This window comes from Hakea prostrata, chromosome 8, assembly GCF_041222555.1.
Source record: "Hakea prostrata isolate BN-2017 chromosome 8, UWA_Hpros_2, whole genome shotgun sequence".
NCBI classification, from domain to species: domain Eukaryota; kingdom Viridiplantae; phylum Streptophyta; class Magnoliopsida; order Proteales; family Proteaceae; genus Hakea; species Hakea prostrata.
The window spans coordinates 43,744,543-43,809,990 of NC_142607.1; the positions used below are offsets into that span (position 1 = coordinate 43,744,543).

General features: G+C 36.8%; 4 protein-coding genes and 1 pseudogene across 6 annotated transcripts; all 5 read right to left on the bottom strand.

The window, feature by feature from the left end:
* Positions 1–4,605: 4,605 nt before the first annotated feature.
* On the bottom strand, positions 4,606–5,110 carry LOC149008043 (non-specific lipid-transfer protein pseudogene; annotated as a pseudogene).
* A 5,734-nt stretch (positions 5,111–10,844) lies between these two features.
* Positions 10,845–11,601, bottom strand: LOC149008044 (non-specific lipid-transfer protein-like). Its single transcript, XM_089166926.1, has 2 exons — positions 11,181–11,601; positions 10,845–11,055 (listed from the first exon to the last, which is right to left on the bottom strand). Exons 1-2 carry the CDS (start codon positions 11,528–11,530, stop codon positions 11,046–11,048), a joined length of 360 nt encoding a protein of 119 aa, XP_089023052.1. The 5' UTR covers positions 11,531–11,601; the 3' UTR covers positions 10,845–11,045.
* A 4,730-nt stretch (positions 11,602–16,331) lies between these two features.
* LOC149008045 (uncharacterized) lies at positions 16,332–32,812 on the bottom strand. Its single transcript, XM_089164653.1, has 6 exons — positions 32,371–32,812; positions 31,640–31,782; positions 29,814–29,957; positions 18,746–18,931; positions 17,288–17,412; positions 16,332–16,964 (listed from the first exon to the last, which is right to left on the bottom strand). Exons 1-6 carry the CDS (start codon positions 32,576–32,578, stop codon positions 16,742–16,744), a joined length of 1,029 nt encoding a protein of 342 aa, XP_089020779.1. The 5' UTR covers positions 32,579–32,812; the 3' UTR covers positions 16,332–16,741.
* Positions 32,813–37,229: 4,417 nt separating this feature from the next.
* On the bottom strand, positions 37,230–37,953 carry LOC149008046 (non-specific lipid-transfer protein-like). Its single transcript, XM_089166444.1, has 2 exons — positions 37,553–37,953; positions 37,230–37,445 (listed from the first exon to the last, which is right to left on the bottom strand). The coding sequence occupies exons 1-2, from the start codon at positions 37,897–37,899 to the stop codon at positions 37,436–37,438; spliced, it is 357 nt and encodes a 118-aa protein (XP_089022570.1). The 5' UTR covers positions 37,900–37,953; the 3' UTR covers positions 37,230–37,435.
* A 1,225-nt stretch (positions 37,954–39,178) lies between these two features.
* Positions 39,179–49,598, bottom strand: LOC149008047 (uncharacterized). 3 transcript variants are annotated; one of them, XR_016175054.1, is made up of 7 exons: positions 47,868–49,598; positions 47,320–47,651; positions 42,347–42,528; positions 41,211–41,277; positions 41,073–41,146; positions 40,612–40,701; positions 39,179–40,305 (listed from the first exon to the last, which is right to left on the bottom strand). XR_016175054.1 is itself a non-coding variant. In XM_089165576.1 (6 exons), the coding sequence occupies exons 1-5, from the start codon at positions 49,204–49,206 to the stop codon at positions 41,108–41,110; spliced, it is 1,959 nt and encodes a 652-aa protein (XP_089021702.1). In that variant the 5' UTR covers positions 49,207–49,598; the 3' UTR covers positions 39,180–40,701; positions 41,073–41,107. The 3 variants fall into 3 exon arrangements, 1 of the variants encoding a protein (XP_089021702.1); XR_016175053.1 differs by having other exon boundaries at positions 39,179–40,350; XM_089165576.1 differs by having other exon boundaries at positions 39,180–40,701.
* Positions 49,599–65,448: the final 15,850 nt, after the last annotated feature.

A 65,448-nucleotide genomic window follows, 5' to 3' on the forward strand; every position in this document is an offset into this window, starting at 1 on the left:
CAAGAATTAAAACATAAATAAAAAGAAAATACACAGAGATTTAATGTAGTGTGCTATGTCCACAAGCAAAGAAGAACTTTCCACTATTTAGAAGAAAAACAAAATGGAGATCTCACAACTAATCATCAGAATGGCATTACAAGAACTTTTACCCAAAACCCTAAAGTGAAAATCTCGGATCTCTCAAATGACCTCATAGGTCAATCGATCGAGTAAGGTACATAGGTGTGTATCAGCCCTCCACTTCCATCACAGATCCCAAAAAATTAGTCATTTGGGTCGCTCACAAAAATATGTTGATGTGGGTCCATCTTCAAATTTAGGTATAAGAATTCGGGTCACAACATTACAATAATCAACGATTAAATTGGCCTCTTCATTACAATGAGAAACGTATTATACTTGACATATAGAAATAAGACTCCAAAGTGCACAAGAGGCCCTTACTAGAAACGGGTTCACCAATATGATGTAGATTGCTTGAGATCTTTGAAACGAAAACAATCAAAACAAAACATAGCGTCCTGAAACTACCCCCGGATCTTGAAACGAAAACAATCAAAACTCAATAACATAGCAAGAATACCTGAAATTCTTTTATCCCCCCCCCCCGTCTCCATTTACCTCTTTCTCTCTATAGTTCTAGAATTTCTCTCTCTTAAATAAAAAACTAACTGGGGAGATATATCCCCTTCTCAAAGAAAATTATCAAAAAAGCCAAGAGGGGGAAAAAAGAATAAGGACGTAATTAAATAGCAAAATTAGACTCGAAATTTAAAAAGAAAAATCCCACTTTGATGGGAATTTCGAAGGCTGAATTGAGATGGATATTCAAAGCAAATTGGAGTATGACTAGAAAATGGTGAAAGAATCACATGAATGCTTATAATTGAAACTAGATGAATGAAAAAAATTTGCAGCTATGCATATATAGGGAGCTTTGAGTATAAAATTTAAACCATCACAAATTTTCCTTCTGTTTTCTTAAGGAGGGGGTGGGGTTAGTTCAGGAAAACGAGTGAATTATCATTATAAGAAATAGGGGTTCTGATTAGACTTTCTAACTTAATAGAACTCATGCATGAAAGGATTGAATTAGAACAAGATTTATTTGTTTCCATGGATCTTCACAATTTTTTTATTGTAGGTTTGTACATATGTTCTTTCTCTCTTCGGGCCATATTGAAGGTTAGATCTCTGATTATTCATAAGATTCGATACTTAGTGCGTGACAGATCCACCATATCAACTTGGTTTGATCCATGGTTGGAATCGGGTCCACTATATAGCCCGGGTTGTTGGTGTCTCGCGGTTGGCGGGGCCTCATTCTCGCTTCGGCTTGATAGGTGATCTGAAATGTGGATGGGGGTAAATGATCCGGTGATTCGTGACAGTGGCTTGAAATTTCTAAGACGCCCATATTTCGTCGTTTGGAGGGGGACAAGCCGGTGTGGACGCTGTTCTTCGGGTGATTTCACTATTAGTTCGGCTTATGTATGCTTCGTCAAGCAAGTGAAGAGTGGGTTGGTATAATGTGATTTGGTCTTCTAAAAATCCAAACGGTTCGCTTTGTTGCTTGGCTGCCTGCCTTGGCGCCTTCCTCCAAGGACCGATTAATCTCATGGGGTAAGAATATTGACCCAACTTGCTCATTATGCCAATCGGTGGAGAATCGCATGCTCATCTCTTCTTCTCCTGTCCTTTCTCTTTTGGTGTTTGGGCCGTCTCATGATCCTTCATGGGCTCAAGGATCCAGTCCTCTCTCATGGGCGGCCTTGCAATGGTGCATTGAGCATTTCAGGGGGATCCGATAGCTTGAATGATGTGAGACGATTCAGCTTTGTTACCATGATTTACTTTTGTGGCGGGAAGGAATAATCGTACCTTTGGGGGGCTCTCGGGGTGACCTTGACATCTTTTACTTAGTGGCTAAGATGACCCGATTCGGTTTCAAATTGCAAAGCTAGTGGTGAGGTTGCCCGAGACAATTCTTCTCTAGTTGGGGTATTTCGGTTTCTTTTGCTCGGGTTAAGGTTGTTCTATTATTGGTTACCGCCGCCATGGGGTTGGATCTCGATCACGGGCGGTTCTCTCCGGGGACATATTGGAGGGTATGGTGCTATGGCTCGAAATTGCGGGTGATGTTATTTTTGCTTGTTCGTGGTTGTGCTAATGTGGGTGTTTTCATCTTGAGATGCTTGCATTCGGTGTGGCTTGCAATTTGCGCAACAATACGGCTACAATAAGGTTTTGGTGCATTCGGACTCAGTGGCAATTGGACTTTCTTGGTACTACCCCATTGGGGGATACTACACATTGTTGAGGATATTCTTCACTTGAGATCCTTGTTTCAGGAGTATATTTTGGGGCATGGTGTTAGGGAGACTAATAGGTGTGCGGATTTTTTAGCCGGATTGGCAACGTCGGACCAAGAAATTTTGCTGGATCCTCTCTCTTTGCCTGGGCTCTCTCAATATGTTGTAGAAGGCGCGTGGGGGGTGTCTTTAGACCTAATCCTGTATTATTGTTTGTATTTTATTTATTTCTATTAATATAAAGTCTCCTTTTCTCCACAAAAAAAAAAAATAGTTCGCTTGGCTTGCAATTTTGTTAATTATAACAATAAATCAACCAAAAAGAATTTAATTAGGGGGAGTGCTTAAACTTCCAACTTTAGAGATAATCCAAGTAAGCAAATCAACAGACGCGTCGAAAAGCATTTAACTCCAAACCACCTCCCATACAAGAAAAGGAGGGCCACAACTAGTTAGTCCTATAAATAAACACATTGAGAAGAGTATGTCGTTTCATTGATCAAGTAAAACACTAACAGGAAAGAAAGAGAGTGAGTGTTAAGGAGCTTGACCTATTAGATCACTCACTCTCTTTCTTTCCTATTAGTGTTTTGCTTGATCGTGTTTATTTACAGGACTAATGTGGATTTGCATGATCTAGACATATTTATGATCATCTTTACCTTTAGCAACCTCCCTTCAGCTCAACTTGCAAACATAATAAAAACCTAATTGTTAGCCATAAGAGAATTACTAGACCATCATCAAATTCTCTTAGCTAAGAGTTTGAAGTCCATGGTAGGTCTAGAAAGGATCTAAAAACTCATAGAGTTATCTAGATGAAGAAAATATACTAGAAGCAATCAAAGAAGGGTTGTTCTTGCAGGGAAGGTGGACGCCACATTTGCCAAGAAGTGCAGCGCCATACCTTACGTTGTTGTTTAGATTGACTCTGTATGCACTCTTGAGACAGCGACAAGCTACCCAACGATCAGGAGTGGTTCTATCGCAGCGGAGTTGAGTGCCCTCACGGAGTTGTGACAAACCCAAGACACCTTGCCTCCTTTGAGTAGATAGGTGACGCAAGAAAGGCCATCACGAGACCACTTGCCCACATGTGAGGGCATCTACAGCATGTGGTGCTGCCAAAACCAAGTAGGGTAGAGCAAAGCTCACAACCTTTCGTGACAGTAGAATTTGCCATAGCTGCACACAGATGCTAGCTCTTTAACCCTCTCTCACTCTCTTTCTTTCCTACTAGTGTTTTACTTGATCAATGAAAGAACATATTCTTCTCAATGTGTTTTTTGTAGGAGTAATTAGGTTGGTGTGGGTCTCCTATTCTTGCACGGAAGACGGAAGGTAGTTTAGAATTAAATGTTTTTCGATGCATCTATTGTTTTCCATACTTGGATTACCTCTAAAACTGGAAGCTTAAAAACTCTCTTGATTAAATTTATTTAGCAGATTTGCCATTATAGTTAACAACATGACAAGTCAAGTGAACTATTTTGATCGAGAAGCTTAACTCACGTACACGTACATACAAACCTTCAATAAAAAGAATATAAATATTCATGGGAATAAATTCTTGCACTAGAACACATGAAGCATAAATAGGAGTGTGTAGAAATGACCACTAAATCTGCCACCTCCCAGTCATGCTTGAGCCTTTGTAATAGTTAAGTTTGTTTTGCCTTGTTTGTGGTGGGTTCAAAATTTACCAACAATTTCCTTCACAAACACTCAAGTAGCAAGAGCTTCTTGTGCACTTTAGAGTCTCATTTCTATTGATCAAGTTTAGTACATCTCCCAATGGGGAGGGGCTAATCTGATGATGAACTTCACTGAATGTATTTCATTATAGATTATTTATCAAAATCAGTACCGATCGAAGATGACTGTTTTTGTTTTGCAAACTTGATTGATGGATGCAAACGCTTTGCGCTACTTAGGTTGTTTACAAGTTACACCGAGACACACAGTCAGATACGAGTTTACTGCCATGCTTATGTGCATGCATTACTCAAGAATGGAAACTGTTTTAGTTTTCTTGAGGTGTAGTCTCTTAATTATTACAAAGCAAGGTTAATTATGTACCTAAGAAATCAAGTAAAAAAAGAAATGAGTTCACAATATGAGCAAATAAAGCTCATATATATTTATTTTCATGCAGTAATTACTCTAAGGAGAGACATCCAGATCAGATGCCATATATAGTATTATGCTGACAACGAAAAGCTTTCAACCCATAGTGGATTTGCATAACCTTAACAAAGTTATTAATACCCTTTGTTCAAGCAACCTCACTTCAACTCACCCTGCAAACATAAAATAATATCATCTGTTAGCCACAAAAAAATCATAAAACCATTACCAAATCCTCTAAGCTAGAGTTTTGGATCCATAGTTCACAAGTTAGCTAGAGGGAGAGTGAGTAGAGAAAGGAGAAGATGTAGAAAGATATACTTTGAGCAGTCAATGGAGGGGCTGATCTTGTAGGGAAGGTTAACACCACATTTGCGAGGAAGCTCAGCAGCATAAGTGGTGTTGATTCCGGGAACGGTAGCGTAGGCTTCCTTGAGACACTTACAAGCAGCCTGACGGTCAGGAGTGGTCTTAGCTACAGAGTTGAGTGTTCGCACAGCATTGCAGCAATTCTCGGGCACAGTTCCACCAGAAACCAAAAAAGTGAAGCACGGAGCCAACTGGGGAAGCATTTGCATGCATGATATGGCATTTTCAACACATGGTGCAGCCACAACCATGTAGGCCAGGACAAGGCACACAACCTTCATAACACCAGAGATTGCCATAGCTACGCACACTTACTTGCTCTTTAACACTTCCTTTCTTGCCTTAATGCAATGACTGGCTCATCATCTCTGTATCTGTTTATATAGAGAAAGGTAGAATGGAGAGTTCAGGACTAAGGTGCGTGTGGGTCGCCTCGTCCAATATGGAAGATAGAAAGTAGTTGAGATAGCTTACATCTATTCCTTTTTCTGGATTGGATTATTTCTAAAATTGGAAAGCTTGAATGCCCTTTCTGATTAACTCATTTTAGCAGATTGCCTTCAGCATAGACAAATTATAAGGGAAGCATAAACATTTTGAAAAGCCTGCTCACTTTCACGTATACATGCTTATAATAATATAAAGGGTCAAAGCCCTAATGAGATCTTGTCTAATCTCTTACATGAGTTATAATAAATTGGAAAAATTACATAAAGAACTCTATCTTCCTAACCAATTATATCTATAATTCTTTGAAAAAAATCAATTACAAATGTCACCCTATTGTTAAGAATTGAAAGCCATAAATGGATAGCTCTTTGAAGCACTAACGAGCCATTTGCAGTTAATTTTTTTTAGGGATAGTAAATGTAATTGATTACAATACAAGAGATCTATATGTAATTTTTTTCTATTAAATTTGATAACTTGATAAGAACCCCAATTTCCTTAATCAAACTTTGCTTATTTAGTTTCACAAAAAGTGGCTCCAGATCTTCCCCTTTGAAGGGTGGAAGCCCAAAGAGGCAACCTATGGCTGATAGGCTATTTACACGTTATATCAATTGGATCTCCATCGAAACTCCTTGGTGAATTATCCTTCAAGGCGAGGAGCTGAACCCCAAAAAACTCATTCTCGGTTTAAAGTGATGACCTCTAAAACGAAAGTGAAAGTGATGACCACTAAAACGAAAGTGCAAGATGTCATTAAGCTTTTTACCAACAAAATAAAAGATATTTAAGAGTGTAAGAAAATCAATAAAATCACTTTCAGTTTGGTAACCATAAAGACCACTTCAATGTTGCCATTTTAACTCGACCTAGAAGTGCTATGCTAGCCTTTCTTTTATGGTAGAAGCTATGCTAGCCTTTCTAGCTTCACCTAATCATACTATCATAATACTTGCTAGATGTCATTGCTCGTGCATGAATATGAGAGAGAGAGGTCAGTGTGACCTACGTTCAAGGGATAATAGTTGTTCTTTACTATTATATCTCTAAATTACATGATTACATATTTATAAATATGAGAGTCCTTATTCACCACTAGTCTTGGACTCTCACACTCTAGAGTTCTATTTACACAAGGTCGTTGTCAGGATTATACATAATCCTGATCTATTGGGTATTTGAGATGAAGTATAATTCGATCTGAGTATTTATTAGTTGTTAAGATGATACAGCCTTTTGAGGTGTTTGAGATATAGTGGGGTCACATGCATCTTGTTTGATTTGGCTAGCACTGTAAGGAGACTTCCAAATTTAGTTAGGCTTGTAGAGAGTCTTTCAAAAATACCCTTAATTGGTTGAGGTGAAGTGGCAGTTAAGGCAACTATTGTTTCTTTTTATAATTTTATATGTATTGCCAAAATATCCTTAACACTACTATTATATAAGTATGAACTCAAAGGATATGGCTATATTTTCGTTTCCTTAAATACCCTTATTTGTTCAAACAATTAGATATAATAAAGAGCAAATTGCATTGGCACCCCAAAATGGAGGCTTTAAAGCATTGACACCCCCATTTTATGTTTAAAAAGCACATAGACCCCAAAATTGAATTTTCATTGGATATATTTGTCTAATTTATCACGAAAATCTTTTAGCACTGTTTATTATAAGGATATCTTTAGAAATAAATAGTGATTTAACTGTTTTCAGTGATAAATTTGACAAATATATTCAATAAAAAACCAATTTTGAGGTTTCTATGCTTTTTAAACATAAAGTGGAATGTCAGTGTTTTAAGACTTCCATTTTGAGGTGACAGTGCAATTTGCTCTATAATAAATGACACCCAAAATTGTAATTTTCATTGTTAAATATAATAATAATTGTTTGCATTCCAAAACCGAAATCCCATTATAGATTCTTTTATTGGAAAAATGCAATAAATAATTCCCCAAATTTCCTTATTGATAATTTTCATTGTTAGATATAATAATAATTATTTGCATTTCCAAAACCAAAATCTCATTATTGACTCTTCTTTAGAAAGATGCAATAAATGATGCCCATATTCCTTATTGGTATTCCCCTTCCCAATCATATTTGATAATTCTTTATCCATTGGGTTTGTAACGGTCTTTTTCATTTGAAAATTTTATTAATAAAGAAAAATATATATTTTTATATAATAATAATAATAATAATTGTTTTTATTTATAAAATCAAAATCTCATTATTGACTATTTTATTAGAAAGATGCAATAAACGATGGCCAAACCAATGAAGATTGATTACCCTTTGAATTCTATGATATTCAATAAATTCACCGCAAAAAATATTCCTTCAAAAAAATAACAAATAATACATCCACAACCAAAATCTTCCAATTTCCTTATTTGTTTGTTCCCTATTTTCTTTAAAAAATCTTTAATATTCAAATTTGTTATGAGATATTCTTTAATCACAATTTACAAGTAAGGTACTCAATTACTTATTTTTATCGCTCTAATCTTGGACAACAAAGTGGTGGAGACCTGATTCAAATATAACTGTAGAAATTCCACCAATTCTTTAATAACGATTGAGATCCCATTAAGCTTAAGAAAACTCTTCCTCTTCTTCACCATGGAAGGCAAATACCTGGCGCCAGAATACTCTCCCAGCTGCTTCATTTTTGTTCTTCTACTTCTTGTTCCAAACTCATTGTTGAAGATTGATTTTGTAAGATTGTTAACTTTGCAACTGCTCAGTCTTTTTTCTTTGTCTATGGAATCATTTTATGTCCTTACTTTCAAGTATCAATCACTCTCTTAGTTATTTGTATGATTTTTTGTCTGCTAGGTTGATTTCAAAAATCAAAAGAGATGAATGAAGTTAGTGAATAACTAGTGAAGTAATCAACCGAATCTGCATTCCCATTGAATCTACCATTTATCTCATTTTGTTTTTGGGATAGAACACTCATCCAATGTACAGTGCTTGAAACCTTTGATTTTTAGCTTTATGTACCATGTTTTATATTGGATTAATTGATAGCTTAGATAGAAGATCATCAAGGAAAAATAAAGAGAAATTAAAAAATATATAATTTCAAATTAAAATATAATTAATTTTAAAGAAGCAAAAAATACCTTATGCATATGCACAACAATATTTACTAGTATTACAAAATTAGATCTTATAGAGACTTATATAACCAAAAAAAAATCTTATAAAGTTTTTACAACAAAATAACACATCTTTTTAGAGTGTAAGCAAATCAATTAAAGTCATTTTTCTTTTAATAACGATAAATATGCAATAGCTGTGCTAGCCTTTTTGGTTTCTTCTAAGAATGTACAGAAGTTAGATCTTTACTGTGAAGCTTTTACCAACAAAAATAAGATTTTTTTTTTTTATATATAATCTCATATTCATTCAGACCAGCTTTTAATTTTATATTTTTATTGAAATAGAAGATTACTTTGTCTTTTCTGATTTCTCCTCAAATATATATAAAGAATTTATATATTTCATAAATCTGAAATGATAAGTCCATGGTTTTAAGACATGGTATTGAAATGGTCATCTGTAATGTGATAACTTGATACAACATCATATCGTATTGGCTAGGATCGGCAGAATTAGGCAAGTTTATCTTTAGTTTCCTTTAAAAACTAAATATTTTGATCAATATTATTAGGTCATTATTCTCCAATGGTGTCTAAAGATGATAAAGATGAAAGTCACTTTTTTTTTGGTGACATAAAGATGAAAGTTCACTTATAAAGGACATAAGATGATTTGCTTTCCGATCATTTTCAATCTTATAAATCTTTTACAACAAAACAACACATCTTTTTTTTTGAGTGCAAGCAAATCAATTAAAGTCACTTTTCTTTTAGTAACAATAAAGGCCCACTTCGAGATTGCCATTTTAATTCAGTATACAATAGTTATGCTAACCATAGATGAATTATTATTAACTACATAAATGTAGATTGAGCTCTTTTGCGGAATCTGCAGCTAAGGATCAGACTTCCTCCCCAATTGAGAAGTGACCTGAACATATTCAACATGAGTTACAGTGAAGTTAGGTGTATTTAGGACAATTATTGTTGTAGAGCTAAGTATAATTGTTCCATTGAGTGGATATATATTTTTCAATTATTGACAAACCCTGAGCCTTTTATTTCAAAAAAAAAAACTCTTGTGACTTTGGTTGTCTGATTAGCATGTTGGATGGGACCAAAGCATTGATGGGTGATTGTGACTTTGGTTATCTGATCAGCATGTTGCATTGGACCAAAGCATTCATGGGGATCATCAATTGAGTATCAAAATCCTTAGTAAATCATTCAAAATTCAAAATTGAAATGAGTTGATGCCCTAGTTAGAACCATTGGATTCCAAAAAGATGTAACAGTCAGATTCACCTCCCCTATTTAACTGTTACAGGAAAGTATTTGAGTTAATTCGGTGGTTCAATCTGAACCGTTACATCGAATGCGAGAATCCAAATAACACATTCTATAACGTGCAAATCAAATCATCTTGTTCTTTGACAATTTTCCATCCCCAGTGCTCCAATCTTAGTTTGAAAAATTAGCTTTATCTGCGGTGCGGAATCAGATAATGGAACTCCAAACTGTGGTTGTAAGTGTTTCTAGTTTTAATGAATATCTTTTTCTTATTTAAAATGAAAAATCATCTTGTTCTATATCCGATATTCCGATATAAAACCCTACAACAACCAATAACACTATTAAATAGTTCTTATTTTGGTAGATACCTGTAAAGGTTGCATCTAATGCATGTCTCTATAGAAGCCCCATCAGGGCGGAAGGCTTAAATGATGCGCATCATTAAATATGCAACTTTTGAGACGGATGTTCAGAGTCGAAATTTCGATTTCAATTGTTGACAGCACAGTAATGCACATTAACCTTCAGAGTTTGTATCACGGTGATAGAGATACTTGGGAACCTTCTACTATTAGTGTTAACTCCTCGACCTTTTTTCTGAATTTGTAACCTAAAACTCCTTGACAGTTTGGAGACTTAAAAGAGAGTGAGAACAGTAGAATCAGTAGGCTACAGTTTTCTTTCTTTCCAGGCTTATTCTTTTGTTAACCTTTCGGCTTCATTTTGAGTTATTAAACCAGAAAAGAAAATGATTCAGCTTCTGTGTCTGTTCAGGAGAATGGGCACTGAAAGATAATTTCGACTGTTAAAAAAACAAGTGGTCGAGATTTCAATTTCCTGACACACATTTAATGCACATGACCGAAGCAAAATGCACCGTAGACCCTCTTCTGCATTATTGCAAAACTGGAGAAAGAAGCAAGAATAGGCCCACCCACCATTTCAAGTAACTGTGACAAAAAGCCTATTGAAGCAGATGCACGGATGATAGATTTTCAATCCAGGAATCGCTTCTTTTAGGAGAAAATAATGCATGAGAACGTTGGAGGTGGCCATGTGTTATCTGTTGCCCAAAATAAGGGAATCTGATGTTTGTAGTAGTGTTATTGAGGTCTAGCCTCTTAATTAATATAAAGCAAAGTTAACTGTATCTGAGAAAACGAGTAGAAGGAAAAATGAGTTCTCAATAAGGAGCAGAGCTCATATTTATTTCATGTAATAGCCATCATAAGGAGATCTACATCCAAACTAGAGCCATACATATATAGATATTACTATTGAAAAGTAGAAAAGACTTTGAAACTGCTCTCTGCTGCCACTAATGTGGATTTGCATAATCTAACAAACTTTATTTATATCTGTCGCTAGGCAACAAATCACTTCACCTAACCCTGCAAAAAGGACAAGAATTCATTTATTAGTTACAGAAAAATCATAAAACTATTAACAAAACCACTAAGTAAGAGTTTTAGATCTTAAGATTTCACAAATTAGCTACTAAAGGAAGAGTATATACGTGGAGCAATCAATGGTAGGGCTGATCTTGTAGGGAAGGTTGACACCACATTTTCCAGGAAGTCCAGCAGCATTGTTGGCGTTGATGCCAGAAAAGGACTTGTAGGCATTCTTCAGACACCCACAAGCAGTTTGACGGTCAGGAGTGGATTTAGCAGCAGAGTTGAGTGTTCTCACAGAACTGCAGCAATTTGCAGGCACGGCACCACCACCGCGTAGATAGTTGAGGCAAGGAGCCAACTGAGAAACAACTTGCCCGCATGTAATGGCGGCATTTGCAGCATGTGGTGCAGTCACAACCATGCAAGCCAGAACAAGGCACACAACCTTCATAACTCCAGAGATTGCCATAGCTACACACTTACTAACACTCTCTCACTCTTGCTTCTTAGTCTCTTGCTGGAAAATACTGTGAGAAACCCTTCACTATGTGTTGGTTTATATAGAGAAGAGTAGAGAGAGAGAGAGAGAGAGAGAGAGAGAGTTAAGGACCAAGGTCGGTGCGGGTCTTCTCCCATCTGACATGGAAGATAGAAAGTAGTTGGGATAATTAAATGCTTTTCAATGCACTTGTGATTTTGCTCCTTGGCTTATCTCTAAAGTTGGCAAACTTGAATCAGTCTTTCTGATTAACCGTCTTTCATGGATTTACTCCACCAAATTCACTGTGGACAAGACAAAAACGTTAGGCAAGGGACACCTTCACACACATGACACATGCACCCTAGCAAAAAGGGGAACATGCATGAAGATCTACTGGAACAAATAAGTGAAGGCGCCTAACTAAATCCTTTCTAGTTTCTCTATTTTGGTAGGATCTTTATCAGTTTTTTGCATCAGTTCTTACATGTGTGGACCTTCACATAATAAATGTATGTTAATATAAGATTAGGTATTTTATCGAATCAGACTACAAAATTTGATAAAGTTGCTAATCTAGATCATATCCTATCTACTAGATATATCATTCATGGTTTGAGGCTTGGAAAATGTTTGTTTCCTAACTTTCTGAATATCAAAGTGTTAAAGTTTGGGGTTTTAGCACAAAGTTGCTTAAACCCTGAGTATCTAATTTTGAATATACAACTTTCAGTTAGTATTTATAAAACATCATTAGGTTCTACAGTTAGTTAGACTCTCTATACTAACGTCTCTATACTAGAATATATAATAGATAACTCAAGCACTTAAAGGACGACTTCAATACCTCAACAAACAAAAGTACCACATAAGATTCAAATTTTGTATGCACATCAAACACCCATGTGTGAAGTCGCCATCACAGTTGCTGCCTCGGTGACTGAGAAAATGGGAACTGTAAATTATCAGTGTGAACTCCTTGACTTAATAGAGAACTGAGAGAAAGAGAGAAAACGACAGTAGAACACAATTACTTGGGTTCTTTTTATCTTTTCTTTCCCGAAAGGGTTTCTTCAGAACCGTTGATTACATGGGAAAATGATTTTTTAAGCCTCTGGGTCTGTTCCAGAGAATGGCCTATGGGACCTCTTCTGCACTGTTACAGACAGTGGGAAAGAAAAAGCAAGGAAAGGCCATACTCTTCCTTTGGGGGCGAAAAACAAGAGAGACTTTAGAGTTCAATTCACCTGTAGAGGCACATGCAGAGATGAAGGATTTCAACTTGAAGTTTTGAGTCTTTTGAGAGAAGATTAAATGCATGAGATAGGTGGAGGGTTTAGGCATTGATGAACATGTAGCAAGGAGAGAGTGAGTGTCATTTTAAAAGGGGGTTGTTCGGTGAAGCCTAATAAAAGGGCGGGCTCTGTGTCGGCATGCACTAGTTGGCATTGCAGGACATGGACATGGAGGAGGTTTGTTCGGGAGAGGAAAATGAGCCGTGCCACGACAGACATTACTATACGGTGCGGCGCCTAACCGTTTTAAAATTTCGAACGTCACTGTCCTGATTTATTGGTTTGTTTGGTTGCATGCATTAATAGTTTTGTCGAGTTATTAAATTTGTGTTTTCTAGAATGGTTAATTGCGTGGGGCTGTTTGGTTACCTGGAGAGGAGATTTCAAAATCCTATAGATTTCAAATCTATGGAGTCATCTTTCATAAAATTAACTGTTTGGTTAACCTAAACCCTTGGAATGAAATTTATAAATTCATTCTTTAAAAAACATATATGAAGTCATGGTTCAAATGTTTAACGTTTTTATAGTGGAAGTGAAATTTCTGAATTTTACCTCATACCCATTAATCTATAGATTCACGTTTTTTGGGTAAAAAAATAAATTCCTAGATTTCATAAATCTAGAGATTTACACAACCAAATCTTTGGATTCATGTAACCAAACAAGTCCTAATAAGAAACTAAACTTGGCAAAAGGCAACACACTTTTGTTGTCCAGTCAATGAGCACATATTGAAAATTTTGAAATCCACAGGGTTATTTTGGGACTGTAGGTGAATTTTGGATTCTCTCCACCCACCCTGTCTATACATTTATATATCTACATTTACGTGAGTGTGAAACTTATACTATCTTATTCCGACAATAACAGACCATGTGAATGTGAATTCTACACTCTTGTAACTGTAAGTATATGATTGTATAAGCAGGTTGGATGGAGAGGATTTGCACTTAGTCCAAAAGGGATGCAAGAATATGAATGCAATTGCCAATGGTAGGATAGTCAAGCGGTTAACAACCCAACCTCCCATGGAGAGGTCTTGGGTTTGCATCCATCCGACGGCACATATATTAGTAAGATCCCCCCATAATATCAACTCGCCAGCTCCAAAAAAAAAAAAAATAATGCATTCCTTTCGAAAGAGAGTGAGGAAAATCCAAACAAGGAAGATATTTCTTTCTAACTTGTATCTCAAAATAAGGAAAATAAGCATAATTTTAATTTGTTGGTATTTTCATTTGTCTTTCTTCTTTTTTATTTTTTTTTACCGTTGTTTGCCGACATACTATCCAAAGGATTCCACATTTCCACCACACACAAATATGTATAGCTCTCAGATCATGATATTCAATAATTGTGATATTTTCCCTTTTTGCGGTCACAATCGTTACATCTGGAAAATGTCACATATGGCGCGCCCAAAACCACACGAAAGATACTGACCCATATGATGACAAACAAAGACTAGCTTTATTGTTGTGATCTAATTTTTTGTACCCGACTTTGAAGGTCTTGAAACAATATATTTTGTGGTAGGTTTTTTTTTGTTTTTTTTGCAAGGGGTTAGCCCCCACGGCATGGTACGATCCTACCCAATGGATCGACCTGTATACCCGATCAAAGTCTATATAGCACCTTTTGTTTACCTACGAGGTTCGAGTGAGATTTGGGATTTTTTCCTCTTAGGGTTTTGGATGAGAATTCTTATAACGCTATTTGGGTGAAAGTTCTCCTAACAGCCTCCCTATCCTATTCTTACATCAACTCCATGAAAAGGACATGAAACCAACACCATAAGGATTAGTTTTGCAAAATTTAATTTTGCTAATCTAGATCCTATCAGGACCCCTTTATTTATTTCTTATTGCGCATGGTCCAGCTTTGGATGATGAACCAACAGACCTATTTCGTTTCTCACTTTTGAAAAACATTTTGAGTTAAGCCTTCAACTCTTTTTTGTGGGTGTCAGTTTCATCATGCCCCCTTCTGTATTCAAGGGATGTTGATCTATGGCTTCAATTCTTTTGTGCACGACTTCTTGAATTATTTACCCAAATAATAGACTTCATGAATTGTGCTTTGTTTTGGTTCTTAGATTATCGTGGTTAATGGGATTAGTCAATTATGGAACCTATCCTTCAACCTTTTTTTTTTCAAGAAGATACGCAGGAGAAACAGAGTGAAAATAGGATAGCTTTACTGGTAAATTCGCCCATAACTAGGGGTGTAAATGGATAACCGAAATCTACTTTTGAATTCACATCCGCATCTGTTTAGGGATATCCGAATCTGTCCGATTATTAATAGGATGCGGATATGGTATACCCCTTTCTTACCGAATATTATCCGTCCGATAAAATTATCCGATTAAATTACTTATTTAGATTTATTATTCTTATTTTTATAAATTTTACCTATGATATGTGATTATTTTTCTAAATTTTCTACTAAAATAGCTACAAAAATTGTTAAATTCTTAAATTTCAAACCTAGCCCTCACAAATAAAAAGGTATAGATGTAAATAGGTAGTTGAAAACTTGTATTTAATCTATATTCTTGCCCATTTAGAAGAATCTAATTAAGAAAATAACTATCCGATTATCATCTGAATCCGACAAAATCCGTCCGAAAACCGATAGGATATTATCCGAATCCGTCCGAATATAATTGAATGCAGATATGAATATATCACTATCCGATCTCGTTTACACCCCTAGCCATAACCACTCTACCCGTAGTTAGGGATTAAAAGGAAAATAATCATTGAAAGAGAGGTTAAGTGGTGAAGGAGATTCATTTCTCATGGTGGAAAAGCTACCAGTTGGACTCCATTAGATGATTAAAGAGGTTCACAAGGCCCAAGGGGCTGCATTTTGATGCTGCTGTGTCATATCATCCAAGCATAGGATTCGGACAGCTTTTTAATTTTCTAAGTTTTTTGCAAGGACATTGACACTTTTGCTCGCACATGCTGTGTCACCAACATGTAGAGATACAAGGACTACCAAAGACAAAACCTAGATCTAAATTATGAACTCACAAGAGCTTAGGAGGCAATGCACTGGAAATGATTTTATTGATACACTAAAACAAATCCACAACTAAATTCTGTAGGATAGAATGTGAGTCTATTTTGGGAGGTCAGCTTCAGTATCTCAGTACAAAAAACTTGGGAAATGGAGATATTATGAAGGCTGTTATGGTTGGACTTCACATAGAAATAGATCAAGCCAACGATTCTCTCTGGTCAAGCTAGCTAACATTTGGTGCAATTTACGAGAAATAGTTGATCTACTTTGACATCGAAGAACACTCAATGGCGGATTGCTCATGTCCCTTTTTTAATAAACTTAGCTTTTTGTATAAATCATATAGAACACTCAGTGCCTTCTAGAACCTTTCTCTGCACTCATGGTTTCCTTAGCATATAGATCTTCAATAACACTTAAGAATACTTGAAATGTCGTAGATCAAACCAAATTTTGTAACTGGCTTTCTTAGTAATATAGTTTTTTATTCATCAAATAATAATAATAATAATAATAATAAAACTGTAATTTGAGTGTCTTAAGCACAGATAAACAGTTACTGGATCTGAATTCTAAACTCACAAGAGCTTCTGAGATTACAATGCACAGGGAAAGAGTTTTTATTGGTACATTTTAAGAAAATGAATATCAATTATAACCATTAAAACTGTAATTTGTGTGTGTCTAAGCACAGATAACAGTGTGTTATACTTGTAACTGGCATGGCAGCCACACTAAGTTTTCACGAGGAGCTAGAGCTGCACTAGAAGTTGAGTAACTTGCAATATCGATGGCCCAATTCATTGATAGAAGTGCTGTGAGCTTCTTCTCAGGTTCTAGACTACAAATTCAGACGACATTCTCCAAATCCAGGTCAGGAGTACTTCGAGATCAACTTATCGACGTGGATAATGATATCATCCACTCGAGGTCGAACTGTTGGCTGGGGCTGGAGCATCCATGTAATGAACTGACGAAGAGGTTCTGGATACGAGGGGTTTGAAGCAGTTGGCCATTTCATTTGTGCATTTACAATAGCCACCTGTAGGCTTCCTTCAGATTCATCAATTGCATATTCAAAAGGTGACACCCCAAACCTGTACAGGCACAAACAAAGTGAAAGGAGGGAAAGTTACAAAAGAATTAGAATAAATTAATCAGGCATGTTCCAAAACTTCAAGCTAACTGCACTGAACTTGGCTCTTCAATTTGTACTAGTTTCAGCACATAAATTCATGAGATTGGATTGGAAGGATCCTCATATAAATGAGAAAGCACCTAAAGTTAATACTGATTTACCAATTCAATTTAATCAAATGTATTTTCCGTAGCTCTTTTAGCCAAAATCACAATACCTATACTTCAACCCAGGAGTAATAGAAAGGAATTCTGGTAGAAATTTAAAGAGATTAGCCCTCACATTATTGCATATAGTGTACATCCCAGCGACCAGACATCAGTTCTCTCATCAATATCAGCATGACTTGCACAATCCCACAACTCAGGAGCTCGATAGTGTGCAGAACAATGTTGAGCCGCCCATTCCTACACAGACACACAAATAGATGGTCCATTACACGTGTAAGTGCCTACAATGACATGGAATGCAAAGCACCTCCTACAATGACATAGGATTAACTGCATATTTTAAAAAAAAAAAATTAAGGGGAAAACATACAAACTTGGAAAAGTTACCAACCAAAGATGAAAAAGTTCGTGAGTGCAGAATAAAACTCTAAAGAAATTTCAAGTTAATTTTGCTAAAGAAAGGTTGAAAGGGCTTCTCAAGAAAGTTGAAGGAGATCTGATTGTTGCAAATAAGACATGGGAAAAGCCGATTACATATTGACCCATTTATTGAGTTGTGCAATAAAAATTTTGTAGCAGCAATTTCAAAACGCTTCTTTATAAATCACTGAGCAGTCTATAAAGGTGTCTTCGGTGCCATGTAATCTGGTCAGATTTTTATAAAGTCACCAAAATAGCACAAACAAACAATCATAGGATTACAAGTAGGTAATTCAGGTTTGACTGTTGAAAACAATACATGGGAAAGCCCAATCCATATTGACTTATTGAGCTATTCATTGAGTTGCGCAATAAAAATTTTGAAGCAGCATTTCCATAATGCTTCATTATAAATCACTGAGCAATGCAATATAAGGTGTCTTTGGGGCCGTGTAATTTGGTCAGATTTCTCTGAAGTTACCAAAACAGCACACACGAAAAACCACGGGATGACAAATACGTAACTTCCATATATATATACTTCAATTAATTCACTGTATCATTTTGACTGATACCAAATCTCAGTAGTGCAAAGGAAAAAATTACTTAAATTATGGGCATATATGAACTACTGTCTCAAAGAAGTACAGACATCATGCTGAATTAGACAATAGACAAGACCTAGCTTTTGAGCAATGTTACAACTGTGTATCACAAAAGTTTGGGCTGCCAAGGATGGGGCAACAATCATGTATACTAACATATAACAGTACATCACAAATGTGCAGGCCTCCCCCACACACACGAATCTGCACACCATCACATGGAACCAAGGGGCCACAACAACACATAACACAAATCCCTCACACTTACAAGGGATTGGGAACCAGACAATAGCTGTCAAGGTGATGCCTAGGACTCCAGAAAACTAGGTGAAACCAGCTATGTCTAGATGGTGCCTAGGTGCCCAATGCGCTGAAGATGGGAAAAGAAAAAGGTCCAGGTGCAGTATAGGATTGCTTAGACGTCATGACAACTTTTGCAACAGACCTCCTTATTTCGGAAGTTTGAGATGTTAAGGATGGGGCAAAAATAATGTATATCGCACAACAAGCTAGATGCTAGAAAGCTGGGAAAGAAGAAATGGTACCTGCAGCTGTACTGCCTCTGAACGAGAACGGATTTCTTTCCTTGCAGGCCGAGCACTTCCAAAATCCATCAATATGGCAAGAGGTGGTTCCCCCTTTCTGTTTGTGATGAGAACATTATCTGGTTTCACGTCATTATGTGCATACGGAGGGTCAAGACTGTGCATATGCTTCAGTCCTGCACAAAGCTGCACCACCACACCATTCTTGGTTAAACATGCTTGTAGTTTATGATTTCAATACTTAACCACAAAAGAAGCCTTAGAAATGATGTGCTACAAAAAAGCATTAATAAAAATATCACAACACCTAAGTGCCTTTGAGAGAAAGGCAGAGGTAAATATCCAAGTTCAAAATATAAAAACTCATAAAATAACATAGTAGTTACCATAATGTGAAACCTCCCTCTCCCACATAAAATAGAGAATTAGAAGTTCAAATCTAAAATATGGAAATTCTTCTTATTCGGGGAAGGGGTATCGAAGTAACTCTTAACGCAAGTCAAAGGATACCAATGACACAAGTGTAGGAGTTTAACCATGTACATCAATGGTTCAACAAATACTCAAGAAACCAAACGAAGGCTGCAGAGGTGACTTCCAGAAAAATATGTTTGCAAACTAGTACTAGTAGTAATTTCAATAATGAAGAACAAGAGAAGGCGCGGAAACAATTACCTGCTTCTTATGAGAGCACAGCATCTTCTATTTATACTATGAGAAGTAAGGCAATCACAAGTTCACCCATTTAAATATGGAGAATTACCAACATACCCAAAGAGCTCGAAAGCTTAAATTAAAACAAATAACCTGACCTTTGTTTTAGAGTCAAGTCATTATGACACCAAGGCAAGCATTGCAATGGCTGGCCATTAGAGTAACTAATTGACACCTAATTGGGACCAAGGCAACCAGTATCATATTTTTTTAGGGTTTCTTAACGTCCAGTAAGCTGACATGAATACATTGCCACATTGCCTTGACAAATTATGTATCCATATGTCATGATAAGCTCAACAAGGAAATAAATGGAAACCATGTCTAGTCTTAATGAAGGAACAATGGAAGTGGAATTAAGAAGAATACACAGTGCAACCACCACCTCACTGTCAGGGAGGATCATAATGTACAGAGTAACAATTTCATTTTGCAAAGACACTGTTGACAAAACAAAGGCAGTGGAATATTCTCATTAATTAATTCTGGCATATGAAGTTGACTATGGACCACAAATTAAATCCAGCACAATTGTTATATTCTAGAATCCATCGATAGAGAAGATGGTAAAGAATGGTGTATGCAATCTTAGTATTCAGAACTGGTGAGTGATAGGAATACAGGATAAACCTACCGGATAAGATGCCTAACAAAGTAAAAACCACCAAATCAACCAGAAGTCAACAAAAGGTCAATTTTCTCAGTTGACCCAATGAACAATCATAAATAAGCAGTGGCATATTCTTCACAAGGTAGGGAAGTTCTAGCGGTTAGATTGACAGCAATCATAAAAGTTCCAAATACAAGAACATGTTGAGAAACACGAAATTAGTAGAATGGCTTATTGATCCATGATCTCAAGCCCTTTATTTATAATTAAGTGGAAAATAGACTATTACAAGGAATAGAGTTTTACATGAATGCAAACTCTAATTTAACTCATATACAAACTCTAATTTGACTCCTAGTAGAATCCTACACTCCCCCTCAAGTTGAGGCCTAGATATTAGTCATGCCCAACTTGCCTACAATAGGAAGGAAATCTCTTTCTTTCAAACCCTTAGTGAAAACATCTACTACTTGGTCTCCAGATCGTACAAAAGGCATGCAGATAAGCCCTTGTTCCAACTTTCCTTTGACAAAAAACCTGTCAATTTCAATGTGCTTAGTTCGATCATGTTGCACCAAATTATTAGCAACACTAATAGCAGCCTTGTTGTCACAATATAACATCATAGGGTTTGGAACTTGGACTCCAATGTCTTGCAGCAAGCCTTTCAACCATAGTAGCTCACAAACTCCACGAACCATAGCTCTATATTCAGCTTCGGTACTAAATAAAGCTACCACATTCTATTTCTTACTTCTCCAAGTAACTAGATTACCTCCAACAAAGGTACAGTAACCTGAAATTGACTTCTTGTTTGGAGATCCACCCCAATCTGCATCAATGTATGCTTCTACTTTTAGATTATCGGTGGGTGACAGAAGTATTCCTTTTCCAAGAGTTCCCTTCAAATATTGTAGTATTATGGTAACAGCCTTCATATCAGCTAAATATGGATCATCCATGAATTGGCTCACAATCCCTACAGCATAAACGATATCTGGCCTAGTGTGGGACAAGTAAATAAGCTTCCCTACCAGCCTTTGGTATCTTCCTTTGTCCATGGTTCTCCCTCTTTTCCTTTAAGTTTAGCTCCAGCTTCAATAGGGGTATCAACTGCTTTACACCCCAACATTCCCACTTCTGATAATAGATCTAGGACATACTTTCTTTGGGATAGGAATATACCTTTCTTTGATCGAGCCACCTCAATCCCTAAGAAATACTGTAACTTCCCTAGATCTTTAATTTCAAACTCTCTGCCAAGAAAGTCTTTCAACTTTTGAATTTCTTCACCATCATTCCCTGTGATGACAATATCGTCTACATAAACAATGAGAAGTGTGATGTTAGTACCTGACTTCTTGATAAATAGTGTATGATCAGCATTGCTTTGCTTGTACCCAATAGAAGTCATTGCCTTCAGAAGGCGTCCAAACCAGCATTTAGGAGACTGTTTTAGCCCATAAATTGACCTCTTCAACCTACAGACTTTCCCTGTAGTATTGTCATCGGAGAAACCATGTGGGATTCCCATATAGCCTCTTCTGCTAACTCCCCATTTAAGAAGGCATTCTTTACGTCTAGTTGGTGCAAGTTTTAGTGTTTGTTTATAGCTACAGACAATAGAAATCTGACAGTATTTAGTTTTGCAACAAGGGCAAAGGTCTCTTGATAATCAATCCCATAGGTCTGGGTAAACCCCTTTGCAACTAGTCTAGCTTTCAACTTGTTGACTAATCCATCCATATTTTGTTTAACCACAAATACCCATTTGCAGCCCACTAGTTTTTTTTCTGGAGGAAGTGTAACCAGCTCCCAAGTGTCATTTTTCTTCATTGTCTGCATTTCCTCTACCATAGCTTCCTTCCATCTCTTATCAACATAGGCTTCCTACCAACTTTTAGGAACAAATACAGATGACAGAGAGGATATAAAAGCACGGTAGGAGTCAGACAAAGAGTTATAAGAAACATATTTAGCTATGGGATGTTGATTACAAGATCTAACTCCTATTCTAACAACAATAGGAAGATCAAAAGAAGATACCTCAGTAGAATCTGATTCTGGAGCAGGAGACTGAAGTGGTAACTATCACCTTTCTCCACCTGCTTTAGCCGATTGTATTTCTTCCTCTGATAAGTCTGCACCTCCTTATTCTGGTCAATCTGGTTTTGAAAGACCCCAACAGTGTGTCTCACAAGAGTGGTCTCCCCCTGGCTAGGTTCTTCACATGGTTCAGAAATCAAAGGGGGAGGATTAGAGTCCTCATGTATACTGGACGAAGTCTCCCCCTGGTCAAGAAACTCTTCTGGGACTCTTAAGTTGTGTTGGTGTGTGGTAGGAAGATCTAGAGTCGGAAAGAACACCTCTCCTCTAGGACTCTCCCCCTGGAGAGGTGTATAGTAAGGGCAAAACTCATGAAAAAGTACATCCATGGATACAATGGTTTTCCTGGAGGGAGGATGATAACATTTGTAGCCTTTCTGAGTAACAGAATACCCCAAAAATATGCAGCGTAGGCCGCGGGGAGCCGACTTACTCGGTGGGTTTGTGATTACGGCATAACACACATCCAAAAACCTTTGGAGGAATAACAAAAGAAGAGGCTCCCTGAAGAATCTCATTAGGACATTTAAAACCAAGTATCCTATTGGGCATCCTATTCATAAGGTAAGAAGCAGTGAGTATAGCACCACTCCAGCACTGGTCAGGTACATTCATAGCAATCATAATAGAACGGGCTATCTTTAAGAGATGTCGATTCTTCCTTTCGGCCACCCCATTTTGGGCAGCCGTATCAACGCAACTGGTCTAATGTATTATGCCAGAGTCAGAGAGATATCTTTGAAATTCACCATCAATATACTATGTGCCATTGTCACTGCGAAGGATCTTCACAGTAGCATTGAACTGAGTTTTAATCATATTATGAAAATCACGAAAACATCGAAGAACTTCATTTTTTTTGTTTTAAAAGATGAATCCATGTAGAACGAAAGTGACAATCAATAAAAGTAACAAAGTACCTATGGCCATTGATAGACACACGTCGGCAGGGACCCCACACATCAGTATGAATTAACATAAAAAGAATAGTTTTTCTATTATGAATAGAAGGTAAATAAGTAGAACGAGTCTGCTTCGCAAAAATATAGGCTTCACAAAAAAAATCATCCTCATTACAAGAAGAAACTAAATCAGGAAATATATTCTTAAGAGAGTTCCTAGAGGGGGGTGACCTAGCCTACGGTGCCACTGATGAAGGTCTGATATTACCGAATGGACCTAATTAGAAGATGTAGTCAGAGCAGAAGTAGATCCTTCAATCGGCTAGAGCAAATAAAGTCTATTGTCTAGTTTACCACGTCCAATCTCCTCCCCCGTGACCAAATCCTGGAAGACACGGTAAGATGGGAAAAATGTCACTTTACAATTCAAGTCATGTGTAAGACTACTGATAGAGAGCAAGTTAGTCGAGAAAGAGGGAACATGTAAAACTTTTAGACAAAGAAAGGGATGGGGAATGTTGGATGGTCCCTTTTCCAGCAATGGAAGAATAGGAACCATCAGCAATTCGAACTTTATCTTTTCCAGAAGTTGGAGAATATTGTAAGAAAAAATATGATAAACTTGTCATATGATATGTGGCTCCTGTATCAATAATCCAAGGAGTAGAAACTGAAGAAACTTGGAAGTTTGTAAAAGTTTTACCTGAAGTAGCAAGGTAGGAGTTGGTTTGATTAGTAGAGGAAGCAGTAGTAGAGGCTGCTTACCGGCAGTAAAAGACTGCAGAATACGTCGCAGAGTAGCAAACTCCTCCTGTGAAAAACCAACGTCTGTAGAGGGTGTGGTAGGAACTGTCTCAAAAAATTAGTCTTTGGTTTTCCCTTTCTTTGTGCTCGTTTTTACTCAAAATCAGCAGGCTTCCCATGCAGTTTCCAACAATTTTTCTTGGTATGATATGGTTTGTGACAGTGCTCACACTTGACAATTTCCTTAGCGAGATCAGATTTAGTGCGAACAGACTGTACAGTTGATTTCTCCATAATAGGAGTATGAAGCATGGCTAATCGACGACTTTCCTCACACTGAACAAGAGCATAAGACTGTTCTAGTGTAGGAAAGGGAGAACGACTTAAGACTTGCACTCTAATCTGATCGTACTCCACGTTCAAACCGGCCAAGAAGTCATATACTCGAATCTTATCAATGTGTTTCTTATAAGTCGTCACATCATCTGGATTAGTGGGGTGATAATCCCCATAATGATCCAACTCTTGCCAAAGAGATCGCAACTCAGCATAATAGTGGGCCACAGTCAGTTCCTTTTGGGTAGTCTCATGAAGCTTCTTTCGTAGCTCATAAATTTGTGCATCATTCCCCAACTGTCCATATGTTTTAGAAGTAGCCTTCCAGATTTGGGCAGCAGTATCAAGTAATAGATATCCACGGGCAATATTTGGAATCATGGAATTCAAGAGAAATGACATAATAAGAGAGTCATTCGAGATCCATTTATCCAGTGAAACGTTTGTGGTGGTAGGTTTGATAGTGGTGCCCGTAATGTATCCAACAAGTCCTCTTCCAGCAATCGTTAAATAAGCAGATCGGGACCAAATCAAATAATGTCCCATCAAATCTTACCGAAAGAGGATGAAGAGTGGGGTAATGTTCAGGGCCGGTGGGAGCAGTAGTACCCTCGATAGTTGCCATGTTGAAAAAATTGTCTGCAGTTCTTCAGTCTTCACCTTTTGAAAAAAAAAACTAAAACGTCGCAAAATGAAATAGCCAAATCACCTAAAAAAAAGTTATAAATACCCCCTCTTTTTTTTTCTTTTTTTTTTTTGGGGGGGGGGCTAATAAAACTAGAGAAAAAATCTGGTCTGGTCTACTGGTTTTTGGCTAATAGAACCAGAGACAAAAAAAGGAAAAATATGGTTCTGGTCTAGTCTATATTGGACAATGAACCAACAAACTGAACCAAACTAAACACCGAACCAGAAGTTGAACCCAACCAAATAAATCAATAACCAATCGATATCTTCTTCCTCATATCTGAAAAAATCGAAGACGATAGAGGTTACCTGGTTCGATGGCAGAGGCGAATGGCGGAGGCGATGGTAGAGGTGCAGCGATCAATCGAAATTCTTCTGGTGCAGTGATCGATCGAAACTCAGAAGAAGAAGATGGGTTTATGGAGTTCTTCTGCTCTTCTTCTTTCCTTTTTGTTCTGTTCTTGGTTTTTTCTAATCGAACTCAGTGCAGCGGAACTTGAAGAACTGCCAAAAAAAATGGAACTGCCAGAAAAAAAGGCGATGGGTTTGAAGAACAGCAATGGGTTTGAAAAAATTAGAAGGAGCTTCAACAGCGAGCGATAGGTTTTTGCTTTTCTTCTCTTCTTTTTTTTTTCTCTTCCCAAATCAAACTTAGGCTCTGATGACATGTTGAGAAACACGAAATTGGTAGAATGGCTTATTGATCCATGATCCCAAGCCCTTTATTTATAATTAAGTGGAAAGTAGACTATCACAAGGAATAGAGTTTTACAAGAATGCAAACTCTAATTTAACTCCTATACAAACTCTAATTTGACTCCTAGTAGAATCCTACACAACAACAAGCCTTTTCCCAACTAAATGGGGTCTGCTACATGGATGATGGATCATTGCCTTCCAATCAGCTCTATTGGAGGCCATACTAGATATAAGGCTCCATATCCTTTCTCACCACTTCTCTTAAGGTTTTCTTTGATCTGCCCCTAGTTCTTCTAATTCCTACAATCTAGATTAAATTGCTTCTCTGTACAGGGGCATTTAAAAGCCCCAGTTAAACGGATCGTGCTAACTCAATTGACTTTCTCATGGCTTATTATTTATTGGAGCTACAACCAATCCAACTCTAATATGATCACTCCATCCTTCCTGGTTTTGCCCCTCATTCATCTTAGCATCATCATTTATGCTACATCGGGTTTATATGTATGATGCTTATTAACAGCCCAACACTTTGCACCATACATCGATGGTCCTATAGAATTTTCTTTGAGCTTAAAAGAAATATGTCAATCACACAAGACCCTAAACGCACCTCTCCACTTCATCCACCCTATTTTAATTCTTAGGGAAACATTATCCTCTATATCACCTTTTTTTATTTATAATTGAGCCAAGGTACCCAAAACTCGCTTTGTGGAATCTCCTTATGATCATGTCTCACCACTTCATCATCCGTCCAATCACGACCAAAGTTGCATACTAGATCTTCCATATTTGTTTTGTCTAAGTCTGTTGATTCCAAAGTTGTTCTCCATGACTCAAAATTGATATTAATCCATACTTGTGTCTCATCTACCAAAACGATATCATCAACAAAAAGCATACACCAACGAACCTCATCTTAAATGTCTCTAATTAAATCATCCATTATAAGTGGAAATAAATATAGGTCCAAAGCTGACTTGATGTAGCCCCAAGTGTAATCGAGAATTCACTACCTTGTCCCCCCCCCCTCCTTTGTTCTTACACTTGTCACTAAACCATGGTTCATATCTTTAAGTGTCCACATATTTACTTGTAACATTTCTTTTCTCTAGTACTTGCCAAATTAACGCTCTGAGTCAATAAAGACCATACGAATATCTTTCTTACAATCTCCATACCTTTCTATAAGTCTCCTTATAAGGTAAACAGCTTCTACCATAGATCATCCCGGCATAATACCAGATTGGTTCTCCATAATAGCGGTTCTTTCTCGCATGGGTTTCAATTACTCTCTCCCATAATTTCATAGTGTGACTCACCAGCTTTATGCCTCTATAGTTGTTACAGTTTTGAATATCTCCTTCGTTTTTCTACATTGGGACCACGATGTTTCTCCTCCATTCATCTAGCATTTTCTTTGCTATCATAGTCTCATTAAATCAGCTCAAATGAGTCTTATTTCAGCAGAAAGAGATTTCAAACGAAGTGAAATCAAATTCATAATCAGAAGCCTCTGAACCTAATTCAAGTTTACCTCTAGGTAGGGCCAATAAAACCCAAAACAATAAGTAAATCTAGCAGCTGGTCTAAAAGTAATTCAGGGTTCTACAGTCTGGGACAGAAAAGTTGCTGAAGTTTAATAATTCGCTCAAAAAACTCTATCAGGATAAAATTCCAGTCTAAAATCAGCGACAGGGAGGCCCTGATGCACTAAGTTTCTGCAGGTTCTGATTACCAATACTATCTCAAGTGCAAAAACCAACCCCATTCAAATTGTTTTAACAGAATTGTATTATTATAAATCAACAAGGTCAGATTAGTAGTGATAATGATTTATCAATGAACATAAATTTAACCTAAATTAGTAAAGGCATCAAACAAAGAAATATGGATGGGATAGGGATTCAAAACAGTATCCGAATTGCAGGGAGAATAGATATAAAACAAATAAGTAAGATAGACATGTTTTCAAAGAGGGGTACAAAACCCTGATAAAATTAACTAAAACCTACAATAATCAATCTCAAAGGTTCAAAACCATGAAGCAACCTTGCTGTCTAGCCTCCAACCTAATTACAATCAAGACCAAAAGATAAAGAACAATCATTTTCAACAATTCCCTTCTTCAAAAGTTGACCTTAAACTATATTCAAGACCATGATTTTAAGCTACTTTCTAAGCTCTTGAATATATCCTTCGCTCCAAACACTGGGATGAATCAATCAATGATGATGAAGCCTTGAAAGAGAGGAGACTCAGGACTAACTGTCCCAAGGGATCAAGCTCCGATACCAAGTAAATAATAACACGAAGAAAGCAAAAATAAAAGAGGAAGAAACAATGGGTATCAATTTGTTTGTGTGAAGTTGGGAAGTTTTCATTTATTCACCATACATAATTGACATAAGAAACAACTAGGGCAACAAAAATTTTAAAAAATAACAAAATGCCCCTGGCTTGAACAGTTATAAAGTAAAACCTATTCTAACAACTTGCATACACTAAAATGATTTTATCCTTGAGCATCTGCCCTTATGAACCCTCAGCGGTTAGTTGCAACCCAACTACAGCTGGAGTTACTTTGCCACTAAATCTAAATTTTAGAGGTTCAATACTCAACTGCTGGTTGATCAATGTGACCAGCAGTTGTTCATTCGTGAGAGATCTAAGAGTTGAGCTCTCTCCTGAAATTTCAGTTCCATCTGAGCCAAACTAAGTGAATTCTTCCCTTAGAATCAAGCCTTCATAACGCTGGGCTCTGATTCATGTTGAAGGTCTTCTCATCTTCTTCCTCCTATTTGATATACTTCCCTTTTATTGCTTTCCCTTAACTGCCACTTGATTCTTCCTTAGTTCTAGCCCATGCTTTTTTCTTTTTAATTTCCAAGTCTGTCCCTAAACAATAAATCTGAATTTGTGTTTGCTCATCACATGCCAAGTACCCCCTCTATGCTTTTATTTAATTACAATTCTGCCACTAAGTCTTTGCTACATTGATAATTTACAGTTTTTCTGTTATCTTCCTAACATTTGCAATATTGCATAATTGGTGGCAGAAAATTAACTCAATCAAGATAAAAGAAACAAAGGGAGGAAGAAACACAAAAAGGAAATACAGATATGATCAGAAAAGAGCAAAGATAAGGGGAATCAAACATGAAGAGAGAAGAAAGGGATCAACAGGAAGGAAGAAGAAAAAGAACAATGAAGGAGAAGAGCGATGAGGGAGAATAGCAGAATGGCCAGCAGGCCACACCACATCGCACTACTAAAATGAATTACTTAATTCGTGCTCAACTCTAAATCCCAATAATAGGATAAATGCAAATAAAGAAACCCAATTGAAAATAAACCAATTTCAGTTAGGAAATTCAAAAGAATTAGGAGATCAAATCCTATTTAGCTATTTTACATAACTTCTGTCCTAGTAAAAGAATACATGTTAAACCCATAAAATAAATTATTAAGTCCAAAAAAATCCTACTAGACCAAATACCCCAATTTGGACCCAGTTTTCAGTTTGGGAACAGATCCTCCACGAAACAAGGGTAAGATTGCATACATTATGACCCTTCGCAGACACCACAGTGGTGGGAGTCTCATGCACTAGGTAAAACCCTTTTTCTCTTAGTGGTCCCCAAACAGACATTAACTGTTTCTCAGCTAGGTACGAGATATTTGCATTATTGCACTTGAGGAGTGCTTCATTCATAAGTTTATCTGTTCTGGCAGGAAATAGTCACCAGAGATGGATAGGCTTACAATCACATGACAAAACATCATTTTTGGTAGTCTCCACAAGATCTTTGCATCAAACAAGAAAGAAAAGCTAATATACTGTTTCTTGCTTTTAACCAGGATAAGCAAAACAAGTCAAGCGATCTACCTAGGAGCCTTAGGTACTTCAAGTTGCCTGTCAAACTCACAACAGTAGCCTTTGACAGGCAACTTGGTATGTAACTGATCTTCCATATGTAATGTGTTTATACAGAACAAGAAGCTATTCTATCACGCAAGCTGGATAAATTTTAGTTTTGAAAGAAATCTGGCCACAAAAGATAGCACAGCATTCTTTACGTAAAGCACTGGTTCCTGAAAGTGGGGGAGAAGGGCTAATATATTAGTTTGAGACTAAGAAGGTAATAAACATCTAAAACTTATTTACCACCATATGAAAAAGTTCTTCTAGGGAAAAAAATATATTAACGATTGATAATATGAAATTGGTAGTACAAAGGAAAAAGAAATGTGAATCCTCAGTTACCTGTCGGAATATCTGAAGAACATCAATGGTGGAAAAGGATTCCTTTTTTTCTCTCATATTCTTAGCTTTGTCCAGTAAAGTTCCATCCAAATGAAGTGGAAATAGCAAATAAGCTTCGTGAATCGATGATCCTTCCTGTGTTCCCTGGATGAATATATGAGTTCAAACAGTAGATCAATAAAATCATGACATAGAATAAAAAATATAAAGGAACAACTCATTAACTTAAATAAGATTCGCAGAGTCAGCCCCAGTGAACATTTGAGTGAAGAAAACATGGCCATAACGTATTGGCCAAATCAAACATAGATCAGATACTGCATTTTGATGTGTCACACACTCACATGCACAATGAAGGATTAATAATGTGGAAGTAGACAGCTCTTTAAAAAGCCCACTGTTCGTCAGCACTCAGATACAATTTTTTCTTATTAGTTTCTCCCTTTTTAACATAAGCTATAGGTTACCAGAAAGTGCCTAAGGAGAAAATCGGAAACTAGTAGTTGTCAAGGCAAATAGTGGACCCAAGGCATTGTGTGGCACCTAGACATTGTTTAGGCACCCTAGCCATGTAGTATGGATCACAAGTAAATGATAATTTCACAATCCTATGCTTATATCCAACACAGAAGCCACAAGAATGCAACATGATATAATTATACTACCAATCACCTAATATGAAAAAATTAAAACGTAATAAAACAATACACAATCATAATATAAGCATATTCATAAATCAAGGTAACTTGTAAGGTGTCATATAAGGCGCAAATGTGCAATGACACAACTCCAAAAGGCAATGACAAGTTGTCTAAGGCGACTGAGAAAACCCGTTCTTGCATATGTCTCATGAGCACACACGTGCTAAGAGTCAACTTATACAACTTGACCTGTAGTGGTTTAGGACCAGAAAAACTTCGCTACAGATAATTTTCTTATTGCTGATCCAGAAATATCATCTTATTTGTCAGAATGAAAATGTATACTTTGATAACATCATAGACAAATACAAGAACGGGTTTACTCAGTCAATCTGTTCCAATCTTGGAAGTGAATTATGAAGGCAAGGAGAGATTCATTCATTTGTCCAACACAGATAGGGATGTCCAACCTATATCATGTGAAAGTTGAATGGGCTACAGGAAAAAGAGAAAAAAAAATTGTATTAGAGATGGTGACCCATATAGAAGAACTTCAAAACTGAAGTTTTTGATAGATGTCTCTCAATGAGGTTGGGCAACCATTGGGACCCTGTGCTCTTAATGTTTTTGACATAGACAATGTAACAGCCAAGAGGGTCCTGCATCTCTTTGGGAGGAAAATTATGCACCAACACTTAACTACCAATTCCCCATTCTCTGCCCATGGCAATTCATGTTGGTGCATCAACATTCTAAGAATTTATTTTATTATTAATGGGAAAGGGGGGAAAAGAATGTGTTTACATGTATTTCTCAGAGAAAAGAAAGAGAGAAGAGAAGATTGACACATTGCCAACAAAGAGGGATAAAAATTTGTACCTGCATGAAAAGATAAAAACTTGAATCAAACTAAAAGCTAACAGAAAGTGCATGAGTGATTGAAGTTCTGATCATGTCTCCATAGTTTCATAACTTTTACAGTGTTTTCAAGAACATCAATCAACTTCATGTACTAAGTCTACTTCATGAAGTTCCATGCAACAAACTGCAAGTTACGATTTTCCACTAGAAATGAAAATCTACCCAGATAGAAGCAATTACGTATACACAAGTATAAAAGTGCAGCTTCTTATGTAAGCTTGGAAACCATTCACCAAGAAGACAAAAGAGTTCAAAAGTAACCACCTTAACTTCAATTATAGCATGATCCAAAAGTGGAAGTAGATTAGGATGGCTAAAAAGGGATGAAACACGAATCTCCTCCCTCACCAACTCTAACTGGTCGCCGCTTTCAATTAAGACCTTCTTCATCGCATATGTACCGTCATCTGCACCAAATAGAAGATCAATTAGAATCTGACCTCCTAGTTCAACCGTTGGGAACACTGGATCTCAATCATAACTCAGCATCCTTAAGCCGTGCTCCAGAAACTATGAATATAAAACAGAAGCATTCAGATCAAAATCATGGATACATTTCCTTTCCCGAACAGACCAAATGAAAAGATGCTTACTGACAAACAAAATTAAACCTTTGGATCCGGACAAAATCGAACAAACACCAAAGAAACAGGTAATAATTGATAAATGTAGTCCAGGTTGAGATGAAGAGAAAAAACCTTTTCCAATTATCATTTGAAGAACGACAGAGAAACGAGTTTTGACATGTTAATATCAGTCACTATGAACAGCAGAAAACCGTCTCTCCCTATATCAAACACACATTTTTCAGAATAAATTTCTAAGAAATTTAAGAAACCCATTGTCCCAGTGCCAGAATTACACTATTACAGGATTACAAGAAAATGAATTCCATTCAAGGTCACTCTTTCCATACTCAACAGCAAAAGAAAAGAAAATTTGCAAAACAGTGACAACAGAATAAATCCGTGAAGGAAATAAAAAATAGATCCAACCTGAAACATGAGATGGGTCTTTAATTTTCTTCCCAATACCACCACCTGCAGGTGTGTCACTTACAATCTCCTTGACGAGATAAGCATACGCCGATCCACCATCTCCAAGCTGCCTTAGAAGCCTGAAACGATTCTCATTGATCCAAACATCTTTTCCGCCACTAGCGGAACCGTAAAGAGCATTCATACCTGAAAACGAGCAACCCATCTTTACTAGCTCTCTCTCTCACCCCGTCTCTCTCGATTCTTGCTAGATCTTCAGTTTCTCATGTCAAAGATGGGAGTCAAACCGCAACACATCTCCCATATATTTCTTGCCCCTGTAAATTCTTACAGTCCTACAGCTTACGAGTAGGATCGCGATCCGATGAATTTTTTTTATTCTTCGAGAAAAATAATCGGATGAATTCATTTATAAAATAAAGAGTAAATTACACTCGCACCCAAAATGCATGCTTAACCATGACACATTACTTTATATTTGAAAAGTACTAACACATCCCCAAATTAGATTTTTATTGGACATTTTAGTCCAATTTATCAATGAAAACCTTTGTTCAACCACACAAAAAAAAACAATGAAAACCTTGAAGGGCATGTTTGGTTACATGAATCTAGAGATTTCATATATGTAGGATTTATGAATGTAAAACTTATACTCATTTAGTTGTTAAAATCTCTAGATTCATAAAATCTAGAGATTCATCTTTTTCCACTAAAAACATGAATCTGTAGATTTATGGGTATGAGATAAAATCCAGAGATTTGCTCCTACTATAAAAGTTCTAAACATTTTCACATTCACAAAATTCACATCGACCAAATAATTTTTCAGGATAAATTCACATATTTCATTCCATAAATTCAGGCTAACCAAACAGTTTTGGAAATCTCTAGACTCATGTAACCAAGCAGGCCCTAAATCACTTTCTTCTTTTTTTCCATATTTTAATAGGAATATTTTTGGAATTGAAAAAAAAAACAATGATTTAACGGTTTTTCGTGACAAATTGAACTAATGTGTCCAATGAAAATCCAATTTCGAGTTGTCTATGTTTTTCAAACAAAAAATGAAGTGTCAGTCCTTTAATGTCTCCATTTTTGAGTGTCAATGCAATTTGCTCTAAATTAAAAACCGAAAATTTCTCGTGCCACGTTCTTAGATCTAGTTTGGAATTTAAATCTTTTCTTTGGAGTTCTCCCTTAACGAGTTGCTTTACAGGGTTATACTATTCAATCATATGCATTCCCTGTTTCCCACCCCCTCCTCCAAACTAAGATTTGCTAACACTCTTACATGCACCTTGACTACTCCTTAGACTAATTGTAATAATTTAAATATAAGATTTGCTAACACTCTTACAGCTCGAATATAAGGTTTATAAAACCAGGGTTGGCAAACCAAAAACAAAAAAAAAATAGTGTTGTATTCGAGCTTAATCCCATCCATTTTTAGGTCTAAATCAGATTCTAGATAACACAATTCCTCGTAGAAAGGAGTAAATGCCCAAAGAGGTGAAGTACTCTTGAGTAGGTGTCGGAATTAATGTTGAAATAATTTGGCTTTTTCTTGTCTCATTTAGCTCCTACCCTTTCTTTTCTTTTTCTTTTTTTTTTTTTCTCTTTTTTTGTGGCTTTGCTTGTGCCTGAAGCAACTGGTTCCAAACATTCCTTAAAGATCTTGAAAATATCTCTGTTAGAGACTCACTTCAGATGTGACATGTTTTGCTATGATCCCTCGATAAAATGGTTGGAAGCAATTTCTAAAAGAATTTTAGCATGTTGGCTTATCACTTGATAAACGCAGATCATTTAATGCATAAGGATGATGCATTAAATGTTGAATTTAAGGCCTTAACATGCGTACAGCTATATACAGAAATTTTATTTTCCGAATAAGATCTTGCTAACGAGTTGTGGCAAGGAGATGTGTCAAGCAATGTGTTTAGTGAATAATGGCCACTAAGTGGCTGGTCTAGAAACCCTTTTTCTAAGGAGTGTCGAGGGATTAGTTCGGAACCAAGAGTTTAGTCCGAAAATTTGAATTCCAAGGAGAAGGGGCCAGTCTGAAAACTGATTTTTAAGAAAAGTCAAGCAACTGGGCAGACGACCAAGCAGAACCAGTTGACCCTAGTTCAAATAGTCTACACCAGTTCAAAAGTCTCAAAAATAATTTGATATAACAAAAGTTAATGTGATTTACATCTGTATTTTCTTTTTGTTTCAAAGAAATGATTCTTGAGATTTAAGTTACGGGTATAACAGATAATTTACATCGTTAGAAATAGTTCTGACTTCTGAGTTCTCACGCCCAACCATTCCATCCCATACCTCCTTTCTTTGGAACTCCACCACAAGCTTTGATGGTTTCATAATATTTTTGCACATCGATGTTGAGTTTTTCATTTCAAAAATCGAACCACCAAAGCAATGCTCTCCATCTCCTTCGATTTATAGTTTCTTCTTTATCTACTTAGCTGAGGAGTCAAGTGGGTGAAAGAACAGGGGACAGAGAGGATAAGCATCTTCCTCTTAGCAGAGTTTCTCCTCTGTTGTTCTCTCCACGTCTCAAGAAGGTGTTGGGTTCTAAGAAGAGGAAGCGAAAGCTGCGAAAGAGTAGATAATTGTGAGACAAGGGTCGGTGGGTGTGGACAAGGTTGAGATGAATTCGGATCACCTCTCCTGATAAGGAACACCATCACCACAGAAATGGAGGACCCAAAGAAAAAAATTCATTTAAAAAAAGTGAGACCCACAGTGTGTCCCTATGACTGAATTCCATCTATGCATTAGAGAAGAGGATTCATATAAATATGTATTGCATTCGGAACACTGTACTCTTATTTGAAGCTTTAACAGGATCAGATATCATATGACTTGTCTTACTCCATAGAATAGTTGAAATAGCAGGATTTATAACTTCGTCAGATTAGATGAACACCCAGTATTGTTGGATCCAACTGCAATGAAGTGATGGAATTCCTTCATAATTTTGGATGTTTATGTTTCTTAGTTTGGAAGAAGGGTTTCGGGAGTTCTCTGAACTCCTTCCCTTCAAATCGCATTAGCCTTTGCAACCCGCAAATCTTGTTTTTATTTTCTTGGACATGTCGTCTTCTTTGTAATAATCTTCTCTTGGGAGTCATAGAAACTTGAAATCGCCTTGAATCTGACTGAGGAAGGGAAAAAAATGAAAAAAACAATATAAAAATTGTCTTGCAAACTATGAAATCTTCAGGAATCCATTCATTTTTGCCCACCTATCATTCAATTTTTTTTTCTTTTTCTTACCATCTTTAAATGCTCTTGTCAACTACTTCAACAGCTCAAACCTTGTTTTTGCTTGCTTCAACCTATTGTTTTCCTCCTAATAATCTTCTCTTGCCTCTATTGTTTGTTTTCAATTTCTCTGTTCCTGAACTTTAATAATGAAGGGAAAAGGTAAAGAATTGGTGGTGGGTGATTATAAAGTGTAAAAATATTGATTGCCATGAAGAAGGAGAGATTAGCCTATAAAGCCATGAAATTTTTGGCTTGAAAGTCTTAATCTTATTTCAGAGAAATAGAAGAGATGAGAAAGGAAGAAAACAACAGACTGGAGGGGGGAAATAGCATAAGAGACAACAAGTAGGGAGCGAAAATTATGGTGGTGTAAAGACTAATTCTTTTTTTATTCAAGATAATCGGTGTCGGAGTTGAAGATGGAGAAACTTGAGTAGGAAGACATGGGTTGGAAGACGATAACCTTGGTTAAAGTGGTTAAGTTGATAGTTGAAGTTTTACCTATGATTAGAATAATACACGGGTCAAAGATCCAACAGCTTACAGGAGGAAACAAGGCTGATAAAAATCCTCCCAATGACCATCTTATTTCTGTGGTCATAAAGGGTCTGTGCTCCCCATACTTGGTTGAGATGTGGGTTTACATGATCAGAAGGGGACAATCACGGTTGAAATTGAGTTAATTAAGGGAGGGATTACTTTGTTCCATTTAGCAACACTCTAAAACTTTTCAACTATTAGGAGTGTCAATAAAACCTTGTTAGAAATCAAATCTTGAATTCCCAACCCAATGGGCGGATTTGGGTTTCAAAATAACTACTCGTAGGTAGGGTAAGCAAGGTTTGGGTATATAGCCTTCAAATCAATCCAATCAAGCCCCTGATCCTTTGTTAATTTAATTAAACTAGAATGATATATAATTTGAGTTCAAACATTTTTGAATAACCATAGAAAAGGTTAAGCCTGATTATGATCAAGATAAATCAAGACTAACCTAACCTTATAAAGGTAAAGCAAGATAAGGAGGTCATGATTCAATCTTCCATTCCCTCCACATCTTCCTTTCTTTCATCTTATCCCTTTGTGCCTGTGGACCCCCAATCACCATGACTGACAATAAAAAAAAAAAAAAAAACCCTAATAAGATAAGAGTTGAGTTGAAAATTTTGGTCCTTGACATAAGTTGGCTTTTGAGTTTAGACATCCAACCCAACCTGCGTACGTTTGCTCCATGGTGAGTACATATGTCCTTACTTTGTTTTTTTTTTCAGTGGTTGGGGGTGGATACGTGCTCATTTAGTTGGTCGGTGGTTAATTAATTTCACTACATGCCCCCCACGAAGTCATTGTCTATGGGGCCTGTTTCCATGTACACTTATTTACTTCAAGTAATTCAAAACTGTTTCTTTTCTGGGCTAAGAATTCAAAGCTCCATTGTCTCATTTAGTGAACTCATCTAGTCTGAAATTTGAGAACCCAACTGAAGTTGATAGGCCTCAACTTTCTTCCTTCCTTTCTGTTTCTGGGCTTAGTGCTAGTTGTCTCCAAGAATGGTGTTTCAAATAAACAAGCCAGGATAACACAAACAGCTAAACATAAATACTATATTCATCAAAATATGTTTACCACACTAAAAACATGGAACACAACATGATATGCAAAGCTAAGGATGGCATTTCATCAAACAGGTAAAATCCCTCCTTGACTCTGCCCTTATTTATCCTTCTAGCAACTACCTACGTCCACGTCTCCAGTACATACGCGGATGTCTCAAGTCTCAGCTTCATGTCACCCTGCAAATAAAAGCAAAACCCAGAATTAAAACCCTAATTACTTTACAAAATATGTGTTTGTATGTAAGGTAGAAAGTGTTGAGAGACATGGGTAGTGTATCACTTACTTGGAGCAGTCAATGTTAGGGGTGATCTTGTAACCAAGGTTGACACCACAGGTACTAGGAAGTGAGGTAGCATAAGCTGGTTTGATTCCAGAGACAGACCGATAAGCATTCTTGAGACAGCCACAAGCCGTCTGTCGGTCAGCGGTAGTTTTAGCACCAGCGTTTAGAGCCTTCACAGAGTTGCAACAAGCAGCAGACGCAGCACCACCAGAGCGCAAGTAGCTAAGGCATGGGCTAAGCTTGCTCACCACTTGCCCACATGTTACGGCAGCTTCAGCATGAAGTGAAGCCACCAACATGCAAGCCAGCACAACACTAGCGAACTTCATAAATCCAGAGAAGGCCATTTTTGAGGGTCTAAACTCAACTTCACTGGATTGTAGATGATGATTTTTGGGCTTCAAGGTTTTAGTGTTTATATAGGGGAGAGGAGAGAATTTGAAAAATGGTTGGTAGTTGAGGCTAATTAAATGATAAATGGAAATTGAATGGTTGTTATATTCCCAAATTTAAGAGTTTAGTATGTCTAGTGCAATTAGTAATGACCCGATACCATGAAATCTGATTACTAGTAGCAGCCAGCTGCCAACGCTCACAGCTTTAATAAATAATAAGATGTGGTGGTTGATTTTCTTCTTGATTAAGTTTCTTTTCTTGTTTTCTACCCAAAAAATGTCTTTTTCTCGTCTCTTTAATTCTGGATTTGCTTAGGGAACTTACAAAATAGTTAATTGGTTTCTCTGTCACGAATGTAGCCCTAATTGATGATTCGTGTCCCTGAGAATTGCCTTTATAGCTTTCTAGTGAACTTTCTGGGCTGATAACAGATAAAGACAATGAGATTAGGTCTCCTTGATGGAGAATGCAGCTGGCGAAGAGCAAAGTAAATTAATGAACAAACGTTTACTTGAAACAAGAGAAACTATAGTAGGGTCATTCCCCAAAAACAAAAGAAAGGAGAAGGGGACATATACAATTTTACTTGTATTGTTTAGAAAAGCTTTGGTATATCATCCAATAATATATTTCATTTGAAGTGTTCAAATTCCTGTTGATTAGGTGAAGCAAGTTTGGCTCTGAATTGTTCAATCTCACCATAATCAGCCTTGAGTACAAGTAATTTTGACCCTAAGGAAGAGTAAGGTTAGGAAATTTTGACCCTTGATCTGGCTTGATTTGATTGGCCGAAAGATATTTCTAATAAAAGTGAAGCAATATGGAATTCCTTATTTAAGTGAGAAAAAATAAGGTCAAATTAAGTGTTTTACTTAGCCTAATCCAGCCAGACCTGACAGTGTCAAGATCAAGGTCAAGGCCGGTTCATAAATACTGCAAGAATTGGAATTTTAGCTGTTGGAGCACCATTCTGTTTTGGATTGTCTACCATACTCACCTTGTGATCCAAGAATCAAAGGGGGGGGGGAAATCGCGACAATTTCCTGTTGAACCCAATTTTTATATTCTTGGCTAACCAAATAACACCGCTCAAATTGATTCATAACAGCACGCAAACCACCGCTAGTAACCTAAGTCTTTGTTTGTTGTCGTGTGGGTGTGGATATCTCTCATGCGACTCTCAACATGACATGTAACATTCTTTAGATTCAATAAATGTGATTATAGAGGGGAGAAGAAAGATCGCGAGACACGAGAGATAATTGCACTCCGACAAGCAAAAATTTAAAACCTAAGAAATGGTTTTTCCCAAAAATTTAACTGGGCGAGTCCCACCGCAATTTGATGGTTCTTTGCACGACACAGGAGTTGGGCCCAGAGATCACCACTAGTTTTTTCTTTCTGAGGACAATCCATTGAGCTTTCTACATTTGTCTGAGACATCAATTCATTAGGCCCCGAAGCACTATACTCATTAAAGCAACTCCTTTACTTGCCTAGTTGCTACTTGCTAGTGCACAAAAAAGTCTTCCGCCCAGTCACCAGTGCATTCGAAGTCTATGGTAGACGACAACAGACACCGAGACACGGTAGCATGGCTTCAGGGGAATTAATTAGCCACTTTCTGGATGAATAAATGTAAAAATGGATTCCCGTACTCTTCCCACACACAAGTACACGACACTCAACATCTAAGAATAGATTTTAAATTCTCCACTGTCACTGTTCCTGTGTTTTAACCATCTAACCACCAACTTACCCAAAAAAAAACACAAAAACCATCTAACCACCAACTTCTAAACCCAATATATACATATAATCTAACCACTTGCTTGCAATCCATGTTGCAATAGCCAGTGAATTGGATTTGACATAGTCTCGAATTACATACTCAAATTAATGTGGCGATTTTATAGGGACAGAACATAGCCCAAGCGCATACATTGGAGCTCATGCGAGTGTACAAGGGAGCATCAGGTGGGCGGTCATTCCCACATTTTATATGGGATGCAGACTAAGAAGTAGCCATATCATCTCCAGTGTCTAGATGTGGGTAGCATACTCCAGGGGCAATTTTTTATCTTTAGAGAAACTATTACAGCAGGTTTGATGTATTATTCACCACAGCTTTTCTAGTTGAACCTGGAAGGGAAAGTGATGCAAATCCACACCCGAAGTGATATTTGTAATATAGTCTCTGAAGTTGCATGTGAATGCCCCTAAAATCCTACTTCATTTCATGAAGAGACTGTCCGAAGTATGCCTTGGATAAGTTAAGGATCTGAAGCAACCTCCCCTAGAGTGTAAGAAGTCCTTTCTTTGTGTCGACTGCATTTGATCTATCCATGCTTCTTGTCCTGTTTTTAACATAAGATTTTATCTTTGGTGGATTCAAATGAAGCCTGAATGACAACAAAGCAGAAAATTCAGAACGCTTCGCCTAACCAAAATGGATACAGGGTTAACCGAATCACAATGATCCCTACATATAAATACCGTTCAGGTCGGGAAACAAAGCCGATTTGAGTGAGTCTTTTTCCCCGACTAAATAGAGGATTAGCTGGAAAACTGAACAAAAAAGCATATGTACAAACAGAAGGAGGATCTACATATACAAAATAAAATCCATTCTGTCTCCTAGTCCTGAGTGGAGGGGAACGTACTTGTGGCGAATCCATCACAAATGCAAATCTCCCTCTATATGCCATTTTGCAGTAGTAAATCTTGTACGAAGATGTAAGCCTAAATTCACCCTGCTCAGGAGACACCGATTTGTGAACACATACTGTAGCACTAAGAAAGCTTTTAATAAACACATCTAAACCAATTGCACAGGGGTGCTGAAATTCCAGCAACTTCTGAGATAGAGTTCTACACAAAGGTGGGAGCAAAGAAGCAGGCAAGAAGTCCCCAGTCTCACTGGTCTCGCCTGAGAGACTCTAGGGAATCCAAATGTTAATGTGTTACAGCACATTAACATTTGGATTATATACACCCATTAAGGAACCAATTTTTCTAATTCACTAAAACACGTAAACCCATTGTCGCACATAAGATTCTATATGGGGGATCAAGATGATAAAAGTAGAAAGGAGGATGAAGGAAAACAGGAATTGGCAGGTACCTCATCCATAAGGATCCCACAAGCTGAGTAACATACTACTTGACCATATTTCGCCACTTGTCCTTAAGATCAACCTGAATAATATAAATGTCAGATGATAACTTGACTCCTAAATATGGAAGTAAACGACGAAATTACCTCTGTTCTCTCATCAAATACGTCTCTGTAGCTATTTAAGATGAGTTTCCATTTCCCTCTTCCATACCTTTACAGGAAACAAGATATCAAACAATGAAATGTCTCATCAAATAAAACCCAATATAATTTTCATGAGACGAGCACAGGTGAATTCTCGTGGCAAAGTAACATCTAATTGTAAAACCAAGTATGAAGTTTCAAAACAAGAGTAAAAAAAAAGTAAAACCATGGTGCAAATTTCAGTAAATCTCCAGGTTTCGACCGAAATTTTGGTCAAAACTTGGTACTCTTTCTGAAATTTTGACCCTAGATTTCGGGCCTTATATGACCTCCATTTCATCTGATTTTTTGCCTCTTACCTATTTAAAGCATAATAAATACAATGAAACTAGTATTTTGCAAAAAAACTACTAAAAACTTATCATTCAAGTATATTAACAAATCACTAGGTCCGACAAGTAAAAGTTGTATTGCATACAGGCATATATTCATCAGCATACATGAATTGTTTGCTAGAATGGTTACATATTCAACAAGTCAACAAAATGCAATGACAAACTAGATCAAGTGACGTTGTCTCGCATATATAATATATTAAGTTCAAGCCCATATACATGTATACATAGGTATTTACATAATTTAGAAAATAGTTTTTAAAATCAGAAATTAAAAGAAATAGTAGTAATAATCAAAAAATAAGTTTAACAACACAATCATAAATCATATTCCCATACTAAACATATATTAATTTTGAAGCAATACAATATCATTTAAGGAATGAACAAAACAAAAATATAAAGAGGGAAAGTTTGGAACTGCTGGGTATAACTGTTGTGGCTTAAGAGGTGTTTGAAGGCAAAGGAGTCGTGAAAATTAGATGAAAATGGGATATAGATCAACAAAAACAAAGGAAAAACAAATTGGAGTGTCAAAACCTGCAAAATTTTGGTCAAAACTTTGTATTGGGAAGAAATCTTGGCTGTTTCGTCTCATCTTTTGAAAGTGCCAGCATTTCGTCCGAAATTTCAACCGTTTTGGTCGAAATTTATTCCATGAGTAAAACTAATTGATATCTTAATCCTATGAAATTAAAATTGACAGAAAGTAACGTTACCCTTTCCTTGGGGAATACGTACTTTTGTACACCAGTTCTTAATGTATCCTCTTCCAATGCACTCCATTTCTTCATACGTCTCCTTTTAGCAAATTTAGTGACTTCAAGCCTCTTCAAAGGAGAAACAGGAGGCCTTTTCATTGGGCTAGGAAGGTGATATCTCATTGAACGTTCAGATGAATCCCCAACTGAATCATCATTCCACTGCAAACAGAAAAGCTTAATATATTAAGACAGAACTAGATATCAAAGCAAGCCTTGAATTAAGTATGTCTAGACAAGACTATGTTTACAAAATAATATGTATCATATTTTACAAGCACTCATGCAATTCCTAAAAAAATTGAGCAGTTTGAACTTGGTTGCTGGTGTCATACACATGCACTAACAAAATAACAAGCACTTGCTTTTCTTCACCAAAGACTTCCAATGTTTGCATTAATGCCAGGGATTGAACCAGCCCACAAGAATTTTGCTACAAATTCAACATATTATAACAAAAAATCATATTGAACAGACAGAGCCATAAAGGTCCACAATTTGGGTAACATCTAGACACTGCACCCTAAGGGCTCCCCTCCCCTCTTAGCCTGACCTCCCAAAACCCATACAGGCACCATCTAGCCATTTATTATACCTAACTAACTGCACTGAGTGGTGCTTTCTCTGCAGCTAGGGCACTTGCAGAAGTATCAAGGACTCAAGTGTACACCAGCCTGGACATAGCTTAATCAACAGCCACTTGCCTATGGGTCTAGGCATATGACAGGCAAACAAGTTAAAGGCCAGACGTGGGCTCATACCGCTTCCAAGTGTGTGTGTGTGTGTGTGCATATGCAAAGTAGATATCCTCATTCCTTTTCTATGTCCTAGACCAGCAGAGAGGTGCAGCAAAATTTTGAATTCCAATGAGTAGTGGGCAACCAAATAGGCTACCATCCATGCTCTTGTATATTGTGTATCAGTACTAACAACTATACGGAACACTCTCCTCCATTCCCATGTTTTAAAAGTAAGCGTGCAATTCCAAAGGCTGCCTACGAGTGTGTTGATTTTTGGAATAATGGCTTGTGACATCAGTCACAGTCCTGCATACTTATAAAGAACTGGAGAACATTTCAGAATAGGTAAAAAGAATCCTAGGACAGAATTACCCTTCTATCCATATTACAACAATGCACCGCTCAAGTTGGTGTATAAATATCAAGCATGCCCAGCTTGCTAACTGTAGGAATAAAACTTTATCCTTGATGAGAATATTAGCTAATTGCTCACAAGATTCACTAGACCTAACAAACAGGACACAAACGTCTCTCCTTGGTCCAGCTTCTCCTTGATGAAGTGACAACCAATCTCAACACACTTTGTGCAACCATGTTGAACTGGATTACGTGCTACAAATCGCTGATTTACTGTGACTATAGAGGTGCATAGGGAGCCCAACACGAATGCATAAATCTTGGAGGAGTCACTGAAGACAAAGGTGTTCAGATATACCATGACATAGCCCAAAACTCTACTTTGTCACTGGACCAAGTAACTACAACATACTTATTGCTCTCAAGTAACCACATTGCCTCCAACAAAGGTGCCATAACTGAGGCTAATCTCCTGTAATCTAGACTTCTAGCCGAGTCTGCATTGGTAAAAGCCTCAATTTGCAAGTGATTTTGTGGAGAAAAAAGAACGCCTTTCCCCAAGAAGTTCTAACTTGGGTGTAAGTCTCAGCATGGATATGGCTCCACTGACCAGTCCCACAAATGAGAGACGAAGAACAACAGCAGCAGCTCTTTGCAATCAGCAATAAAGTTCTTAATTCAAGTCTCCAACTTTATTCCCCATGATGGGTCATATATAGAGGGCTAAACAGCCCTACAAAAGAAGTTCATATACTAACAGGACTTAGAGAGATAAAAGGAATAGAACCAGAATATCCATCTAAGTTAGACGGTATAAGGAGATCCTGTTTACTAAGAAATTAGACCCAAAAAGTTCTAAATGCCCTTAAATTGAAGCATAAATTAGAACAATTGAACTAATTGACCCATGGTTTAATTAAATTAAAAACATAAAAAATTAGCAAAATAAAACTTAGTATGAGGGGTTTTTGTACTCAACTCATGTACCTGACTTTTAGGTCACATTGGCAATCCATCGACCGGTAACCCAATTTCTATATGATCCAACCCTAGGTCTATTCCAACAAAAGAAAAAGAATCCAATTTGGCACTGGATCTGCATCAACTCTTCTCTTGGCAGTCCTGTGATGTCGATGCCATTGCCTATAGGAAAAGGGAAGATGATCTCCCGGTCTTCAATTTCTTGCCTGGCCTCAACATTAAGTGAAGTAGCCTCAGAATTAAGGGCCAGCTACAGGATCAAATAATTGAATTCAACAGGCAAGTTAGGGCTTCTCAAGCCCTGCAGTTGGAGTCGTAAGGGCTGTTTAGGGTCTAAGATATATAGGGAGGAGTTGGTGAGGTGCAGCTTGGGCTTGTAGGCTTATTGTTGAACAAAAATAAATCTGAATCTAGTTATTTTCAAATTCAGATTCAATTTCTAGGGTTTAGGATTGTGGAAGTAGGGTTTCTAATTCCAGGAGTTCCAGAAGGTGGCTAGGGCTAGGGTTTAGATCGAGTGTTAAGGAAAGGGAGGTGGTTGCGGTCCTAGAAAGGGAAGGGAATTGGTGGAGGGGTTGGGAAAACAAGGGGTCAGGGTTTAGGGGAAGAAGATGAAGGGCCACAGGGAAGGGGAAGGAAAAGACCAAGGTGCATGGAGGGGGAAGACAGGAGACAATTGGGGCATTAATGCTTACCAGTTGAGAGCTTGAGGAAGAAGAATCGCATGAAAGAAGGCCAATAACCTGGCTGCCACAAGGTTTCCTACCTTGGAATCCCCTAAACTCCACTGGGATTCTCCTTTAATCAAATTTTATTCAACTTCTGTTTACGTGTATTGGGCTGTATCTATAGCCTACATTGAAGGACCCATACATGTACTCAACTTTGAAAGCAAAACAAATAAGGACTTCTAACATAATTAGGACTCCTACTCCAACTAGAACTCTTCCTTACTTCAACCTAGAATGATTCAAATTACACAATAAGAGTAGGAACTGACTCCTAGTGAAATTTGACAACTAAAGGAATCCTACTCTAAATAGGACTCCTAACTAGACTAGAACTTTTAATTAACTTAACAAGGATTGATTTAAATACAAAATAAAAATAGGACAACTCTTCTACTAAAATTCTGCATCTAACAAGACCAGCTAGGACTCGACGAGGGGTACCCAAAATGACAAAATGCCCCTGTTGCTGTCAGATACTCCATGCGACTGGACTGGGCCATAGGGCGTTGGGCAGCAACCCTAAGGCCTATTTCGGCACTTGGGGCCTCCTTGGGGTGGTCCTGGAACTTCACATCATTAAGAATCAAGCAAACTTCAGCCATAAAACCCCCTACCTTCAATCTAAATATATAGGCAAAAATGAACAGCCAATCCCAAGTTATGCAATTCTTGATTTGAAACCCTTTCTTGAAGCTTCCAAATCAAGAAACTTCATAACTTTCAATCCACCCATCAAAATCCTGCCAAACTTGGAGGCTATTCTCTACCCAGTAAACCCCACACTTGATCCAAGTTTCACCCACTTCTGATCCCATTACAGCCCAGCCATAACACCCCCCCCAACACACAACAAAGAAAGAGAGAGAGAGAGAGAGAGAGAGAGAGAGAGAGAGAGAGAGAGAGAAATCTCACTACATCAGGAATTGATCCTAGCTTCTCGAGACCTACTCTAAAACCTTTAAACTCAAATCCAAACCACCCCATTCATAATCGTTATAACACAAAAATAACACCCATAGTCCCAAAGGTTCCAAATTCAAACCCACTTGATGCCATACCTCAAACCCATCCCATACGTCACAACTGACCCTAACCTAACCCAACCCATTAATCTTGGAGCCTGAAGTTAATTCTGACCAAAGACCTTGGCAGCTTCGTCCTCATTCAATTGAGGATACATCAAAGGAACTACAAATCAGTACCAGGAAAGGGCATCTTACTTTCTTTGCTGATTGGGGCAGCTCTATTACTGATCAGTGCTTCACTTCAGGATATTGTATGCTCCTCGGATAGAACCAGATTACCTAGTGAAGCAAAAAGCAAAACACTAACCAATGTCACAAAGTGCTAATGAGCTTATACGGCTCATAATGTTGCTTTGCGATCTGGAGGTGATACTGAAGAATCTGAAGTCGTACCATGATAACAAGACAGTGATCAGTATAGCCAATAGACCAATCCAACATAACAGGACCAAGCAAACTGAGATCGATAGACACTTCATCATGGAGAATCTAGAAGAAGGCTCAATTTGCATCCCATCTGTCACTTCTGGGAATGAATTCGCTGATGTATTCACAAAGCGTTTCATTTCTAAATCATTCCATCCTATTGTACTCAAGTTGGGCACGAGAAGTCTATATATGAACCAAGTTGGAGGGGGCATTAAGGAGTAGGGTAGGACTAAATTGATTAGATTTACTGTATGTTTGAATAAGGACTAAGGCTCAACCTTACCTAGCATTCCTTATTTGTAATCCATTATCCAATATAGATAAGAACGGCCTCTATCATTCTATACAAGACAAATAATTATGTGAATCTTCTCTTCTCAACATAAATCAAATTTCATATTTGACCAGTATATAGTTCAGTTCTTTTTAATCTTAAGCCCTAACTGATTTAATCGGAATCCAAATGTAGCATAGGTATAGAGATGAAGTTAAGAGGCAGAGTGCTCGATATTTTTAGGGCTCCTAGATATCAAATAACAGAAGACAAATTCAATGATGTCCACACACTGAAACAGAATATCGATTAATCATGCAAAAAAAAGTGTCAAAAAGTGCATTAACAATGCTGTGTTCCCAGCAACACAGACTATGAATGAACCATTACACCGGAATAAAGTGGTCACAAGATACCTCAAAAGAACAGGCAGCAGTAGTCTGCTCCATTAAGCTCGGTCTCTGAACATCTTTCTGATGTAGATGGCTATCACCACAAACCTTTTCCTTGGCTTCAATGGCTCCAACACCCTCATCAAGACAGTTGAGTTCCAGATCCATCACGTTTTGGTTTTCTCTTAAGGGCTCATTATTCCTCTTTTCAATACCAATATCAGAAACAACTCTTGATGCAAAGTTTAATGCTTCGGGAAGAGGATCTTTTACCGATGCACGTAGTTCCATAGAGCTCGTTTTAAGAGCTTCCTGAATACTATTAACTTTGGCAGTCATCCCTTCGCCAATTTCTTCTGCATATAAAAGTTTGCTTCTTCAGATGCTATTGAGATGAATTACAATCACTCAATTTTCTGCATTAAAATTTCAGTGCCAATGTGGAAAATGGAAACTTCAAGTAACTCAGGTTTGAAAAGAGAAAGGAATATGAATTCAGAAAATCATTAAATGAAAATAAAACCAAGACATTGTGCATTGAATGGAAACAGAGAGGAATGACAAGACAAAACCTAAATTCGATGATTGAAGAATCTCTTCATGGTTGTTTGCAGAGCTACAATTATCTCCAGATGCAACTCCACTAACATTGTTCAACCCCTTAGGCAGGTCAACTGAGCCCCCAACTACGTCTCCAACTCTATTGTCTGTCGAAGGGTGATGCAAACCTAATTCCGACGATTGAGGAATCTCTTCATGGTTGTTCGCCACAGAATCTACAAGCATATTGCTACAATTATCTTCAGATGCAACCCCATTATCACTGTTCAACCCCTTAGACAGGTCAACTAAACCCCCAACTTCATCTCCAACTCTATTGTCTGTCGAAGGATGACCCGAACCTACTTCCGATGAATGAAGAATCTCTTCATGGTTGTTCGCCGCAGAATCTCCAAGCATATTGCTACAATTATCTCCAGATGCAACTCTAGCATCATTGTTCAACGCCACAACTTCGTCTCCAACTCTTTTGTCTGTCGAAGGGTTATCCAAACCTAATTTCGATGATTGAAGAATCTCTTCATGGTTGTTCACCGCGGAATCTACAGGCATATCGCTACAATTATTTCCAGATGCAAATCCATAATCATTGTTCAACCCCCTATGCTGGTCAACTAAACCCCCAACTTCGTCTCCAACTCTATTGTCCGTTGAAGGGTGATTTGAAGTTGGCATTCCTTCTTCCCCCGCGCTCATCATTTGAGCCGCGAACTCCAGAAACGAAGGGCCCATAGCTTCCCAAGCCTCTTTTAAATAGTCCCTGACCAATTTAAGAGCATCACCGCGGGTGTCTTTCGTCAAAATCTTCTCACAAACAATTTCATCCCATGTCGCTGCCTCGATTTCTTCCCTCCAATCCTTCAACGTCTCTGAAACCAAACCAACATTTCCCATTACTTCCATCTGATGAATCCTATGCCTCCAAATCTTCTTAACTGCATCAAAGAAAAGATCATCTCCGTCAACTTCCTCTCTCAGAAACCTAACCGTGCAATCCACTGCCACCGCACAATAAGCCGCCTTCATCGAATCCAGTACTGCTTCTCCTTCTCTGAAATCTAACTCTTCAATCATTTCAAGAGATTCCATAGTCCTTTCTGAGACCAAACCAGTTGAGATTTCCGATTGGATTCTCCTCAAAAGTATTGTCTTCTTCAGGCGAGGATCATTGTCTGGTAAAGGAAGAACAGAAAGTAAAGAATTCAACAGACGATCATCGGTTGGTTCTCTGATAAGAAATTCGAGGATCCATCCAGATATTACTGGATCCATGAAATTCAAGTTAGAAACCCTAATTTCAAAATACAACCAAATGAGCAGCACATCAAGAAGTGTAAGATGGCGCGTCATGCAGTGAAGTGAAGAAACTTTAAAGTAAAGCCCTAATATCTTCAGCGATGTAAGAATGATAAACCAGATGGAGTCTTGTGTTTTCCTTTTCTTACTTGTTTCTGCAAGTGAAACGGTTCCAGGTTGTTCGTGGCTACCTCGACTTAATCTAGGCCTTCCCTACAGCATACAGCTTCCTAGTACGAATTGCAAACTGCAAAGCTCCTTCTTGGATAGGAGAGGTGCGAAAAACTGATTCTAATTTGTGACCATTCATACAACCATTCAACCAACCGATGAATTTCTGAAAATAAAGCCCATGTCCCCTCTTAACTCCATCGTTTACAAGTGCGCCCTTTACACTTCAGCCGGGCTCAGCTTATGGTGCTGCGAACGGTCAGGTGTTGCGTTAATTGGGTAGCAGTGTAGCACCCAAACAATTTCGAGTCCGGATCAGCTCCCCGGACGGTTTCTGACCACACAAAACAGTGGGGCCCACGGTGAAAAACTTTTTGGAAAAACACAAAAAATAAATAAATAAATTTTACCCGTGGGCCCCACGTTTTGTGTGGTCAGGAGCCGTGGGGAGCACTCTGTGCTACCCCGACGGGGTGAGGATCCAGATTCACAATTTCCTTCACAAAGCTAGGTGGAGCTTATTGACAAAAGGAAACAAAAAAAAAAATTAGAGGGGCGGGGGACCCACACCAATATCCTGTGACCATTTTATTTTTTTTTTAGGGTAAATATCACTTACCTCCTCTAGCCAAATAGCACTTATGGCTTCATGATAATATCACTTACCTCCCCTTTTACCTAGCAAATATATCAAACACCTTCCATCTGTTAACTTTCTCGGTTAAATTTAACTTTTACTGTTAAATATTTTTCTAAAACCCCAAACTACCCTTGGATTAAAATTTTTTTTTTTATTTTAAACCCTAAATTACCTAATCACTCTAGCAATTAAATACTAAATTACACTCAATTAAAATAATTATTAAAAACCAAAATACCATAGTTAAAAGCCAAATTATCTTTAATTATTAAAGCCCAATATATCAAAAATTTATCAAACAATTAAAAAACCCAAAATATTGTCGTATTTTTAATTGTTGATAATTATAATAAAAGTATGTTGGGCTTTATAATTTAGTTTTACTTGTATTTTGGTTTTTAATTGAGGAAAATTTAGTAGTTTAATTGTTAGCATAATTAAGGTAATTAGGGTTTAAAATAATATATATATATATATATATATATATATATAGCCAAGGGTATTTAGGTTTTATAAAATATTTAGCGGTTAAATTTCCGGGTTAGGGTGTTTGATATATTTGCTGGGTAAGAATGGAGGTGGTGATATTATCCAAGCCTAAGGAGGTGCAAGTGCAATTTGTCCACTTGACGGGTAATTGATATTTACCCTTTTTTGATAAAATCCTGCCCGCTTGGATTCATGAATATAAAATTTATACCCATTTGGTTATGAAAATTCTTGAATTCATGAAATTTCTTTTGGAAATGGATTGGGAACTAAATTACTAATATATATACATATATATACTGCGGAGTGGGTGCGAACCCAAGACATCTCCGTTGGAGGGCAGGTTTTAACCACTTGACTAACCCATCATTGGCAGCCTCCTAGAATTACATTACATACATGGGTGGCTAAACTTTACATCTCTCTCGTACAAAAAAAAAAAAAAAAACTTTACATCTCTCAAATTTTTTCTATTATTATCTTATTATTGTATTATGTTTTACATCATTTGTGATTCAAAATATATATTAATTTTACTTTAATAGGATTATGAATTGACTTATTGTCTATTGTATTAGAGTTATGGATAGAATGTTATTTTTAAATTGAATTGAGAAGTTAGGGAATTTTATACATGACCTTATGAATTTACTTTTTTTTTTTTCTTTCAATTTTTAAGGATAAATATATTATTTTTGAATTTAAATAACGGTGTTAGAGACGATGACCTTTGTCATGCTCATGATTCATACTCTGACAAGATTATCCTCAACACTGACAACATTTTTTTCTTGCACTTTGTGTGTGGTATTCATTTCTCTTTTCTGAGAATGAGTCCTATTGCTTTGTTCATGTTTATCGACTCTAAGGTATCACCATCAAAGAGTTACTTAGTTGATAATGACCGACATCTTTTAGTGAAGAGGTCACGAGTTTGATACTCCATATGGTATATGTAATAGTTTCCACCTCCTAATGTAAAAGTTACCAATTCCAACCCAACAAAAAAAGGGTCTCCTAGTGGAACTTGAATGGTCGATGTTTGACCATTTTGGCAAATATGTACAACCAAGATTTGAATCAAATAATACACATTTTATGCTAACATAACGAGAGATCTAAGGGTTAAGCTTGTGCATTTTAATCCTAACTGAAATTGTAGTTGGTCAGTTCTAGTAAAATTTGGTTCCAATTCTAATAATATCATTATGCCCAGCAAAAAATGAAGGATATTCCTTTCATCTAAAAAAATAGCAGTTTCCAATTCAAATAAACTTTGCAATTATGATTAACAACCAGTCACAAGGGCAAACGATACCAAGGTTGGTATCCATCTCCCAGAACCGGTATTATCACATGGACAATTATACGTTGCATTATTAAGAGGATTCTTAATGTTAACAACAAAATTATGCATAAAATATACAAACAAAACAACCAAAATAGAAGAATACACAAATAATATGGTTTACAAATAAGTTTTCATTCAAAAGTAATACAAACACTAGAATTTACATACAATACTAAAAACATAACTATATATTACTCATGACATTCATCAAATAACTCCAGCTATTGTTCTGCATTTTACTCATGAAGAACACTCTCTTCTTCATTTTCCTGAGCATTTATTCTTCAAGAGGAATCTTTTGTTTTATCACCTGAACTGACTTAATCATTGGAGGTAGCTTCTCATCCCCAAAGATGACCCATTCTCACCATTGTTTTGGTCTCAATAGCTAGATCCCGATCAAGAATGAACTAGGGAGCTAAGAGCACATTTTCACTTCAACAATTATGTAGCTTAACATAAAATTAAGATTTGCAAGATGTATTCATTGTTAATTATTCCTCAAGAATGGCGAAAGAAGATAAAGGAAATATGATTTTGAAAATTCCTAGGATGATAGGAGAACGAGAAGAACTTAAAAAATGTTGTTAATGCTTCTACCAAAGATTAGGCGTTCTCTTAAGAAGAAGGGCAAAAGGAAAAGTGATTGCAAGGTTATTCTAGTGGGTTGCAGTTGTTTGAAATTACAAGGAAGAGGGAGAGTACGATAGGGGAATGGCAGTTTTCAGCGAAGTGTAGTTGAAGATGGGTAAAGGGATAACCTAGGGTTAGGTAGGGGAGGGTTTAAATGCGGTAATTAGGTCATTATACTCCAATGAAGACAATACGGTCCTTTGACATATGAGCTAACAAAATCTTGGATGAAATTCTAACCATAAACCATGTGCATCTTGTAATTTTGCAAGTGTCTAATCTATAATTTAGGCCACTATATTGAGATATCAAGAGTGTAACCCCATTATAGTATGCAACTTGTAAGAAAACTCTAAATTTTATTTTAATAAATTTATTAAAAAAAGAGGTTTTTGCTTTGAAACCAATACAAAAATCGCTTCTGTATAACCAGATTTATATTCTTTTGTTAAACAGTTCTCTTCTGATATGTATGTTGTTTTTCTCTTTGCTTTCTACAGGACTTCAGCAACGTTGTTTGCATGGTGGGGAGTTTGAAAACTCTACCCACATGAAGAGAAAAAATTTTAAAAAGTAAATCAGTTCAAATATAATTTATTATCATTAATAGTTAATTTAACTGAAAAAGAATATCTCGCTTTGAGATTTGGCATCCATCAAAGAATCCAACAATAAAAGAAGCAACATGTGATTGCTAACTTTTCAAATTCAGTTAACAGGAAACAGGGAAAGGCATGAGAGAACCTGAAGAAAGCTTGAGATGCTGCTTTATAACCCTATTGCCATCACTGCCGATAGCTTCTGTACTGGAAAAGCTTCACTTTGATCCTCTCTAGTGCTGTTAAAAACAGACAGGATTCCACACTCAATCCCTCAACGATCTCTATACAAAAGGCAGTTTTATGGGATAGAAGAGAAGGCAGGAGGATACAAAGTTTAGCCCATATTTCTTCCTCAGAAGCATCTTAGCAATATATCTGGTATCAATTCCCAGGCCTACTTTATACCCCAAAAAAAAAAAAAAAAAAAAAATCCCAGGCCTACTTCCTACAGGATTGTTGTGGTGTTGAAGTGTGGAACCAACCATATGGGTGAAATTTTTTATTTTCAATGGGTTAAAAGACTCAAATTCACAGTATTTTCACTTCATATCTTTGTGTTGAAATTGAACACATTTTAAGAATCAAATCATGTGAGTTGAAAATTTTCTTCTTTTATGTGGGTAGAAGATCCAAACTCCAGGTATTCTCACAACCAATCCTCAATGAGTTATCTTTCCCTTTACTTTCTGTGTCCTGTAATTTGAAGCTGTGCAGATGCCCTCATCTCGGGGTTCCAAATTCTCTATGTGGCAAGCTGCTTTGCATCATATTCCTCATTCTCATATTACAAGAGTGGTTTAGTTACCTAGTTTGAAAGGCTGGAGATGGGTGCTTTTTAGTCCATGCAAAACAATTTGTATATAGCAATGTAGACTCCTGCACTTTTGACGCCAAAACAGAAGCCATCCTAGAAGGGATAGCAATAGGCTTTAACAAATTAAGTCTGCTCAAAGTGCCAATCTAACAACTATGATCAACTTTACATCACTTATTCATTTGTTAACTATGTTACCCATCTCTTTTTATGCATCTATCATCTTGGCTTTCTCACTTAATCCCTCAACGAAAAAAACTTATTGTACATCATTTAAAAATAAGAAGGGAGTACCAACGGGGATTGGTCCAAGTGGTAAGCAGTTTGGTCCGCTTAAGTAAGGTTCCGGTATCGAAACCTTGTGGATGCAAAAAATCCTCGCTAGGAGACTCACCCACCACAGCTACGTGTGCGACCCGAGTCGAACACCGGATTAGTCAGGGCAAAACTTTGAAAACTAGGGTTGGCAAACAAAAAAAAAAAAATAATAAAAAAGAAGGGAGTGCACACTCGTAACTTAATTGTTTCAGCCACTATAATTGGTACCGGTTTTGCTAGCCATAATATCCAACTCAGGAAATGCTTCACCATAGTAGCAGCATTTTAGTAACTAAGAGTGCTATTAACTATAGTAAAAGCCTAGTGGACAATGTAACACTGCTTTAAAGAATTTTAATCTATACATTTTCGTTTTACTATCAAAAGAAAAAATTGTTCCGTGATACTACATTTGAACTGGAATACTCAGGTTGGAAATTGAAGCTATCCAAACAAGGTCACTAAACTTATTCTAAATTATCCCCAGTGAAAAAGAAAATACCAGATGGCCCAGATTTCAAGGCTTCATCTGAGAAACAGAAGGAACAAGTGCAAATAAAAAGATGTCTTAAACTTGATTTACTATCTCTGAACAATCTTTACAATGGTTAAGACCCATCAAAATTTGATTCCCAAAACTAGAAAAGGGAAAATAAAAAAATTTCAAAAAAAACAGACCACCTAATAAAGAAGCTAACTACGACTCCCTATGCTTCTCCTCCTTCACTTATCAGGCAATGCTATGGTATCAGAATCCCCCGAGAAAATGAACAGAGCATCGTTAGGACAATTCAAGATTCAAATAAACGGCCGTACAAGCTAGAAAAACCTTTGTATGAAAATACAAGTTGAGGCATTCTATCGTCGTTGAGCAAACTTCGTGTTGGGGTTAATCGGTTAATTTGTACCTGTTTTAGTTATGAACCGAACCGGTTTGGTTCTTATGGTTCATACCTAATTATATTAGGGGCTGGGGTTGGCTCGCACGGGTATGCAATTCATTTTTCTCATTTTGGGTTATTCCTCTGCTATGGGTTCTTGAAGCTGCTTGAGGTCTTCCATGGCGTTCGTCTTCGGTCACCTGTATCTCTGGTTCTAGTTGGTTCTTGGTGAATACAATAGAGGGCTTTTGATTGCTGGAGTGAGGTGAACACTCGATGGTCTTTTGAAGATCAGAGGTTGCATATACCATGTGTTTCATATTCCTTGCTTTCTTCTTCTAGGTCTGTAATCTCCCATACTATATAGTGGATTGGATTCATACCTAAATCCCGGAGAGTAGGTTATGCCGAACTCCGTCATCAAACACCTGTGTCTCTTCTTCTTCTTGCTTCTGTTTTCTTGTTAAATCACACGACCAAATTGTTAGGCTAGGTTAGGGTTTATAGGTTGCATTTCTTCTTATTGATTAATTGATAATTTATATGAGTTAATCACCTAATGATAACGTGAATTGAGACCTGGGTACATCAAATTGGCATCAGAGCTGAGGTTACCCTGCTAGCCTGAGACAGCCGGTGTTTTCGGTTCATTTTTTCTTGTGATTGATAATTAGATGGATTAGGGCTTTTGTTTAGTTCCTATATCTAATTCGATTGTATGATCTCATATTGCAATAGGTTGATTACAAATTTTAATTCTGGTCATATAAACATGCTTCTGCTGCTTCTCAAGTTAACTGTATGTATTCGGTTCTTTCAGTGTGACTTGTGTTGACTCTGTAGTCTGTATTACTTTATGTATGAGAGTTAATTTGAAAACATACATTTGATTTGTATGGTCTCTGCCCTCTAATATATGTTTTTTATTTGGTTATCATAGTCTGATATGTTTATATTCATATATGCTTTGCCATAATCTGAATATATGTCCATAAGGCTTCAGTTCTATGCTGTAACCCTGATTACATGTTCATATATGCTTTTAGCTCTTTGTATGATCTGATTAAAATTGATGATATACATAATCTGTTTTTGTGTGTATAGTTTCTGCCTGTAGCCATGTTAGCTTGAGTTAGTTGTTATCAAATTAGGTTATGTATGTTATTTACATCTAATTTGATTGTTTATTCTCATACGGTTCTTAGGTTTTTTTTACATGTGTTAATTTTCTGATTTTGCATATACCTGCTTCTGCTGTCCCCTGATCATATTCGGTCCTATGCTTGAGAAGAATTTTAATTAGTGTAATGGAATAAGCCTATGTATGAGAAGATATTCTGAGATGATTAATTCTTGATTAATCACTGATTTTTATAATTTTGCTGAATATTATTTTTATAAAATTGCATTATTAGATTAGTTTGTTAATATTGGCACTTTACTTGGTTTGTATTGGCCTGTTGTGTTAACATCTAATTAAATAAATGCCGATGTTTTTTTTTTTTTTGAATGATATTAGCAAACAAAGTGTGATTAATTGATGCTTGATTAGTTTAATCTTCCTTTTCTCAGAATTGTTTATATCAGTTGTGTGATTTACCTGCTCCAAAGTGGAGTTAAGCAAGGGTTTCTGTCTACCAGGGGAGGATACTCCTCCCAGTGTGGTTAGTGTAGTTACCACAGGCTCTAGTAGAGCTGTAGGTCTAGGGGGGAACCCTAGCTACCTAAGTTTGGATACTCCTATGGGGGGTTCCAGGGTAGATATTGAGAAGTTTGATGGCACAGGGGACTTTGGGATTTGGAAGAGGAAGGTTCGAGCTTTAATGGCTCAGCAAAAGCTCCTAAGATCAATAGATGACCCAGATGCTTTCTTTGAAAGTATTGATCCAGTCTTGAGGACTGAAGTGATGGAGAATGCAATAGGTTGCATGCTCTGGAACATCACGAGATGGGGTTATCAGTGTCTTGATGATGATGACAACACTCCTATTAAAGTTTGGAATAAGCTTGAGCAGATCTATCAGAAAAATAATCTAGGTAACAAAATTTATTTGAAGGAGAGGTTGTATAGGTTTAAAATGGACCCTACAATCAGCCTTGACAAGAACCTAGATATATTTAAGAAGCTGATTCAAGACTTAGCTAATACAGGGGAGAAGACTAAATTGGAAAATCAGGACTTGTCTATTATCCTATTGAATTCACTTCATAATGATTATCTTGTTGTTAAGAACTCAATCAAGTATGCTTGTCAAAACATTTCCCTAGAACAACTAATTGATGCCTTAAAGAATAGGGAGTCTAAACTATTGGCTTCTGATATGACTAAGGGCAGTGGGGAGAATCTGTTTGTTAAGGGTAAAGGCTCTTACAAACAAAGGAGACCCAAAGGAAAGGGAAAAGTATTTGAAAGTCATGAGAATAACAATAAGAATAATAATGGGAACAACAAGTCTGATGCAGACCTCAAGAGATGCTTCTTTTGCAAGAAAGTAGGACACTTTAAGAAAGATTGTTTTGCATATAAGAGAAAACTGCAAGAAAATGAGACAACTAATAATAATGTGCCTAATTCTGGTGAAATAAACATGTTTGAGGTCCTTTGATGACCTAGGTGCTTTCCCGTGTTAGCATAAACCTTGTTTTAAGACATGGTTGTTTGGGTTTCCATTGGGTGCACACTTTGGTTTATCCTATTTTGTTCCTTTGTTAAAAGGAGGTGGTCTATTTATCTTTAAGGTGATATGCTTGTGTAAGGAAGTTGTTTATTTTTTCATAAATCTGAGACAACATGTTTTATGCCTGTTTTCTATTGGTTAAGATATACCTTGTTGTGTGAGAATTCTTGACCAATTATGATAGTAATGGCATGTTATGTATTTGTTGTTGTTTTGTACTCTCATGGATGCTTTTATTGGCATTGGTATACTTGTCTGATTGTTTTTTGTAATGCTAGAGTGGTAATAGGTGGTGTTGAGATTGTTTATTACGATTGGTTACACATGAGGATTCCTATTTCACTTGGTATAGCATTAGAAGTATCCTTGGTGTTTGGAGAGGTATAGTCTCCATGTGTAGCATGAGTGCTAGTTTTTTGACACAGTGTTGTCAAGTGTTTGGAGAGGTTGGTCTCCAGGGGGAGATGTTTGTTCTCCAGTTCAGCATTGGTGCTGGTCTTGACATAGGTGTTGTCAAGAGGGTGTGTCCTCACAGGTTGGGGTTCACATGAGATTCAGGGGATATGGTTTGTCAGCTTGTATGATTTTGATTTGGGAGTAGTTATTGTCAGATTTATTGAGTTGTCTGGTAAGATGACTTGCACCAGCTTTATTGGTTAGATTATGTCTTGTTTGCGATTTAGATTTTTATGTGGTCATTGAGTCCGGTCCCGTTGGTCGAGTTGTCAAGTCTTATTGAGTTTACTTCTTTTATCTCTGATTTGGTTTCTACTCTAGGTGACCTAGATGTGTCTAGTTGTGACTTGTACCCGTCATGTGTAGTGAGTGGGTGAAGAGGTCTTGGTTTGAGTAGTGGTAGTAAGCCAGTGATGGATTGAGGAAGTGTTATTGCCTATTTGGGTTTGTTTAGAATATTTTTCATCTTGTTGGTTAAATGTAAGGCTATTAGAATGTTTCCTATCTTGAGTTACTCTCTTCATTATTTTAATGGGTAATTGGATACTTGTTGTCTTTCTTTACTTTAGTGTGGAAGAAAGAAAGATTTGCAACTTCTTTAGGGATTTTAACAACTAAGTTTGAAAATATGACTTGTTAATGAATTCTGTTGTGATTTCATTTGAATACCCTTGGCATTGATATATAAGACTTGATGGTTGAATTTTTTGCATTGTATTTGCATTTTAGGTTGACAGTTACCTCTAGTTTCTCATTTCATTTTCTATGTCTTATATCTGCATCTATGTTGTTTAACATATTGATTGCATGTTTGTATTCCTTTGGGAAGGTTTTAAAATCAGAATTTGAAATGAAAATACATGGATTTGTTAGGAATTTCCTAAGTTTTGGAATCTACTAATTGAGGGGGAGAGATTTATGCTTACTTGTTATGTTTTTTATATTTGAATTGTTTAAATCTCTTTTCTCTAGTTGGTTAAGTTCTCTTATGTATCATATGATATGTTTTAGACTTGACTTGGCTTATATTGTAAGCATTTGTAGATTTATGGGATGTATTGGCATTGACAATTATGTCAGGATCCATGTTGTTCATCTGTTGATGTTGTAAGGTTCTGTTAATCTAGGTTGGTTTTGGATATCACCATGGATTTCTTGAAGTTATACTTGTCTCTTGTTTAAAGTCTTACTTGTTTTAATTCATATATTTATTATGCTTTGGTTAGCATGAGTAAGTCTATGTGGTGGGTTATTATCTTTTGTGGAGATTGTATACTTGTTTTCATTTATCTATGGTGTGGTGATGTCCAGGTATGTTTGTGTTTGTTTATCAGGTTTTTTGTATTTGTTGCAGTTTTAGGGGAGATGCTGCCCAAATTTTTATAACTCTTATTCTGTTTATCTCAGTTTTGAGATATATGCCTGGTGTGTGCATGTGTGCTCTTCATAGTTGTATGAGTGAGTTATGAGTTATGTTTAGGGTTTTCTCTACCTGGTGCAGTTTGTTGCATGGTATATCTGCATGGAGTCATTAGTGTTGCATGGTTAGTGTGTCTAGGTATTTTGCATATTTTTATTTGCTTTGTACTGTGTTTTTCTTTTGTCTTGTGTGTGCAGGTATACGTGGATGATGACGGTCGCATCCAATTCACTATAGTTAGTTTTTTTTGGGGAATACAGATTAAGGGGGAGAATGTTGGGGTTAATCTGGTAATTTGTACCTGTTTTAGTTATGAACCGAACCGGTTTGGTTCTTATGGTTCATACATAATTATATTAGGGGCTGGGGTTGGCTCGCACGGGTATGCAATTCATTTTTCTCATTTTGGGTTATTCCTCTGCTACGGGTTCTTGAAGCTGCTTGAGGTCTTCCATGGCGTTCGTCTTCGGTCACCTGTATCTCTGGTTCTAGTTGGTTCTTGGTGAATACAATAGAGGGCTTTTGATCGCTGGAGTGAGGTGAACACTCGATGGTCTTTTGAAGATCAGAGGTTGCATATACCAGGTGTTTCATATTCCTTGCTTTCTTCTTCTAGGTCTGTAATCTCCCATACTATATAGTGGATTGGATTCATACCTAAATCCCGGAGAGTAGGCTATGCCGAACTCCGTCATCAAACACCTGTGTCTCTTCTTCTTCTTGCTTCTGTTTTCTTGTTAAATCACACGACCGAATCGTTAGGCTAGGTTAGGGTTTATAGGTTGCATTTCTTCTTATTGATTAATTGATAATTTATATGAGTTAATCACCTAATGATAACGTGAATTGAGACCTGGGTACATCACTTCGTTTTCCGCTGTAATGGCGTGTCTCTACCTCCGCCGTAAGGCGTGCTCTTGATCCCTCTCTTTTTTCCTCTTCGTCCATCTCTGAATCTCCCCTGCTCTCGTTTTCCCATTTGCTGTTGTTATCTTAACGGGAAAGTTTATCTGTCAACCATGTCATCTGAAGATCAACTTCGAAAGATAATAGGATCCCTAGTTCCTATCCAAATCCAGAAAGATGGAAGCTCCTCCTCTTCCTATCCACCATCACAACATTCTGAATCCCCCAGATCAGAAGTCAGATCGGATGAATCTGATGATGAAGTAGAAGTTAATCTTGATGCTGCGGACGAACTAAGAGTTACAAAATCTTGGGAAAATACCTTGGCTGGGTTCATTATGGAAGAAAGAAATTTCAGAAAACAAGAGATTACAGAAGGTCTGCCTAAACGCTTGGAATACTGTCACAAAGTGGAAATCATAAGTTTAGATGAAAGGAAGTTTCTATTCCAGTTTCAACACCAGATTGATAAGGAGAATGTGATAAAGGAAGGGCCGTGGACTGTGGCTGGCAACCTTCTTATTCTTGAACCCTGGAACGACAAAAAGAATTGGCAGTTTAATAGGTGTGAGTTCTGGGTCCAGATTCACTCCCTGCCGATCGAGCTTTTGGATCCAGGTATTGCTATGAAGGTGGTGAGGAAACTGGGAGAGACAAGCTCTGTTATGGTGATAGAAGGGATACAGTTCGGAACAAAAGTTTCATACCTCAGGGCCAGAGTCTGCATCAATATTAATAAATCTCTCAGATCCCACATCAAAATTACTTGTTCCCAAGGTCCGGCTATTGAAGCTCCTGTCAAGTACGAGCGTCTCCCAACCTATTGCACTTTCTGTGGGAGGATAGGTCATGAGGAAGAGAGATGCTTAAGGAAGTTTGAGGATTATAGAATGCATCGCAATACTCATGGGTGCAGTGATCAAAGTCTCTGTAGAGAAAGGCCTAAACCAAAGCGCAGGGAGGAATTAAGAGGTTATAATACCGATTCAAAAGGGTCTCTGTTGGGCAAAAACGGAAGGCCTTAGGCACGTTGAAGTAAGAACAATTTGATTCCCGCCACACAAGTGCATGGGGCACGCAACTTTCTCCTCTCACAACCCACGTATACAAACCATATATCGGGCATATCGGGCCCACCTAAGTATTAGGTGGGCAGGTTGTAAGAGAGAAAATTGGGTGCTCCGCCTACCTTGGTGCAAAGGATCTAGACACAAAGTAAGATCGGGACTCTCAAGTAGCCTTTATTGCTATTAATATGCACAATTTTGTAACAGGATCTAAAAACTGGATTGTATATATTGAACTAAAACCATATCTATGACCAAATTGAAATCAAATAGGTTTGGATTCAAATCCAACTCTAGAATCGTTCCTTAGATAAGATCTGGCTATGTTTTTCCAATATGCCACAAAAAGGAAGCCACACTAAGCTGCATTTTCTTTGGAAACACTTCCCACCCTTCATTTTTAGGATTTTTGAATCTAAATTCTGCTTTAACACCAACCTAGCCCTCCCCAAGACAAACAAAATATCAATGTACAAATCAAATGAGTCCCAACTCGAAATAGATCCCAAATAAGATTTCTGATCTACTATCATAATTAGACTTTCAAGTAGAAAACCATGCCACACATTGATGCCATCCTAAAAAATGTGCAGGCAGAGACGATCCGAATAAGGTACAACAAGGTTGGGTTGGTTGAGCTTCTTAAAACCCTAACCCTAAATATCCAAACTAATTAATTTGGCCTTGATCTTAGCCCTGATCTTAACCCTAACCCTGATGCTACAAGATTGGACCAAATTAGACACTCAAACTAAAGACCCAAAACACAAAACAAAAAAACATGTATCATTCCATGTTGTTGCCCTGCTTAAAAAAAAACGATGGGGAACTACAGCAGATATGAAGAAAAATAGAATATTCCTAAAATATCTCTGATTTTTATGTAAATATTCACTCCGAAATTAAATACTGTAATAAAGAAACTTATTGTACATCATTTAAAAATAAAAAGGTAAAAGGGAGTTCACACTCGTAACTAAACTGTTCTGCCACCTCAGGAGGGATTTTAATTTGCGCAGCTGCTGCCAAAGGTGAGATTTTTGCCACATAATATGTATAGATTTCAACGGTTCAGATTCAAAAGAGGTGGGTTTAAATGTAAATATAAAATTTTTATTTTACTAAACATATTTTTAAGTTTTCAAATTTACAAAATTATACCCTTCTGAATCGGAGAACTCATTCCAATTGAATGGAGAACTTACCCAGCATCCACCTCAAAAGGCAATCGCTGCTACCACCCCTGGTTCCAGCCAAATAAAGCACAATGAAATTGAAGCTATCCTGTCACTAAACTTATTCCAGATTATTCCCACTGAAATGTTTTCTAAGATCATCATACCATCAAAGATTCAAAATGCAATGCAACCACACGGGAATAATCTACAGAAAAAAGAAAATATCAGATGACCCAGATTTCAAGGCTTCATCTGAAAAACAACAAAGAACAAGTGCAAATAAAGAGATGTCTTAAACTTAATTGATTTCCTTATCTCTGTGAAATTCGTCTTAAAAAAAAAAAGAACATGAGTTTGGAGGAAAAAACACACTGCATTGGAATACTAAGCTAATACTACAGGGATGGTTAAGGGAATGCTTCACAATAAAAAAACAGTAAATGAAACATTTACAATGCATCTGCTAAAAAGTTTTGGACGATACTCCAGATGAGGAAATACCAAACCCAATCTCAAACTGTTGTTTCCAAACTAAGTTTGATGAAGTTAAAAAGAGAAGGCAAGCCGGTTGTACTGTCATGTGTTTTCTTCTGCAAAAGGAAACAAATACAAATGAGGGACATAAAAAAGGACTAGAAGAATGAAGAACAATCGTGAAACATCACGGAAAAAAATTACAATTTATAAGAAACCTCAACATGCAACAGATCTACAACAAATGCAAAAGATCGAGCATTATTTGCACGGCTAGAACAGGAAATTATGGTTGAAAAAGTAAAAAAAAATAATAATAAATAAAAAATGCACTTACCGTGTTTGTCAATATCCTCCACCATCTCATTGCTAGAATTGAATTTCCTTTCATCTATCATCAACAATAAGTAATTAAAAAATAAAAGTAAAATCAGTAACACTTCAATCCATATTTAATAAAGGATTTGCAGAATTTTTCTCTAATTCTACTTACATAATACAAAATGTGCTATAACTACCATTCAAAATATTAGTTTACCAACGCTTTGAGTTTTTAGTTTAAATCTTTCAATCGACCACCACAAGTCATTTTAAAGTTACTTTCTTATCATAGTAACCACATTTACATGCACATGATAAAAGGATGAGGTGAATAGAAAAAAGAAACTGAAAAAATAGATGTTAATTCAAATTATGTGATCTAATGCAATAAATTTTTTATTTTTTATTTTTTAAATCTTTTTTTGATAGGACAATCTTGGTATTTGTATAATAGTAATTAGTGAAGCTACTTATCGAATCCTTTATTTTATAAAATTACTATTGCTATTCTCACTTCAAACTTGTGAGTGTGCAAAGATTACTTTATCCATCTTTGAATTAAATGCAAAGAAAATTCATTTTACCCTTTATTAAATAATATGTGTAAATTTACCATTTTGCCCTCAATGTTGACTATGGATGAACTATTATCTCTGATGTTAACTTCAATTTGGGGGAAAGTGGTGAGAAGTAAGGACCCATTTTATAACTCACCAAGTGCTTTTATTTCCATAAACACCAAAAATTACTTTTGATTCATTCTAGAAGCAGAAAAATGATGTATAGTTTTCTTATGGTTTGTAAATATTTTTCAGATTGTTAAAAGCTAGTGCAAGAAAACTTTTACAGCTTACCAAAAAAAAAAACTTCTACAGAAATAAAAAAATGAAATCAAATACCAAGGTTTGCTTTGAAGGTTTACTACTGAGTTAAATGTTGGAAGAAACCAAAATGGTAAGTTTTTGCCATATTAACTATTCCTAATAAAATATTTGATCAATAATATTGTTATATTTGGAAGGTTTCTCATTGCTTGTTGTAGAATTTGGTCCCTCTTGGTCGAATGCTCGAACCTGCAAAAACGTGCTCAACTGGTGTGGTCGAGTATTATCTCCGACGAACAAGTTAGTTCAGATGAACAAAGGAATCAAGCTCAATCTCTCAGTGTTTCAATTACTTAAGAGTGCATACCTTATGATGATGACAATACCTCCTTATATAACTCTTGTTAGTCGGTTATAAAGAGGAGTTCTTGTTGCAGAGTTGTATTAGGAACTAACTTCTCCTTAGTTGGATTCTACTTAAAGAATAACAATAGTCTGATACGGATTCAAAGCTGAATTCAAATCATGCTAGTGTGGTCAGACCCAACGTTAGACCAGATACGAATTCGACCCTCTAACTCTAGTTTGACGGGTTCGGTCATGACCTTTGTGTTCGACCATAACACTCACCAACTGAATTATCACTATTAGTTAATTTATTTTGAAGTTTTTTCATTTTTGGATAAAATCAAGTTCAAGTTTTTAAGTGAAAAAAAAAATCACAATTATAGAAATGATTTCATCCAAAAAGATTTTGGTTATATTATGTATAAATCATTATCAACATGGTTACCATTATAATTTAAGGTTGATTTCGTTTCAATTTTAGGTTGATTTTATGGATAGCCCCTATACAAGTAAAGCATCATTTGTGGTAAAGGACAACATAATATTTGAATTTTTTTTGAGATTGCAAATTCTCGAGGAAAATGTCAATTCATTCCATCTTATACAGCTTGATGTCATTCTCAATGTCTCTAAAAGTAATCATCCTAGTTTGGAGGTTCTTTTTCAACAATCATCCTAGTTTGAAGGTTCTATCATTGCTTGGAGGTTCTTTGGTGCATCATCAA

Bases quoted from the DNA above. Each gene is read 5' to 3' on its own strand.
- LOC149008044 (XM_089166926.1), bottom strand. From the start codon at position 11,530: ATGGCAATCTCTGGAGTTATGAAGGTTGTGTGCCTTGTTCTGGCTTGC.
- LOC149008045 (XM_089164653.1), bottom strand. From the start codon at position 32,578: ATGGGTTGCTCGTTTTCAGGTATGAATGCTCTTTACGGTTCCGCTAGT. The intron at 31,783-32,370 runs GTTGGATCTATT...TATTTGGTGCAG, and splicing joins AGACCCATCTCATGTTTCAG to ATGACGGTACATATGCGATG. The intron at 29,958-31,639 runs GTGGTTACTTTT...ATATTCATCCAG, and splicing joins ATGCTATAATTGAAGTTAAG to GGAACACAGGAAGGATCATC.
- LOC149008047 (XM_089165576.1), bottom strand. From the start codon at position 49,206: ATGACGCGCCATCTTACACTTCTTGATGTGCTGCTCATTTGGTTGTAT. The intron at 41,278-42,346 runs GTACGTATTCCC...TTTCCTGTAAAG, and splicing joins TTAAGAACTGGTGTACAAAA to GTATGGAAGAGGGAAATGGA. The intron at 41,147-41,210 runs GTAATTTCGTCG...TATATTATTCAG, and splicing joins TATTTGATGAGAGAACAGAG to GTTGATCTTAAGGACAAGTG.
- LOC149008046 (XM_089166444.1), bottom strand. From the start codon at position 37,899: ATGGCCTTCTCTGGATTTATGAAGTTCGCTAGTGTTGTGCTGGCTTGC.